The sequence below is a fragment of the Dermacentor andersoni genome, chromosome 7 (assembly GCF_023375885.2).
Source record: "Dermacentor andersoni chromosome 7, qqDerAnde1_hic_scaffold, whole genome shotgun sequence".
Lineage (NCBI taxonomy): Eukaryota > Metazoa > Arthropoda > Arachnida > Ixodida > Ixodidae > Dermacentor > Dermacentor andersoni.
Genome location: NC_092820.1, coordinates 63,183,684 through 63,255,772, shown reverse-complemented (window position 1 = coordinate 63,255,772; position 72,089 = coordinate 63,183,684). Strand labels below are relative to the sequence as shown.

General features: G+C 45.9%; 2 protein-coding genes across 2 annotated transcripts; both read right to left on the bottom strand.

Annotated features, from left to right (window-relative positions):
- Nucleotides 1–6,875: 6,875 nt before the first annotated feature.
- Nucleotides 6,876–13,335, bottom strand: LOC126534954 (uncharacterized). The gene is made up of 4 exons (XM_050182148.3): nucleotides 12,865–13,335; nucleotides 12,333–12,774; nucleotides 9,135–9,376; nucleotides 6,876–7,287 (listed from the first exon to the last, which is right to left on the bottom strand). The coding sequence occupies exons 1-4, from the start codon at nucleotides 13,308–13,310 to the stop codon at nucleotides 6,927–6,929; spliced, it is 1,491 nt and encodes a 496-aa protein (XP_050038105.3). The 5' UTR covers nucleotides 13,311–13,335; the 3' UTR covers nucleotides 6,876–6,926.
- Nucleotides 13,336–20,798: 7,463 nt separating this feature from the next.
- Nucleotides 20,799–55,586, bottom strand: LOC129385496 (uncharacterized). Its single transcript, XM_055072128.2, has 10 exons — nucleotides 55,505–55,586; nucleotides 51,785–51,862; nucleotides 51,647–51,689; nucleotides 46,833–46,930; nucleotides 42,923–43,012; nucleotides 41,278–41,310; nucleotides 35,186–35,218; nucleotides 26,617–26,682; nucleotides 25,413–25,463; nucleotides 20,799–20,884 (listed from the first exon to the last, which is right to left on the bottom strand). Exons 2-10 carry the CDS (start codon nucleotides 51,833–51,835, stop codon nucleotides 20,819–20,821), a joined length of 531 nt encoding a protein of 176 aa, XP_054928103.2. The 5' UTR covers nucleotides 51,836–51,862; nucleotides 55,505–55,586; the 3' UTR covers nucleotides 20,799–20,818.
- Nucleotides 55,587–72,089: the final 16,503 nt, after the last annotated feature.

Sequence of the window (72,089 nt, the reverse complement as noted above, 5' to 3'; positions counted from 1 at the left end):
GGAATCAAGAACGCGCAAAAGTTAGTACTGTGTGGCAGTGGTGTTGTTTATTAGATTTATTTTACGTGCAGTAAAACGTACGTGAAACAGGCAGTACGTTCTCTTAACGTATGCTTAAGAAAGCATAGTACGTCTGTCACAAGATTCAGCTTCCACCAATCTGGCCTCACACTGCCGATCGTACGGTTTTTCACCACTTTTTGTGAACGTGAAGATAGCTTCTATACATCAATATCGAACCCCTCGAGAAGCGGCAGAAGCTCATCACATTTCCGAAGAAAAGGAAAACTGTGCTAGCCGAACACCAAAGGAATTTAACGATAAAGCTATTAGGTTTCTGCGGCAGATATCTCTTAAGCTTTAACTCATTTGGACGAATATTTGCGCTTGTTTATACGTGGCCACGGATCATTAAATCATCCAGCAGCGAGGCAGCGCTGGTGGTGTGCGTCGCTCGTCCTATCCGTCCTGGTTTTTTCTTCCCTATTATACGCCAAAACGATGCGCTGCCAACGCGCTCAAATCGCTGTTTTATCCCAGGAAGAAGGGCGACGGTGTAAAATATTTTGTGGAGAAGCCTCGCTCACAGGCTTAGCGGAGTTTCGCGGGGGAAACGAGCCACCCGCGGTCCGGTCGCTGACGGATGGGCCGCAGCCGCAACCGTGCCGGTCGGGAGGCCCCGGCGGGCCTGATTCGGTCTTGGTTTGGGAGACCCCTGGGCTAGGCTGATCTGTGCTTGCAATGCTGGATCTTGGAGCCGCATTTATCGTTTTCCCGGCACAAGTATAGTCTGCATCTTATGCGTAAATAACTTCGTACAGCCGCTCTTATTAAGGAAGGTTCATAATTACCATGCGTAACCTATTTCGAGTAGTTAAGCGGTCGTAGTCTATAGCGTGATTTGTCAGTACCCCGGTACCTCGACTAAGCACTTTCCATCGTCTTTATTTCTATTCCCTCCTTCCCGTCCCCCAGAGTAGGGTAGCCAACAAGGTGCATTTCTGGTTAACATCCCTGTCTTCTATCTTTATTTCCTCCTCCTCGTTCCATCGCTTTTCTTTAAAGCTGGGGTTTTACGCGCCAAAACCACAATCTGATTGTGAGGTATACGCCGTACTGGGGGACTCCAGAATAATTTTGATCACCTAGGGTATTTGCACCTGCACATACATGGGCGGGTTCAAATACATGGCCGTTTTTGCATTTCGCCCTCGTGGAAATGCGATCAAATCCGGCCACCGGCGCAGGGATATAATCCCGCGACCTCCTGCTTAGAGGCGCAACGCCGGAGCCTTTGACCAACCACGGCTGGTACACTTTCCGTCACGTGGCCTTTGTCCTTGAACAGAGTCACAGCATATGGTGTGCATCCGCAGAAATTGTTATATCTGTACTCCGGATCTTATGGAAACCTTAATTTTGCGAAGTTGCTTATTCCTGCATTTTATTTGTTTGTAGGCTCCTGGGGTGGAATGCACTAAGCGAACTTACGAACATAATTTGGCGTAAGAAAAACCTTGCGAAAAAGGCCTCTAAGGTCAGCAAGCTTGTGATGCCCACCGCTGCACAGACCAGCGCTGCAGTTCTAAAAAGGCGTGTATGTAATGGGGGGTAGTACAGGTGCGAGCTTCAATACTTGTGCCAGTAATGAGCGTAAGTGGATTCACAAAACGTAAAGATCAGTCACCGCTGCCCACATAAGAAGAGTTTTTACGATAGGGGATTAGCAGTCAGATACGAATATAATTATGTTCATCTGCGCCACTGGAGCTGACGCGGGTAAGTTTTGGAGCGCGCTATAACGGCGAATTGGTCAGATGTGACAAATGATAATCGAGGAGGAAACGTGCTTATATCTTTGTGGCTCACTACGGCTTGTCCTCTTAAAGTGCATTGAGTAGTTTAAGTGCATAATGACATATGGCTTGCGCTGCTGTGGAAGGCAGTAAGATTTTTGCTGTGCTGCGAACTTCTGCTTAATTCCTCTAGGCTTTGTGTCTCTATGCCCAATAGCCTGACTTTTCAAACTTGTCATAGTACTCTATGAGTGGTAGCAAAGAGGCGTGTGATGTCCGTCGTGACAACTGTCAAGTTGGTGATCGATTTGTTTTAAGAAATTATATCATTTCCTTTTTTCTAGTTTGAGTTTTCTCTTGCTCATAGCGCGGCGGTTAATAAATTTCCCCGACGCTTTTGAGGCTATAATTCTCCATGCGACATGAAACAACCAAAAAAACGCGTAAACGTTTCTAATTATCAAAACTTGTTGCTGTTGGGAAATTAGCTGTCGTCTTCCGTGCTGTTAGCCTCAGGCTTCTATTTCATTGCTCATGGTTTGAATTCAGCACAAAGTCGAAGCGACGTCTTGTCTGTGCACACGGTTCTGCTCATCCCGTGGCCTACGGTGTGAGGGAACGTATGCATACGACGGACGGCAATCCTGCCTACAATATCAATTGGGACGTCAATACAATGCCAATAAACAAAAGGAAATGAACAAAATCATGTACCGCCACTGATACGGAAATCATGTGGACTGCTCGAACAAGCCTGCTGCTTAGAAATAAAATACATGCCAAACTCCGATCCAATAATTGTCGGATTAGCCCTCTTGTAGCCAATCATGTTAAAGGACAGCTTACGAATACTCGTCTCTGTGGGCTAGAAATTTTTTATGAAAGACACCTGTCAAGATGTTGCGTACCTCTCACTTCTAATGGACTACAAAAATTCACGTCGTCGTGAAGCGTCGTGTAGAAGGTCAGCAGGGTGTCCTCGAAAAGTGCCCTCCGATCCAATATAGGGAATGTTACATGACGCGAACCTTTCATCGCTCCAAACTGTTAATGTGTGCTTGGTGTGAAAAAAAGAAGAAAACCCTATAAAGTACCACGTCAAGTCGTGGCACTTACGCGTGCTGGTCAGGGACCTATAATATTTCCCACTTTCTCAATTGGTATTTATTTAGCGATGCACTGCACATGCGCACGTGCGGTATTTAAGAATGTACGGAGAAGTCCAGTGAATTAAGCGAGGCTTCGGTTTCGTCGAGTCACACACACACACACACACACACACACACACACACACACACACACGCACACGCACACGCACACGCACACGCACACGCACACACACACACACACACGCACACACACACACGCACGCACGCACGCACGCACGCACACACACACACACACACACGCACGCACGCACACGCACGCACATACGCACACGCACATACGCACACGCACATACGCACACACTCATACACACGCACGCACGCACCGAACTTGTCACCTTGTCTCCGTCAGTCCTGTCCCTCGCGAAAAATTGAGAAGAATGCGTGACCCTTCCACTGTCATTCTTCTGACGGCGATGCGGTGGACGGGCGAGCCCGGTTGCGCTTGTGGCCGCTGTAGCAAACGCTCGGAAGAGGGAGGAAGCTGTCGAACAGGGGTGTGCCGGGATTTGGCGCGGAAATATATCCCCAACTACAGATGTATGGTGTGCGATCATGCTAACAGTTGACCGTGCTTCTTACATTCCTTTTCGTTTAACCTGAGCTTTGGTTCCTACTCACCCTCATATGACGCCGTAAGTTAAATGCGCTGCCACTTCAGTTTCAACCATCGCGTAAGCACGTTTTGGCTAAGAAATTGTATACGAACTGCCGAGATTCGTGAATTCCACCCCTAATTTTTTTAAAATTTTCTTATCTTCAACACCCCAAAATTTCTTGTGTTCGTAATAACGCACAAATTTAGGCGGCTCTAACGTGGCCTAGCTCCCATGTTGCTACATCAAAAATAAGGAAAAATGAAAGAGTAATCTTTTTTCGTCCTTGCTCGTTCGTCCTATGAACATAATTTTTTTACCAATCACCATTTATGGCTTGTGCATGCCATGGACTTTCAGGTGAACTAAAACGACGACCTAAAGCAACTTATAATAATCCTGTTGTTCGTGTATTGTGCCTTGTTGCATTATTTTCATTTATTTTTGTTGTGCGTATTATTTTACAATTCCGTTATGTCCAATCTACTTGGTGGGTATGAGCCGTGATGTTAAATAACAGCAAGAAGAACAAAGTCATAATCAGTTCGCGATAAAATATAATCTATCTGGTTCAGCTCGCGATGGAAAAAAGGTGTTAACAAGATCAAGGTGAAAAAAAAGCGATGTTGCTGCAGGAAACAAAAATATAGGGCAGTCGTAAATTTACACTGACGGTAGTTCCATTGGAAATCGGCAATGCAATTTCTCAGGTGTACTAAATCCATACATCCCTTCGCCTCGTATTAAAAGACTGTCAGACGATGCGTTTTAAAACAGTTTTGTTGCCGAGGTCTTTTTCATCGTTGGTGGTGGGCCCATTCCTTGGAGAATCATAAGCAACTATTTACGTTGTATGCGTAAACGTTTTAGTGGAACACGCACATTTGGTGGTGGCTAGGTTTCTCGGAGCGGACTCATATTCAAGCTTGTCGGGTGGCTGGAAAACCATGTCAAAGAAAGTTGCAAACCCCAGTTCACAACATGTTTCTACCAGATTAGCTTTAACAAGTACGCATAGTTGTGTCCGGCTCTTTAGAGTGCATAAGTATGTGGGTACAGTAAGCCCGCTGTTTACTGCAGTGATTAAGAGTGGCCTACGTGCACTCCACCAGTATTTAGAGCCATTGTCATCTAGTATCCAGCGAGTCACGTTACTGATAGGAGCCCCCCGGCTTCACGTTTATCGTACGTTACAACCCTGCGATTGTTGCGATGACCTTACAGTGAACGTATCAGCGTCCGCGTTTGTCTAGCGTCGTTCGGTATTACGGTACTGCGAGTGGAGAGCGCTTTGACCCTGGCGACTCAACCTTTCCTTGAGATTTGGTCAGTTTTCTTCATAGCTGTGTCATGGTGGCCATACATATGACTATAAACCTGCTCAGAGACACCTATCGCAATTGTGTTTATTACAGAATTGAAAAGGTCGCAGTTTCGCCTAAAAAGCGAAGAATCGATTGCGATAACAAATCAGTAGACAGTTATACGAAGTAAGGGTAGTACTTTTATCGGCCGTATAAACTTGCAAACATTCGCTTACTAACTGAATTACCAACCATGGTGTCATGCGCACCCAAATGTACATGAACACGTCTTCATCGACAACCGCGGAAACTCGCTCTCAAAACGCTGTCAAAAAGGCAGGGCGGCAGCATCAGCGAGCAAACTGAGCTTTGCGCTGCTTCTCGGTTCAACGCGAACTAAGCGTTGAGAACACAGTGAACACGAAGCTTTGAGCCCTCCGCGGACCTAGGCTGTGTAGTCATCGCAGTTCGCTTTTAAAATAGGGCCCGCGCAGCCGCCGGAGTAGAACGCGCCCCCCCCTCCCTTCCTCCCCCCGATGCCGTCTTCCGTCGGCGGAAGCGCACGACGGAAGACGGCGCGCTTCCGCCCTGCTTTCCTCCCTTGCGCGCGCGAGATTAAGCCACCATTGTCAGCTCACACTCACACGCTTTCACTCGCACATACAGCATACGGTGCGCAGCGACCATGTTATCGCCATTGGACTTTATACAGAACGTCACGGCGACACCGACAGGCGAAACGCACCTGGAGTGTCCATAGAATTGATATCACAATAAAATAAACGGAGAATCTGTACTTCGGGTTCCCCTCTAATCAAGAGTGCACAACGGCGTATTCTCAGATCAGTCCAATCGCTGTATTTCCCTATTCAGTCCGTGGCTCTGTGCGGTAGTGCAAGTCTAATACAGTAATAAAAAGTTCACACGGCAAACTCTACCTTGTCGCAGTCGCCTTCCGTTGATTCAACCTTGACGAGACCGACGATGTTGGTGAAATTATACAGCGGATTGAATTAAACACGACGCAGAGAAAACGCGAAGACACATTGCTGATTCATATGGCAGTATTTGCTGGAAGATGCTTCCGAATCAAACGCAGGCGAACCTTCTATGTGTCCAAAATAGAGAACTAATGTATATGAAAGCGTCCGACGAAAATTAAAATCTCTCGCGAATGCAATTTTTTAGAATGGCGCCTGGTTTTCTAAAATCAATTTTGCGCATGAGTTTTAATGTAAGCTTCACTGCAATTTAGTCGCATTATGTGGTAAAGCGTACAAACGCCATGAAGGTGGTTTCGGTTTCATGTGCGATTGCCACCGCGCGTGCAATTTACCACCCAATTTCTTTAGAAAACAAAAGGCGCTCATTAGAATCACACGTCGTGAGCTACCGTTGCTGCTTGTAAATGATCCTGGGGTGGGCCGAAAATACGCGTTTTTGACAGGAGATGCCGTGTGTCCTATTCACTGTCCCCTAAGCTCGACCGAGACGGACGCTGCGACTAAAGCGGTCGTCACTGTGGTCAGCATAGGGGTCGGGCGCGTGTATGCTGATTGGTCAGCTTCCATTTACCTGTCGCGATGCCAATTTTACGATCGAAATAACGAACGTTTGGGCCAATTGAAATGCGTGGTAGCGGTCGGCGACGCAAGCCGGGATCGAATTAACCGAAAAATTACTTTAACCGTAGTGAAATTACCGGAAGTCTACCAGAATAAGGTATTGTTGCGACTATGTGCAGAACGGCAGAATGTATGTTCGTTCCATCAACAAACGGCTGATTTACGTTTCCAGTTGAATTCGCGATGTATGCGCCATCGTAGGCTACGTTAAAATACTGAACGAAATTTTCGTCTTGGCAGCACACCGCTAGGGTGTCGACTGCCTGCTAAAGTATGAAACCAAAATTTAGTGTACGACAGCTAGTTGTCTTCTTTAGGACACCGCACCTGCAAATTAGATGTAGTCGACGGCACGAAAAATACAGCCAAGAATCAAATTTGTGTCGGTCTTTAATGCCACACATAACGTACGAATCTCGGGCCACTTCGTTACGGCCCGTCATAACTCGAGGCAAGCGCGTTCGCAGCTCGCCATCGAGTGGAATCGGTTCGACCCGACGAGGCAGCGGTGCATGACGAGTTCGCCGCTCGACGCGACGACGCAGCGAGCCGGGCCGCCAGTCCGCATGTCGGCGAAGTAAGGGTGCCGCATCTGGCGCGGCGTGCAAGTGCCGGCGTCGGGAGCGTCGCAGCGGCGTTGTTCGTCGCTGTCGTCTCGCTCCCGATGCAGGCATGCCGCGTCGCACTCCCGGCGCGTGCGGAACACCCGTCCGTCTTGTAGCGGACACTCGCCCCGGGGGAAGTTCCACTGGCTGCAGAGGGAGCCGTCGAAGAACCACCATGTTTCCGGTGCGTCCTGCCTGCAGAACCAGTGAGCGAACGATGACGTTTCGCTGCCTGAATTGGAACGACAATAAGAGCCGCTACTTGCGAGCGATCTTAGAATATCTGGCCGTCATATTATTGTTCATCCACCGATGTATCTATAGGAATTGGCTATGTAATACCGCGCACTGCGCATCATTATTGTATGAATTTTACCATTAAGCGCCTAACGATGAATTTTTCGCATTAAATTGCAAACGTGTAACTTCTGCAAGAGCCTGGACGTCGCAAACGTTTTCTAAGGAAAAATATATCTACGCTCTCAGGAATCGTTTCTATCATCTCCTATATGGACGATATTATATCAGCAGTGACCAGAGTGTGCCTTGCCGTCGACAATGGAAATGAACGCCGACGTTCATATTTTATATGCCTAATCAGGCTGTGCTGCTAATGTCGCCCAGGAATTTCCCCCTATCCGACGGAGCTTGTGGGTAATAATATATCTGGGTAATAATATATACAGTGAAAGTCAGGAATAGTCAATGGCTTGTTTGTGCTTGCGGACAGGAACTTTAGTTTCATGCGATACAGACACCACGAGGAACCGCTACTAGAATGGTAATGTGCGTTACAGAAAGTGAAAACGCGATTAGGTGATTGAGGAAGAGTGTGATGACGGGCACTAACTTTCGCAGTGCAGGAAGAAATTCCCCACCATCAGATTTATGCTTGTCTGGTTGACTATCACCTTTTCTGTACGCAATAGTATTTCTTTGTCGAAATTTGCAATCTTGTCACTTGGTTCTGTCACATCTGAGAGAAAGGAAATGGAAAGCATAGATCCAGACAATGTAGTACATAAAGTGATAAATAGCTTCACTGCAAATGTACCTGTTTAGAACAGCACGCAACAAATCGCTTTATATTGCAATTAGGTTTTTCTTATAGGAGGAGGCAGTTATGTTCGTGCATTAAATTCACGAGGATACCATTATCGACTAGAGGTAAGCAACCATAATGGGCACACTCTCGTAGCGAGTCGAATTCCTTGGATATAAGTAATGGTGCTTAGCGAATGGCCATAACAATGTGAAAGGTCATTGAAAAACGCCTGAAACGTTCTAAACGCTAAAAAGAAAGACATTTGGAAACTTCAAAATGGCCCGTAAAATTTTGTGCAAGTATTTGGTACAATGTGTACAATATTACTTTTGCTCTTGATACAGACTCCCAATCCCATGGCACTCATCGTCCTATGTAAATAAGCTTCCTCCCTTTACGCTTTATTCACTGTCCGTCGCCGGTTTGGTTGGCTTAAGAAACATTTTCATTTCCCACCTCTCGTGTCTACCTACGGGCTGAATGGGAAGTAAAGGCTAAGCACATGCTTCGCGTCACCAACTCAATCACATTGCAGAGATGGCTACGCAACGCGTCGGACAACTCCGAGAGAGGACCAGAAAGAGGGCTTGTGCATTGTCTGCCGTTGACAGCCGTCTGCATGGTGCCACCCGAGTGGAGGCTTCGCGAACGTATTAGCATCACACGATGGGCGAGCCTTCCTCTCATGTTTGCTGATTGGTTGACACGAGCACTGTATTCTTCGCTGCAGTGCAAGAAGTTAGGTCTGCAATGAGGTACAGCGAGCTCTCAGAAATTCTTCTCTCAAAAATTATCCCAACGGCCCGAAACACACTGATATTTGCGAAGTAGCCAGTGACGCTGCAGTTTAACCGTTACATTAGAGCAGAAAAATTCTCACCTCCATTTCCTCCTGACATGCATTTGAAAGAATAGTTTACAAGTGTAATCTGACCTATCGTTAATCTTTAGTGTGCTAATTAAAGGTTAATCCTTTCGTCGCCTGCTCAACACTCACCACGAGCATGTGGTGAAGAGGGCGTACTCGTAGCAGTGCTGCTGCGGCCTCCCATTGCCGACGTTCACGCAGCTGGCGAGGCAGCTCTCGAGGCTGGTGAACCTGTTGGCGCCGTGGTTGCAGACGTGCACGCTGTCGGCCTCCGTCGAGGCACAGGCGCGCAAGGAGGCGCTGTAGTAGACCTCGTCGCGGCCGCGGTGGCAGTAGCTGTAGAAGTGGCTCCGGCACCGTTGCGACAGCCGCTGGATCAGGAGACATGCACAACGACAGAAAGGAAGGTGTTCTTGCAGAAAGTACTTCGTGCAACTTTCTCTTGTTATGTCATTTAGGAAGAAACAGAAAACGTTCAGCAATGACGTCGCTTAACCACCGCGAAACCGTGAATGGCGATAGCCTGCGCTTGTGCACTCTTTAAGGAAACACACCCTGCCCTACCTACTGAGAACTTCAACAACCAAACCTGGATTACCAGACTGATCAGGACGTGGCACGTGGAAACAAGAGCTCTCTGTCGACTTCCCTAGTACTGCGCCATTCGCCGGTACTGTCCATAGTGCTTTCTGCAGGGGCTATCCTTAACTACAGCTATGACTAACGTTGATAACATCATTTAATTTCGTAACTGGTAACCCCTTTCATTAAAGGATCTCCCTCCGCACGCTACCCTGTCACAACGGCAATTTGCCCTCACGGCCATATACCAATTTGCGGGTATTTTCGAAAAGATGCAAACTGGGATCGCACGAAAGAAATAAAGCCGCTTGAAAATTCATAATATTACAGTATGCATGAAAGAATGCCTGGTAGAGAGAATGCACTATCTATGCATAATCAAGGATGTGATCAGGGACATAAAAATAATGTGAGATAAATTCGGGTAAATCTTCAATTTGAGAGCCTCTGCATTTTAGACTAATGGAGAAGTAACATCCTTACATTATGGCCTTGCAAGTATAATGTGTGTACGGTAATATCCCGCCGACATAAATTATAAGCACACCGTATTAAGTAGCGTTGAGTTTGAAAACAGTCTAACTTCTTTCCCGCTGATTTTTGTTTTATGCTTCGCAGTCAATCCCAAAGGTGACCAAGAAGTGCGGACATTTGTAGCCGTGCGCCTAGGCCATGGTCATAGTCTTCGTAAGTCATTGCTTTAATGGTCAGTTCTTACTTTTAGCTTTTCCTGTGTGGCCTCGTTTAATAAGGCGAGCTAAATTGAAAGATTATGCTTTGGTAATAAAAGATTGGTCATTCGTAGCCAGAACTGAGCTTTCGTAAACGAGAAAATTACGAAAATGTAAAGCCGAAGTGGCGCCATCTGTTGTGGGCTACGGTATGCCTCATGTGACGTCAACACAGGCTCAGTCACAGTGTGTGGCAAAAAGGGAGGTCACTTGGAGATTGCGTCATCTTGGCTCGGGTGGTTCAAAGCGAGGAACCACGGTGGCATCTTCCGCGGAGAGTTGACGCAAGAAATTGATATTCTAGCACACTGGCAGACGGTAAACAATGATAGGCTTCTAGACAAATAATTTATCTTTCCAGCTCGACCTAACGTTCTCCTTTGGTGGCTTTTTTAAGTCAATTCTGTGTACGTCACCAATGCTGTCCTAACATATCGGATCTTTAGAAGCTGTAGTCTAAAGCACTGCTTGCCAACATCTCCATCCCGTGGCTTGATTCTTGGAAAATGTATGAGATTTTTATGAAAGGAAACAACATCTCATGTTTTTTAAAGAGAGTCAACAAAAAAAAGGGCTCTGCTTACGTACTATTAGAAATGATGTCAAGAGCTGCTGTCTTCTTACAGGGAGATCCATTTTCAAAGTGCACCCCTTACACGCTCTGAAACTTTTTACGCCTTTTGAAGGGTACGATTGTTTCTCAGCAATATAACCACCATCATACTCGCGTACGTTTGTGTTACTTAACATTCCTCTCTTGGTACTGTCCTGTCATGAACTGATCCATGCATTCCGTCGCTACCTGCATGTACCTACAGCAGTGCTAGAGAAAATCACTGCATGCGACACAAAGGGTAGTTGTTGTGAGACAAGCGCTAAATAGTGCAAACAGTTCAAAGTAGGTCGACATCCAACTGTTTTCAGGAACAGCAAGGTAGCTTTCCTGTGATGCCGCATACTGTATGCTGCCTCCAACCTTAAGGCTGACACATTGTATCATTGTACGGCGTGTACGCTGCTATGGTGATTATCTTTTCCCGCAATGTGTGTGTGTGTGTGTTTGAATGACATAAAATTGCTGATCATTGAATTTTAGAAAGGGCTGTTGTATATTGCAGAATTTTTTTCTCAGTCCTAGGCTGGCGTAGTAAACGGCCGTGTGTTTCACTCATTAAATCGGAGGCTCACACCGAGAAACTGAAGATAGCGAAGAGAGGCATCGCTGTAAACTACCGACGCGCGGTTCTTAGCGAATTGTGTGAGCAGCAGCTGACCTATGGTGAGAAAGGCCAAGTTGAGCGCATAATGAGAGCAGGCTTTCCTCAAGTTGATCTTGCTGAAGTTCCTGAAAGCTCCGCGAAATACATCAGTTTGGGAGATAAGGCACAAAGTAGCTGTCAGAACGGCCTTGACGCTTGTCTGGTGGTCGAGCCGCAGGAGCACCACCAGTCCCACTGGTTGAAGAAAGTCGCAAGAAAAATACGGCGTCCCCGGTGACATCCTCAGTACCTGAGAAACTGGCACCTAGGTGCCTGACTGCTTAACAACAATATTTAAATATCGCGTTGTGGCGTCAATCACACGTACTACCGCGAGGGTCCTTATTCTAAATTTTGCAGATGTAACAAGGTGACCATAATTTGGACCACGCCAAGTTGTAGGTAACGAGCGCTTGTGTAAAGAACACTTCGGAAATTATCGTTGTGTTCAAATACGTTAAATTAATGCATATATTTATGCAAGGAACCCTAAGTAAGTTTTCTCATAAACCTATCTTACTGAAGATTTAGCAAAAGCCAGTTGGCTCGCCGAGGCGCCGGCGCCTCGCAGGCATGCAGTCGCTGGTATAATAATACATGATATATATATATATACACATATATATGAGAAAACTTACTTAGGGTTCCTTGCATAAATATATATATATATATATATATATATATATATATATATATATATAATGCACTAGCAGGACGTCACCGCCCAGTTCCATAAAGAAACTCCTGTCACTCACCGTATGGTTATTGGCATCAGGCTGCGGTAGGCGGGGTTGCTGCACTCCCAATGCCCTGTCGCGGCGCTCGACTCTAACCGCACGTCGGTGATGCCTGGTCACGTTGCGTGCCTGTGATGTTCTTCCTTCTAGCGGCACATTCCTCGGCCCCAGCGGGACTGCGACCCTGCTCGAGCTGATACTTTCTATCCCGCCCGCTAGTGGCGAGCTAGGCCACGGCCTGATGTCCGAGTCCTGCAGGTCCATGGTCAGCGCCAGCGTCAGCGCGACGGTCAGCATCGCAGCCACCATCATGCCGACGCCGATGTTGCGCAGCCAGAGGAACGCCGAACTGTCGCGCTCATCTGCAGGTGGCGCTTCTTTGAACAATCGCGTCTCTGAGGAAGGCTGCTCGAAGGCGTCCGACCAGCTGCCTCCGAACGGCAGGCGCACCCAGTAAGGACTGCGCAGAAAATGGTAAGACGGCTTCTTCGGGGCGATCGCGAAGGACTCGTTATGTCAGCTTGATAGGCGGCGCTGCTGCAATACTTACCTCCCTCGCGGTGAGTAGGCACTGGGATGCATCGCTGGTCCACTAGCGAGCGAACTCGGAGTCGGCCGAAGACCGAGCAGAGCGGTCATCGAGGAATCCATGGGCGCGAAGACGTGCCCGTAGCTCTGTGTGCGCTGGCTGAAACCGCCTCCAGTCGAGGTGCGGCGGGCAGTCGACGAGGACCGCGGTAGGCCACCGGGAACGGCTGCAAGGCGCACTGGGAACGGCTGCGAGTTGCTTCGGGTGGTTTCGTCGGTGCTGGTCGCGACGTTCGCATCGGCGAAGGAAACTCGCCGCTCGTTCGACTGAGAAAAATGCTTCCGGGTCCACTGAACTTCGTTCTTCGAGGTGGGGTTCATGGTTCCGTTGTCCTGTTCCCGTGTCGAAGCGCGTGAATTCCAAGCAAGCGCGCTTCTTCTTCCTTGTCGTTGTCCTATCGCCCGCATGTAGGGAGCACTGGGTGCGCCGGCAGCGAGACAAGTAAAGGTGAGCATAATGATAAACCCGCTTAAGATGGCGCAAGCCCGCTGTAGGTAATAGGATACGAATCAATTCATAATATGAGTATAAATGAAATTACAAAAAAAGAGAGAACTATCTTCATAAAAAGCTTGCAAAAGGAAAGTCAAATAGAACATGTCAAACAAAAGTTTAAGAAAGAGAAGGAGAAGAGTGAGCACAAGATATTGAGCTCAGTTTTTCAAATTTGTCCTTCTGGAGTATTAATTTTGAAATCTTATGAAGGAGGAATAAGCAGTGGGAAAATGGTAGAGAATGAACAAGAGAGGATACATTAACAATGTAGTTTTTATCATTGTTATAGCGAGAGAGAGAGAGAAAGAAAGAGAAAGAAAGGAAATAAGAGATGACTCGAACTCTGCAATGGTAGACTGTATGAGATAAATCTTGCAAATTCTACTACTGTCTCTCTTGAAATTATTTTCGATAACATTTACCCAAATAATGCAAAATATTTATTTAACGAATTCTCAATGACTCTTGATCACTTGAGTCATATTCAAACGAACATTGTAATAACGACAGAAGCCTCAGAGAACAAGAAAAAGGCAGGTGTAGGATTTTTGTTTTCTCTCGCTCGATTGGTACTATTCGATTAGCCTTCCGTATTTTATTCCTATCTATCTGACAGAATTCTGAGCTGTAGTTTTAGCACAGGCCATATTGAGCCCCTCTAATTAATCAGTGGCTATCATAACCGACTCACTCTATGTTCATCGCCTACAACGTGTAGTGACTCAAATATTTTGCAAGCAAGATATCTATGGCTTCGTCTCATTTCCGTTTCGTTCGTTTGATTTGGGTGCCTGGGCACAAAGGTGCGCCTTTGAACGAGTGTGCCGACTCATTAGCAAAGGTTTCCCTGGGTGGTCCTTTAGTATCTGGCGTTCTCCGAACCGCCTGTATCACTGCCGCTAAGTTTATGAGTTTGACAATGATGAACGAGTTGTACAAATATATCCTGGCCTTCTATTATTCTGACAACCAACACCTATTATTCCCCTGGAACTGTAAATTGCGCAGGACACGCATATTAGAGGTTACGCTAACGAGGTTGCGCTGCCACATCCTGGCATTAATTTCTGTACACATAAGGCTGGTTTGGCGGCATCTCCTTTGTGTACACAGTGCGGGGAATCGGAAACTGACCACTTTCTTCTTGTATGCCGACTGTTTCCCTCAGTAAGAAGAAGGATGCTCGATGTTCCTACAAACAAGCTGGGCCTCAGCATGAACGTCCGCGTCTTGCTTTGGTTTGGAGCTTCCACGTTGAAGCACAGCCACCAGTATGTTTGCACAGCGATGAAAGACCTTATTCTTGGCACCAATTAGCTGTCTTCATAAAGCAATAATTTATAATATTATTTACCTATTTTTGGATTCACTTCAGCATGACGACTGTTACATTTTAAACACCGAGTAGAACACGTCTTCCCCTAATGCGTTCTTTCTGAACTTTTTTCATCCATTTTCTCCGAACCGCCTAATTCTCGGCCGATCCCTACAGTGGGTATGTGCCATCTGTGCGGAGTAACAAGAACAACAAAAAGGCAGAGAGGTTAACCGGAGTAAAGGTCGGGTTGGCTACTGAGCTCTGAAGGATAGGTTAAGGTGAAAAAAAAATTGGAGGACGCTTAAGCTTCGTCTTCAAGAGTGGAACGCGATAGCGTTATCGCACCCCGTTCGCACCGCCCACTCATTCGCTCGGCATGCTCTTGAGTCACACAATGACGAAACCTGCGCGAGAGCAAGCGGAACGAACCAAAGAACTCGGTGTCTCGGAGAGAGAAACGATCTACGTGAGCCAAACGTCGTAATCGGCACGGACAGCCGGGCCGCGACGCGCCATGAAGATGGACGCGATCATGGGGCTGACGCCTCGATGGGATCGCCCTCTATCTCGCTTGGGAGCACCACGCAGACGCATGGCTTCTCGCTAGCAGCACGGCACATATCGCAGGAGAAGCTTTCCCACCAGACGCGCTACGGCGCAGCGATCACGTCAGAGGCGTCCCGCATCGAACGCTGCACCTAGGAATCGCGCTGTGAGCGGAAAGAGGAGCCGCGTCGCGCGGGCGAGTGGCGCGCCACCAGTCAGGGTAGCGTCAGATGGCTCAGTTAATAGATTGCTCAGTTAATTTTCACAGGCCTGTGTCGTAGGACCCACATTCCGAGTGAGTGATAGTACGAGTACACTAACCATACTATGCGATAGTACGTATACGGGACTGTATAAACCAAAATCAACATTACGAAGCGGAAATGCTAAAAGTATTTTTACACCGATATTTCTTATGGACTCACCCATCAAGTCCATGTGACACCCACCGCTGGGGGCGGCGTCCGCCGTCGCCTGTCGCCGCAATCCCAAAGTGCGTAGCGATAAATTTCAAAGAAAAAGCAAGCAAAACACGTTTTTTGGGATGATTATCCAAGTTATTGCAGTAAGCGTTCAAGTTATCGTGCATATGTAGCATGATGATCGGGAATTCATTATTGGCGCATACTTTAACGATTATGGCTATGGTATATAATTATGAAGCGCAAGTTGTCTCTTCGAGAACATACGAAGTGGCATATACGAACCAGGTTGTTTCCTAGATCAGACTGCAGCCGCCAGTAGGTTGTATGTTCGGGCCCATAGTACACGCAAAGTGCCTCGAGCGGCGACTCGGGCGGCAATGGTGTGTCTGTTCGCGAGCTTCTTTCGCGCTCATAGAAACACTTTTATGTAGCACGTATTGAGCACCAGAAAGCTGTAGGGAGAGTTTTTCATGTTACTCTACAATTTTCTCATTTACACTTTTAGTCTAACTATAATGACTGAGAAGTTGAAGTATGCCCCCAGCATTTTTGTACATGCTGTAATGTACCGTAATGCGGAAATAAAATTAAGAATTAAATTAAAATTAGTTATCTATGGAGGAGGAATGGAAGAAATAATCTATCTCTAAGCGACGGCAAACAACATTACCTTGGTTCCATCCAGCTACGCAGCATGTGAATATTTTTTCATGTTTGGCTGAAGTTGCGTAAAGCATCCTTTATGGAACCATGTATCTAACCGTTTCCCCGCCTACCTGGGTCCCTGGGCAGCCCGTGGTCGAATGGGTGTCGCATCGGCCTGCTGTGTTCAAGGTTCGAAAGCCACCATCGGACCAACTTGAGTCGCTGAGTACGCGACAATGTGCGCATACATGCCGCTCCTCAACGAACCTCTTTCACGCCGGCATGGATCCCTGTAGATGGGAGAGTGGGTTGGTACCACTGTTCAAGGAAACTATTTGACGCCGACTTAAGGTCACTGGGTATATGGCAGTAGGTGTGCGCCGCAACTCAATGAACGCATTTCATGCCAGCTTAGGTATGACAATAGTACAATGATAATAAAGATCCCTTAAATTTCTTTAAGGCTGAGCGGAATCGAACCCATGTCACAAGGATTCCTCGAGGACAGCCACCCGACGCATTAGGAGGCTGCGCCACAAATGCACTGGGCATGTGCCGGTTTTCCGGTGGGAACTGCGTATGTGGCTGCTGCGCGCGGTCGCGTGGATGCATATTGAGAGCGATCTGTGTTGGGGGCAGAGTCGAGGTGCGTCGACGGCTCGTAGCTTTGTGCGTGCTGAATGTTCTCGGCGCTCAGTTTGCGTTGAAGCGATAGACAGCACGAAGGTCACTCCGCTCGCTGTGCTGAAGCACTTCTTCCGCACGCCGCCGTACTGACCGCGAGTGTCCACGGTCATCGAGTGTGATGTGTTCATGTTTGCTGCGCACACTGATTCCATGCGTGTTAGCGAGCGAATGTTTACAAGTAGTTGCGGCCGACAAAGATACTATCCTTACTTCGTGTGGCTGTCTGCTAATTTGCTATGGCAATCTATGCTTCGCCTTTCGGGCGAAACTACAACTGTCTTTAGGTAAGTGCGAAAGAGTAATCGCGCTGCTGTACACGCCTCATAACTCATGTCGATGGTGGCAATACGCTGTTTCGCTGCATTCATTCAATGCTAAACGCACTGCAGTCGACCGTCATCGTGAGATGGGTTCTGCCCATTTTTTTCCACTGCTGAAGGAAGACATCTTTTAGTGTGTACTAATGACCTCTGTCTTATGCTAGCTGACCGCATGTTATGGCTGAATTTCCTTATTATTGAAAGCCTTAGGCGGCTCATGGAACGAAAAATCCTATGTCCGACATTGCGCCGTTCGGCATTATGGCACCGAAATTCATGACACCAAAATTAGAGGGAGTTGAACCCCCGACTTTAGGTGGAAGTGGAATCCACCACCTTTGGTGTTAATTAGTGCGAATGAGGACATCACTAGCTTTATAAAAAAGCGTGAAGCTGAGGCGAAGAAGAAGCGACCGCACGACCTGTGGTGTTGGCTGCGGCAAAGTTAATTAAGTCACAAGTAATAAGATACAGTTACTCCAGGCACTCAAACCCACGACATTTGATGGGAGTCGAACCAAGTTGGTGATGTGGGCGAACCGGCCATATCTCCAAGTTAGATTCCGATTGACATTGTGAAGGTAGAGAGCCGAACTCACCACCTCCGGTGTGAGACGAACCCACGACTTTAATGTTCTCTTTCAAATAATGCCTTGTACACTTCCATAATGCAGCAGCTAGTTTCTGTGAGGCTGTCACGAATAGAACGCATATTTATGTCCGCATGACTGACAGCCATGCGCATTCACTGCTGTGCCGGCGCTACAGCAGAGAAAAAATCTCGCGCCTGAGTTTGATCGCGGCCACGGCGACCCCATTTCGGTGTAGGGGAAATGCGTGAACGCTCATGTACTTAGATGTAGGTGAACGTTAAGGAACGGCAAGTTGTCAAAATTGATCCGGAGTCGCCCACTACGGCGTGTCTCATAATGATATTGTGATTTTGGGATGCAAAACCACAGAATTAAGTTAATTACATTTTTTTTTACAGCGAAGCTGTATACGTCGACCCCCCTCCCCCCCACCCCCAATGCATGTGACATGTCCGTGGGCAAAAACTCAACTAATCAGCAGAAGGCGTGCGGCGCTAGGTTCCTTACAACACCACCAGATGGCGCTCGCCTCCGAGCATCTGCGGCAGCTGCGGCGCCGGCCATGCGAAAATAAAAAAGATGCAGAACGCTCACCTTCAAGCATAGCCTTCGCCGCAAGCGTTTCAGGAAAAGATTGTGGTTGCATAAGTTGCAGTTGCCGGAAAGTGCGAAGCAGGGAGTGACGTAGCTACACTTTCGTATGTAAAAGACTAACCCGTCTAGTAATGGATTTGTGCTGTGACAGTACTGTGGGAAGGCCAGGCATAGGGGAGGACTCTTTAAGATGAAGCTTTAGCTCGGGTGCTCCTACCTAAATACATGTAAAAGGAGAATTCGATTTTATGGGCAACCAGTGCAGCAAATTTGGCGAGGTTTGTTGCATTTAAAAGAAAACACTTACTATCTAGTGACTGTTTGTTTCAAATTTTTGATTTAGGTTGTCAATATTTTAATAAGTGCCAAAAATAGAAAATTCTCAGGAAACGAAGTTTTATAACGCTGTAACGCAGTAAAAAAATTATATCAGAATAATGTGAATTGCATATAATAGTACACCTGAAGTGGACAAAATTGTTATGTTACACATGATCTCAAAAAAAGTTAGTAATATGGAAATACAGCTTTTGTGGGACCCTTGTACACAACGTAACAAATTCAGATATCAAATTTGGCCAATTTCACATATCAAATTTGTCCGTTTTGAATGATCTAGTGGATGCCGTTTACAGAAATGCGATATTTGTTCTTGAGGCGGAGATATTAATTTACATATTTGGTGCTTCAATTTTTTTCAAGCTTCCGAATCTTTGAAAATCTTTTTAACAAAATTCAGGCCCTAAATTGAAATTTCGCTCCCAAGAGTGACGAGAGTTTAACTTTCTCTCTCAAATGCAACAAATTTTATTAAGATCGGTCCAGAGGTTACCCATAGAAAAACGTTTTTGCGTTTTACATGTATAAGAATAGGCCAATGTCGGAGTTGGGCCCGAGCTGAAGCTTCCTCTTAAGAGGAGGGTTCATATACGAGTCGTATCGAAAGTGTTAAGTCCACTTCTCTTCTCTCTGGTCCTCTTTGTAGGGGCATGAAGTAGCGGCGCAAGCCAAGTCGCTGGCCGTTGAAACGTCTTAGGCTAATAATTACACAAAGTGCATGGTATGGATGTCACCATGTGAATAATATCAAGCTACGTCGCAATTGGTAAGCGTTCTAGGCGTCTTCTACAGCTTCGCTGTACAACCACCTTCACAGAGTGGATTGGACGCGAATTTTTTTTCCATACCAATGGGGCAGATACTATTTGATTCACAGGCAAATCGCAGCTGTCGACCAAACGCCCATCCCATAATCGAAAAATAGCACATGTATGCTTTCACTGCGACAACACTTGGATGCTGCAACCTGGGATCGTTGTGCGCACCCTATGTCGGCCCTTTTCCTTGCGTCGCTGTGGCGTAAACGAGAGCTGTGGAATAATTTTGGCGGGTACTGTACATTGCGCTGAATACCTGGCGCTTGAGTGTTAATGCCTTCCATTCCATCCGAATGCCGCTCCCGCGGGCGGGGAATCGAATCCGCGACCTCGTGCTAAGCAGCAGAGCACCACAGCCGCAGTAATAGAGCAAGAATGCAGAGCGTACAAAAATGGTAATATGCACATCGGAAGCAAGATGCTTTTGAGAAGGTGCTATTTGTATTGCAAACAAGTAATATTGCGTTTAAAGCGTGTTAATTTGCTAGTGGACTCGCGAATTAGATTTAAGAATCCGGCCCCTGGCTTCCCTCCGCTTATTTATTTTTTCTTTATTTTTAAGCTTTATTTAGTATGGCCAGTTCTCACTGTGAGAGTCCGCCACTGTCTGTAAATCGCGCTTTCACGGTAAATGCGCTCAGAGCGAGAGGAATTGCTAGTCGGGTAACTTTCTTGATTAATACTTAAAAAAAATTCCAAACGATATTCTGGGAAGGTTATTGGTTTGACTAATTCCTACATCCTGTAAAGTAGGCGCACTTCAGGCAAGAAGAGCGCCGAGCCAATCGTCGCCTCTCTCCTGTGCTATCGTCCTTTCTCTGTTGCCTTTCACCTGCTGTGTATACCTTACGGAACCAGCTCTCGTGTAATCTTGACTTACTTTCGAATGCGCATGCGCATCAGAGAAGGAGGACAAAGTGACCGGAAGGAGCGTATTTTCATTGCTTGTGGATGATTGTTGCATCCGTGCATCCTGTTGCTCTCGGCACCGCAATGTTTCCTTTCTCTCTTGATTTCCAAACACGAGTGGAAAACAAGGAGTACGTGTGCAACTGCTTCACCATGTGTTCGCAGTAATGCTGTTCCTACGCTAATAAAATAGTAATTGCGGAGAATCTCGGTCAATTTTTATGCCTCAGAAAAACACGCCCTTGGAGACCATCTTTTCCACATAATAATCCAGTCGCCAGGTAACGTAGACCTGCGAACGAGAAAAATGAGAAAAGAAAGAAGAGAAAAATTATTTCGCGATTTAGCGGTAAATGCAAGAGGAACGCGTTAGCAACGTCGCACCTCTTTGAGGTCCCAGATCCATGACTTGTACCGCGTTGATCACACTGCAACGTGTTGTTCAGAAGCTCGCTCAACACACGCCATACCCCTTCGAGGAGAGAGGGGCATACACAAACGCATGCACGCACACCCACACTCGCACGCACATGTGACACACACGTGACAGGTTTCCCATACTTCACGCACACTTTTTTCGACTTTGGTACCTTAGTGCTAACGCAATAAAATACATGTGTGGCAGAACGACATACACGTCAAGTGCGAAACTGCCCTCGACAGGCCTGAGCGTCTCGCTTATAGTCACGAACAAGTGTGCTTAAGTCCCGTTATGCTATTTTTTCATATACTTTACGTTACTCAGACCGCGGGGCAACGCTTCTTTATTATCAAGAAGTTGATCATCACGTCTTACCTAGCGTTACAGTTGTATTTCTCGCATGTCTGATTGGTGGCGAGGCGTTATTGAAACAAACGCTTCGCTACGAACGTCAGTCCTTTCACTAATTGTGTCCGCAGTGTTGACGCCATTAATCGTGCCATAAGCGAGAACCGACTAGCCCGATAAGAAGTTCTGCCTATAACGAGGCACGTTACTGCACTGATAAAACAGCGAGTTAGACAACATGGCGTGGATCCTCAACAGAGCGTGTCCCGTTCCTAACTTGTTCTTTCTGAGCGGCAAAACACCGACAAAGCAGTGCGGGTGCAGGAAGCATGAGACAACGTTAGACGTTTTGAGAAGTGAAAATGGAGAAGTCACGTCAAGTCAGGAGGAGGAGCCTCCTTGGCGTGAGAAATGTGGTTCGAGGTGGCAACGCGTCTCGTTATAATTCGTGACAGCACGACGAGGCCGATCTGGACTGCTGGCGTTCCTTTATTTCATAAGTGGCTTTCCCTAGAGACAAAGTGAGTGATTTCCTTTATTCTCGTATATTTGGTGCTATTTCTGGTTTTCGATAGCTCCCCGCAGTTATTTAGCAATGCAACAAAGAAGAAAACAAAAACAAAGAAAAGAAACAGAATAACCTAAATTACTGCTTCACAGCAATGACGCATGAAATTACCTGGCTTGGAGGATCCTTAAATGGTCGCAAATGGAAGGAGTATGAAATATAAGCTGGTTCTAGATATGATGCAAATTCAGCAACACTTGCATTCTGAGTGGTACTCTTTGTCCATGTGACGCAACTGTTGCTGTTGTGAATTGTCTACGAAAATACGATCCAGTTTCTAAATAGCCACGTAAGCATTAGTCGGCAAAGGACTCTCTAATTAAGGACATGAGAACATGATGATTTGTAATGGCATTCGTTCGAAAACTGGGCGGCGAAAAGGGTCACCTAGCCTTTACGAGCTAATCATATGTATATCTATTGTATACTCATTGCAGTCTAGCATTCTGTCTCCCTCACTTTATCTTGTAAGGTTACCAATGCCGGTACTGAACCCGGTTCCTTTTCTTCCCTGCTTTATTACATGAATAATCAAAGCGTTTGCTACTTATCTCCACCGCTGACCTGGTATCCCTCCAATGAGCTTTGGACCCTATGTCATTCCGGAAGGTGGACGTTCTCCACAGAACTGGATGGGTGAATATCTTGACATTTCATTACAGTTTGCTGAGTCATGACTGGATAATTTGCTGCCGCAGGCAGATGCCTAATTCTGTTGCAAATATTTGCTCTTGCATGTTTTTGTTCTCGGGCAGCCAGCTCGGACCTGAAGAAACAAGGCGCTGCCTATTGTTGTTGTCGTAAAGTTTTTCTTCGGTTTCTTGCTTGGCCTCTAGGAAATTTCGGCGAATGTTTTTATTTCCTTCCTCTGAAAGCAAGTTATTGTCTCCGTTTCTCTTACTTTCGTTTGAATAATCCCGGGTTATTTATTTACTATTTCAACTACCCGTTACTGATTTACCAACCTTCTTTTCCTTTTCCTCCATCTCGCGCCGACACTTTTGAGGTTGCTCAGGTTGCATGTCGTACTCCTAAATAGGTTACTCACAATATGCACAAAGTCCCCAATCAAAAGATAGAGCAAATATCAATATTCTATAACTAACAAATGCAGCTCCTGTCTTCGATACTATATCTAAACTGCAGTGCTACCTAAAACACATCACATGAATGGCTGCGTTATTCACAGACCTTTAGTTAGTCTTTTGTTCAATGTATTGCAGAAATATTTACGTAATTTTTTAAGCGCTACTAGTGTATTAAACCACAAGCTTGAAAAACAAAATAAAACAATAAGACAAAATGATGACAGGGGTGAATATTTAGTTGCAAGTGTTTGCCGAAGTCCTAAGTGTTTTGTAACGCCACTGAAATACTATAACTTAACGGACAAAAAACTTACGGATGCCCTGCTGATAAAATAGTGCTGGAAATGATGCTTAAAGTATTGTCCTATTTCCAATCGGATTTGATAAGATTGAGCAAAGATATAAAACTACAAGCAAAATAGCTGATTCACATCTTGTAGTCGGAACTACACACCTAAGCGTAAAATAGTTACAATAAAGCAAACATTGCCTGAGCACGTGTTTCCAGCAAACAAGTCTTCGTGAAGCCACCATGGGATATCTTGTTCGCCAGGACTAGCACGAATGAGTGTGTACGAAGTCCAAAATAACGACATAGAGGTTATTATTTGACCCTGTCACCCGCACTGCATGCGGCACAGAGTTTCTTGTGTTGAAGGGTCGTAGCAAATTTTGGTTATACGCTGGAAGTTGTTACGTGTCCTGTAGGGAGCGTTCTGCCACAATTTTCAAGTCGGCTCATTAATAGCTGAGATAGACATATTTCAGTGCCGCGAACCCATGATTTCAGCAGGCGGGCTCCACTGCATAGCCGGACTCCTTCTCCGCTCGCCCCGTTTTAGCCTTGGCAAGCGAAATTCCTTCCCTGCGTTCTCCCATATAGGACCTCGAGGATCGCGTGACGTATACGTCACAGGCCCCACCTTTAATATTTTTTTTTTGTTCCTCGCTTCTTTTTCGGCGCTTCACACTTCCGACGACGGTGTCGCGCGCGAGCTGTTGTCTCGTTCGCGCAGCGCACGATCTTGCGCGCTGTGCAAAAGGAAACATGACTAGCGGTATAATACAGTGCTACACGAATACTGATGCAGAACAAACGGATTGCAGAACGTGATCACGCGCTGGAACACGGTAGAAAATGGCATTGTTTCGGTACCTGCGCACGTGACCGCATGACCGTGGGAACGAGCAGACGAAGCGGAAGTACATGTCTCTCGCTTCGGTGCGAAGTAAAAAAAAAAAAAAAACACACACACAGACATTCCGTTTGTGTGTTTTATTATTTCTCTCAACTTCAATTCGTCTATTCAAGCAACAGATCGCACAGATCACAGCTGTTGTTTTGAATAATTCTTGAAGTCACATGTCACCACGAGCGACGTCACACTGCGGACACGATTACGTAGGCGCAGGGGCACGATTACGTCACCGTCCAGCTGGAGCGCGGAGGCCGCGAGTGAAGAGGGAAACGACATTCGGATTGAAATCGCAGATCTCCGCGGCGCGAAGCGATGTATTACTTTGCAAACACGATTGTTATCGCGCAATGTATGCTCTGCGCTTGTCAGCTCAAAACAGGCCAGATCTGGTGAGGCGCGCTTTAAAGACGTCGCAGGCTCTATGCCATTATGGGTGTATCTTTTATAGGATGTCAGAACCAACTGGTTCTTAGCCATTTCGACACTCCACTGAAGCGGACGCCACAAGTTCTTTATTTCAAACAACTTTTTTCTCCTTTGGTTTCTTACGTACTTTAACTCTCAGTACTACTGCTTTAGGTTAATCTTTTGAGGAGGCCGTTTACTGCACATTTTCGTGACATTAAATAGTGAATGAAAAAGCATGCTTAAGTAGTAATGTCTAAGTGTTGACATGAATGGTATCTTCAGCTGGCAGTTATCGAGTGCTCTAAGGCGCTCTGTCAGGCGACACCATATTTGGCTGGTTGAAACGGAGTGCTCGAAACCTGCTTTGGCTATTTCATTCCATGGGATCAGATCTGTTCAAGAGCAATCGGAGCCGCTCCGATCACGTGACGACCTCCACTTCCTTTTCCTGAGCAGTGAAAGCGGAAGTCGCCAATTTTCTTGGATCTGTGGTGTGCGGGGACGTCGGGTCTGCAGTCTCTTTTTTGCAGAGGTTGCCCACGGATCCATTCCCGTGTCTCTAGGCGTGTTCACCTGAGGTGCCCTGACTCTGGCTATGACTAAGAGGGGCTCCAGATCTGACTGCTCCGAGCCGCAGCTTAGGGCGTTCTACCGAAGATACCATCAAATGAAATTGTGCAGCGTTTCGAAGGTGCGGAAGTAGTCAGCAATACTACGAACTAAGCTAGAATCACCTGGACACACCTGTAAAAATCCTTTTTCTTTTATCCTGCTAGCAAAACACTTACGTCAATAATCAGCAAGCAGGTTTCCATGCCGACGTAGGAGACGTGGTAGAACTGCATTGCACCGAATACAGAACAACGAAAAGGGATTGTTGGGAATAATGAAAGCGTTCATGAACAGGGGAAAACTATTTCCGTCTTCGTAATGAAAGACACTTTAAGAATAAGCGATGCACTTCAACGAAATAATGGAACATTTCACTCTCTCCCTAGAATTGGCACATCACTGCATTGAGGCACGGGATGCAGGGAAAATGCAGTGAAGAGTCACGATCGCTCGATAAAAACACGCTACGTGTCTTTCACAGCGAAGCTGTTGATGGTCGTTCCGCAGTTGTGTTCGTGCGGCGCTGAAGGCCGGCGTGCGACGGCGTGGTCGATATAAAACGCATGTGCAACGTGACGTGTGCAACGGAACGCCTATTCTCCGACACACGCTGGTTACACGATTGATGCGTACACGAGTGACACACGATTGACACACGATTGACGCGTAGTAATAGTTCATTGAGATAAGTCACAGCTGATATGCGTTGTATATTTAACAAGTGATTCCCGATTTTTGTGTCTCACATAGCACTTTACCGCCTCCACGTTGTAGGCCACGTAAGTTTATGCGGCTGCGGCAGTCAATCAATGCTGACGCTGTGTTGCTCCAACACGGTCTGCTTGGGGGCCGTCATCAAGATTTCGCTTTAAAACGTGATTGCTCATGATTGCAATAGAAAAGTTACGTTGCGTGTACCTCACTGGAATATACGTAAACTTCCTCGCGCGCTTAGTCCTTTCCGCCATTGTCTACGGGAGCTGTAAGCATGGCGGTTCAGCCACCATTGGAATAATAGCCAGTAAATGAATTTGCCTCAACTTATTCCTCTTGACTTTATACGAATTTGTGACTTTGCGAGGTGATAGCCTTCAACAATATGTTTCGTTATAACGGTAGCCACCCGCAATGATTACGCCGCTGTACGGAGCCTTCTTGCCTTCTGTATATACAAAAACCAGCAACGTTCAAAGCCACAACTGGGAAGATTAGACAGATCATTCCCTCGCAAGCAAATGATCTCGGCGCCAAAGTTAGTGATTCTCGTGCACATACAACTGCAACGGGAGGACGAGTTACCCTCTGGGCAAACACTATAGGCTCTATGGTTCGGCATTTCCGCTACACTTGAACTAAAATGTTGTGGTATTAGTGCCTTACCTTCCTCCACTCTCTATCACTCCGAAGTCTCTTTTTGAAAACGCGCTGGCTGGCTGCGGCCAAGGGCTGCAATAAGAAGGGTCGACAATAATGTGCCGTGGTGCGACAGACGCGACACTAGACAAATGAGCAAGCGCTACGGTGGAAGCGCTGCATTCGCTTCTAGAGGTTTGTTGCAAGGACACAACTACCAATGTACGCGGAGCATTCTGGGTGAGTAGATAGCATAACAAAGTAAAAGAAGTGTACAGATTCCACGCGCTGTGGGAATCGCTTGACGATGAGCTTTGATTGGTTTCTATGAAGAACGGTGTTCTTGTTTCGCAACCATTTACAAGGAAAGAGCACGTGACCAAGTTGGACACATTTTCACCAGCATACGCCTCGCTCAACATGAATATGGGGCGCCCAAACAAGTGGATCCCAGCCACCACGATGATGGAATGACGACAAGTCAATGACGACGATGAAATAACGACAATAGTATTTGACAACGACAGCATGATGACAATAGGATGACGCTACAAACCACGAAGACGACGACATGCCGACAATGGCATGACGGTGATGGAATGGTGACGACGACTGTATGCCTGCGACGGGGTGACGACAACGGGAGGACGAAGGTTGAATGACCACGATGGAATGGCGACGGTGAAACAACCACAATGGCATGTCGAAGATGGTATGACTTGGAAGTTAAGATGACGACACAATGACGATGACGGTATGATCCAGGAAGTGTGAAGACGAAGGCACGGTGGCGGTGCACTTACGATGGCATAGTTGCGGTGACATAACGACGACGGTTAGACGATGATGAAATTACGGCGATGGCGTAACGACAAAGGAATAGCGATGACGGAATGAAAATAAACTGATGATACGGAATGATGATCATGTCATGATGACGGTGGTGTGATGACGACAAAAATGACAGCGCAATGACGATTACCAGGTAAAGGCGGCGAAACGATGGTGACGGCATGGCAACGAAGGACTGGTCACAATGGAATGAAGGCGATGAAATGACGATGACGGAATGGCGACGTTGCCGTGTGTGTGGCGGAGCCCCTACATGAAATGCCGCCGAGGACCACCTCGTTTCGCATAGTATCCGGTGCCGATGGTCTGTATCAACCAATCGTGCCAGACAGCAAGTAGCTCATCCAGTAGCGAAATTCGGCAAAGTGGGGAAAGAAGAAAATACATTTTCGCTATGAAACAAGAGAAAAATAAATTCACAGCATTATCGCGTGGCTTACATGAAGGCAATTTGATCTTGCTGAAGTAATGACTCACCACTAGTCTACTCAATGACCTACACGCCTGTTTCGGCTAGAATGAATAGAGTCTGCTTCTATTACGCTTCCACTGACCTGCATTGCGTTTGTGAGATGATGATGATAGTAAACCACGTGTTTTCACGTCAGTCAATACCAACTAGCCCAATGTTTTGTTCCGATAAGAAGAGGGGTTTGCTCTTAGCCTCGTTCGCCTTTGGAAGTGGTAAAAACACGTGCACTTGGCACGGCCAAAGAATTATGTATGATCAATCAGATGAGAGGTGAATGTGAGCTGGATAAAAACCCCGACGAAGTATCTAGTTGTTCCCATGGACAGTTACAAAAATAGCGACGAATGCTGGACGAACCAAGCAAAAGAAACCAGAGAAAAAGCAGAAAGGTGGAAAGGCATCAATCTGTCCATTTTCGCAAAAGCAACTGTGTGTAACATGTTTTTTATTACGAAGTTGTACGTCATGCAGACGTTGCACTGTTAAGGGTGAACGTGCAAAGGCTGCACAGAGTGTTCGTGGTTTTTATCTGGGGCTCTACCTGGGAAAGGTGTAGCCGAACAAATCTGTTCAGACACGTGAAGGAAGGGGGGCTGGGCTTGGCGCATCTTTTTGTACGACCGCTTGTACACAGATTTCTTTTTTCGGGATGTGCGTGATCCATTTCTGCGTACGGTATGCCAGCTAAGATTGAGAGGCGCTTTGCCGGCACTTATCGTTAGTACTGATAGTATGCCGGGAAGGCTTCGTGACCATCTTAAAGAAGTTGTAGATAGTGTGCGCTTCCTTTCTGTGCGTTTTTCTTTTGATTATTTATGTGGCGTAAAAAGGAAAAGATTATATAAAGATGTTTGAGACATTGTATTTCCAATGCCATTGTACAGAGCTCTATATAGTAAGGGACCAGGACAGGATGTCCTTAAACGGGTGAAAAATATGGAAGTGCCTACTGGGGTAATGACATTTTTCTTTAAACTACACACAGAACACTTTCAGTGAAGACATTCATGGAAGAACGTGGCTTCCTTGTACCATGGGGCTCACACTGCTTGATTTGTCAACAACCTGAAACAGTAGATCATGTATTTTTGCATTGCTGGGCGGGGATGTTCTTCTGGAATGTAAATCGCATGTGATCAGGTACCTTGCGATAAAGAATGAAGACGGGATCCCATTTGACCTAATAATGCTCAACGACCTTCATTGTCTATGGCGGGCTGGGATGGCTGGGTACCATTGCGACCCGGACGCTAGGCCTAATAATTTAATTTTAATTATGGGGTTTTACGTGCCAAAACCACTTTCTGATTATGAGGCACGCCGTAGTGGGGGACTCCGGAAATTTCGACCACCTGGGTTCTTTAACGTGCACCTAAATCTAAGTACACGGGTGTTTTCGCATTTCGCCCCCATCGAAATGCGGCCGCCGTGGCCGGGATTCGATCCCGCGACCTCGTGCTCAGCAGCCTAACACTATAGCCACTGAGCAACCACGGCGGGTGACGCTAGGCCTGCGGGTATTTATTTTCGAGAAAGTATGTCTAGCTTCATTGAAATAAAGAAAATACACGATTGTATACCCCCATGGCTGTCGAGGATAGAACCTCTGACAGCGCTCAAAGAACTTTAATTAGACAACGCCAGTCCTTATACGACTGATGGCACGTATGTCCTTTCAAGATGTTTTATAGTTGTTAGATGTGTTTTGTAATTTGTTCTGTATTATGTGCTCTGTACAATGCCGAAGACAGGCAATAAATAAAAAAAAATCAAATGAAAGGCCTCCGTATATCCCTCTGTAGAGTGGTAGATGTGGCATCAGCTCTGCGAAAGCCAGCATGTAGGAAGAAGGTTTATGAAAAGGAAAAAAAAATTCATCCACCTGACCGTAGCTTAGACTACAAAGAAAGTCACAAATTTTTCAAAAAGAAAGCTTTGCAATGAAAGAACAGTTCCTCCCGGTCTGCGAATCGAATCCTGGATCAACGTTTTCCCGGCTGATCTTTCTGTCATGTGAGCTACACAGGAGACTAGCCTATCGCAGAGCTAGGGCGAATTAATCGAAAACTCGAGTCGCAGAAACATAGATTACGGCAAATTAGTTCCGCGGAAACTTGCAAGGTCGAGGAACGTTAATGAAAGGGAAAATTGTTATCTCGTCGCGGTGGCACAATGTGGGCATGGCGTTTCGAGCATGAAGGCCCGAGTTCGACTTCCGGCCGCGTTTCGGTGGTGGCTGATTTCAAGTATGCAGTGAGGTATACTTACCTATAACAGCACGTTAACGGACCCCAAGTGGTTTAAGCTTATCTGGAGTCTTGCATTATGTAACCACTCTAAATGAAGTGTCACCCTGCTCTGCGCGCGCATTCTTTTGTCTATACTGGGCTACGGGTGCTACGCATTATAGAGTGTGTCGTCTCACGTGTCGTCTCACACGCCATGTTGTTGTCCTATTCGCAGCTTTCACTGTGCTGCTGGAGGTGAGCAAATTGAGATAACGTGTAACACCGTGCTAGCTGTACGGCAATATATAGTGGCCTCGATAGTCCCTATTTACGACTCGAACTAAATGTTCTCCCCCTAGCGTCCGCGCCGAGAACCAGCCGATCTAGGTTCAGCGCACGTTCTCACATCACAACGTGCGCTGTAACACTGCCTAACAATGCCAGTGCTCAAGTGGTGGTGATGCCGCGGTGCACAAGCCCGAAAAAGAAGACGGTTGTCGAAAACGTTTTGCTCTGTACCATTATGCGTGTCATACAGGTGGAAAGACAGAAATTTATTACTTCATCGTTTCACGAAAGTAGCAGGCGACGCGCAACAGAGAACAACGTGGAAAACAAACTTGCGCATTGAGAAAAATGGACACTATGGAGGTTTGTTCGAAACACTTCACTCGGGACGACATCTTTATTTGCGGCGAACAAACTATTACTTTCTTTTTATGCATTTTCACTATATTGTTTGCGTGCCAAATCACGGAGTGTACTTTGTTTACGCGGGCGCTTTAATAAATTGTTGGTGTGCGCTTAAGCGGCCTAAGCTTCATTTCGTTTGGTTAGTTTAGGTTTTCTCCTCTAGCATTAGTGTTATTAATGCCTTAAACAACACGAATACCCTCGATAATGTAACTTGTATCGCAGACACCTGTAGCAGGAACAAGAACTACATCGGAAGGTCTGAAGTTGATCATGACACATGTTATGCCGCGGTACGACATATCGTTTTGATAGCATGCTTTAGTTTAGCGGTGTAGGCAGAATAGGCTGTCTTCTCATTCAGAGCGGTGAGTTGTTTATTTTCTCGCAAGAAATTCAGGAACAACTGCAAGCAGCGGTCGTTCAGCGTGGCCACAGCCCAAGGTAGTTTGCTTTGCGACACTGTGCATACAGTTGAATTCCATTAGAACCGGTTCGTTTCGTTTCCAAGTCATGCATCTATACTAATACAAGTGTCATTGCTAAAAAAAAAAAAACCTCGCAAAATTTCGGCAACTTATTGGAAGAACCGAAACTTGGTCCGACTGGTTGTTTACTTTTCACGTTTCACCGGGGTTCGAGCATTCCTACGGGTGTCGGGTGTTTGCTGTACTTCCAAGCCTGGACCTTACCTCGAACACTGTGTAATGCGAGCGCAAGCAAGTGCCAGTCGTCAGAAAGAGACTACCTTATAACACGCACCAGCTAACCAAAAAGAGCAAGGTGCACCCCGACTCACAAACGGAATTCTCGTCTGTTTTTATGTGGTGACACACTTACAAGGTAACTTAACAGTTTTTAGCCTCGTTCGATCAGTGAACAATAACCGTATTTGCCTTCTGAAAGCCCAACAGACGTTACTGTCTATGCATTGTGGGATGCTGTGGGATACAGCGCAACACGAGTCCCACTGTGGAGTCGCCTGTGAAGGCCAAAAAGAGTCAAATATCATAACTGTAGCAGTGCAGCACCGAGGGAGACAAGTGCCTGCACCTTTTGGAGGCCAGCTATGCGCAAACGCTTCTCTTTTCTAACCTCCGGCTCACTTGAAAGGCTCGTTGTCTTTAAAGATGGCTGATGCGGCTTTCTTGGCAGGCTGGTCGTTTGCACGCAAAACGCAGCGGCAAATTTTTTACGACCGTGAAATCCTTGCGAGCGATTGAAACAAGGTAATGGGCCGCAAGGACCCTTTCGGCTTCGTTCGGCTTCAATGAAACGCCTCGATTCTACGCTACAAACCAGAAACGTAAGCAGAGCACCAAACGAAAGAGCCGCCAGCACAAGCAATGAATTCTGGAGTTGCCAATATAACTAACCCAAACAAAACGTTTTCCTTTTACCAGAGATTTGCACCCCAGTCATTGGTTCACTAATCCAAAAGCAGCCATGTTTCTATCTATTCCCGTCACACCTAATTAAACATTTTCCGTTCCCTCACTCATTCACCGGTGCGACGACTCCCGTCATGTTTCTTCGTTATTCTCGATGTTTCGGATTCATTAATTAGTACTCTATGGTTCAACGCTCTGTTTGTACAGAGACCGTATTAGCTAAAGATTCTTTCCCACGGATTCACTTTTGTTATCATCGATGACCGACAATGGCGATAACGTAGGCGTCGCGTCCTGTGCTCGTCATAAGGAAGGAGACTTAAAAAGTCGCAGTTTCGCCCGGAAGACAAAGCACTTATTGCGATAGCAAATTATTAGATAGCTATACGAAGTAAGGATAGTAGCGCTACCGGCCGCATAAATTTGTAAACATTCGCTTACTTAACTAAATTAACAAGCATGGCGTCACGGACGCATAGGCAAAAATGAAGACATCTCGCTCGATGACTGCGGAAACGCAGTCAAAACGCTGGAGTGAGGAATCGCGGCAGCAGCAGCGAGCGAATTGACCTTCGTGCATCTCACATCAACGCGAACGAAACGCCGAAAGCACAGAGCATACGAAGTCACCGGCACTGCAGGCGCTCTATAAACATCGCAGATCGCTTTCACGATACGGCGCCCGCACAACCGCGCCGTAATCAGCAGCCGCCGAGGGCGAGCCGCGTTCGCCGGCTCACCCTCGCACTTTTTCACTCGTACTTACGGCATATGGCGCGCGGCAGCAATTTTATCGCCCTTGCACTTTACACGGAACCGCACGGCGACGCCGACGGCAGCAGCAGAAGCGCGGCTGGAGTGTCCAAATAATTGCTATCCCAATAAAAGAATCCTTACGTAATACGGCCTCAGCAAACCGATTCGAGTACCAGCGCTGGCAAGGAGGTGCTACGGGAGTATGAGTGCCCTACTAAAATATGCTGGCGCCGTCCACTAGCCAGGTCCCCAAAATGCTTCGGTATTTGAGAGATAACAGACGCACCTTCGCATAAACGTTTGTTTTAGCCCGATCCGCCAAGCCGAGCTCTGCCCATTGCCATGCGCGTAGCGAGCAGCACAATGCGCCGCTGTCGTTCTATCGCTTCGGTGCCCATTCAGCTCTGACGCTGGACACATGTACCTCAAAATGATCGTGTGATTAGCTGGCGCGAAATTGTAGTTTGTCCTGCTGATAACTGTTTCCTCCGCCCATAGTAGCCCATGTGGTACAGCGCTGCTGTTGACATGGCAAGTTTCAGCGTCGGTTGCCCATTTTCGTTGCCGATCTCAGATTGTCTGCCGAATGCACCTTTGTTCCTGCGAATGTTTTCTCTTCGTTGAGCGGGATAGTCTCCTGACTGAGCCGCCCACGATACACTGTAGAGAGGTTGAAACATGTTCAAACACGTTCTCCCTAGGAAGTGACGACAAGTGGCTGAGAAAGGAAAGCGTCAGCCTGGAGCAAACGTTTCGATAGGAAGACTTGCGAACATGAAACGTGAGACGCAAGGTGACATGCGCTGGTCTTTCTCCTGCACTGCTGTGGCAGTGCGGAAGCGACGATGAAATTTGTGAATCAAGCGGTAAAAACGCCGCCATGTTCCCACCCAGGATCTTCGTTCCGGCTATGCACATTTTCAGAGATGCTAAGCCTAGTTTCTAATGATCAGCGTTGTTGCTATTAGAACAAATACTGAGATACATTGAGTGTCTGAGCAACGACTGTGTGATATTTGCTAATTTACATGTTTATTTCTTGTACCCTACAGGTTCATTAAGGAACTTCGAATAAAGTGGGTAGCATAGGGAGAGAATATACGCCAAGGGGAAATAAACACGTAAGTAATACGAGTGCGTATTTACATGAACGTACATTTAGAAAAGGTAGAAATACAATACAGAGATTACGGTGTGAATATATCGTTATTAGAGTTACCAGATAGATAAAGGTGAACTAAACCCCCTCGTTCCCATCCTCGAAAGAAGAATAAATTAAAGGCATAAAGCGTCGTAATGGCAATAAGGTAATGTTAAAACAAGTAAATAAGATATAAATACATAATTTTTGTTCACGGATCACTATAGCAACGTAACACACATATTTATGAGCACATTTAATAAGGAACATATGTTTTAGCGCTTGTCGGATTCGTGATTGATTAAATGAATGTACTCAAAAAGCGCGACATTGACGCTATCCCCAAAGCGATTGTTAAGAAATTTGCAACTAATTGTCCTTTTCATTATTGACTTTCGAAGACACGCTATAATCCCAAATTTGAAGTCGACCGGTACTGAAAACGTATGCTTCTGGTAGAAAATGTGCGCCTTCCACAAGTTACAAGAAATAGGACTTGGTACTGAAGATATGCAGCGAAATTGAGTGCTGCTCGAAGTAATATATTTTCGTAACACGAGAAATGCGGGGACAAAAGATTACTGGAAAGGCAATGCATTTCACGGCACATTTCTTCTCCGCATTTAAGGAGAATGGTGCGACGCACATTTTCCACAAGATGGTTGTGCTTTGAGTACTAGTCAATTTTGATTGCACAATCACAAGGTGCTCCCTAGAGCTATTATGATGAGTGCTATGCAGTAATTAAGCAATAATGAAAGCGCCAGCAATACATTGCTCTTCCTGTTAAACCGCTGACTCGTTCGAACTCAAATTCTGCTCAGAGATAAAATTTTGTAGTGACTATAGGTAAACAGCGCAGCTGGCTCAGCCGTGCTACGCTTGATAACTTTGGCTGCACAGCATGGAACTACTGAGACGAAGTGTACCATCGGTCGGTGGTGTTTTGACGTGACAGCGCATCCATTTTGTTTTGCACCTTGACAGACAGTGCTCATACACTGGTGAGCTAACTTGATTGCAACCTCGCATCTCTTTAGGGAACTTATAGGGAATTCCTTACCACAACGTTCCTTTGGTTCTGCCCCTTGAAAAACTGCAACAAAAAGAGTGATTATGTATAGCCGTTTCTTCCATGGCGCACTGCAAACGCACCAACTTCGAAAAAAGTGTACACTTTCATAGTTCGTCGATAGGCGATGCTTCTTGTCTTGTGCAAGGGTATAATATCCGTCCGAATGTTGATATTTCGTATACTTCTTGCGAAACCCAGATTTGACATATATCGGAGTAAAATTTATAGAGGCATAGAATATTCAACTGCAATGGCTGATGTCACGTTATAAAGCATAACATGTCACGTTACAGCATGTTAAACATGACGCCTCGCGCTGTAATTAGGTGTAGATTTTTCTTGTACATTTTATGAACGCCTATTCTCTCCTCGCGCTCAACGACAAGTTATCAAAACGTCCGTTATTATTTAAAGGAACACTAAAGAGAAAAATAAGCTTCAACTTTCTTAGTTGAACAGCAAAATGTATGTAAATTACCCTTCTTAGATAGCAAAAAAGGTCACTCTGGCCGTGACAAGAGGCAAGCCAGAAAAGTCGCAAAGGCAAAAGACAGCTGGCGACACCACCCTAACGTTCTCCCAGCAAGACGTCGTGACGTCATTGATTTGGCAGCACCCGCTTGGGCCTAGCCGATTCATTCATTAAAATGGACTGCAGCGCATTCTAATAGAGCAAGAAAACTGAAGTCGCGAACCATGGAGAACATTTAGTGTTCTACAACGACCAAAATACGGGGAGATACTTTTAAAGTTATCATGTTGCATTGACGTACCAACACTTGGGTTACGGCACAAAATAAAAAATTGAAGTTTTTATTGTTCTCTTCTATAATAATCAATTACCCAACCGTGAAATGGTTGAAAATAGGGTTTCTAAAGAATGCTGTATCTATCAACACTGCTTTAATGCTTTTGTCACATGGGTATTCAAGGTAACGAGAGCCCATTATCTATAAAGTGCGTCTAAGTGCACCTCAAAAAGTGTCACTGTGCTTAGAGCTTGCAAAAGCAGAACATCGGAAAGTAATGAGAAAATCTATTACATTGCGAGCCCTTAATTTTTGCGAAATCTATAAAAAAGTGCATATTGGGTAGACTGCCACGACCTAAATACGAGATATATATGAGTGAAAATGTGTTTCCAACATGTAACTTTCTAGAAAAGTTAAGGCCAAGGTTCTGCGCGATTTCACAGTAATAGAAAAGTTGTCTTTTTGTTCAGACAGACTGAACTAGCGTTTTGTTCGTTCAGTATTGAAAGCGTAAGCAACTAGAATAGACGGCACGTCGAAGTTACTTGCAAGAGAAAGTAGCTGTAAATATAGTGACGGACTCGCAAGGGAAACCGCAGATTAAGGAATTAACCTAAACGAGCACTCACACGACGTTTTCAGGATTTCGCTTTTTTTTCCTGAAATGAAGGTTTCGGACTTTGAAATCCTAGAAAATAGGGTGTTTATAAGTTACCTTTACTGCTTTAGACTTTAATAGCCTTAACACAACACTTGATAATAACAAACGGTTTTAGGCTTGTTACAAGGTAAATCGTAAAGCATTTTGTTTTTATTTTTCTAGGTGACGCAGATTTGCCGAAAAATGTGGGCACCACAGGAGAAATCTCACTGTGTAGCCTGGTCCATACAAACGAAGTCCGATGCCCAAGTGCAACGAAACTTTCGGACACAGTATGTAAGAGAACCACCGTCCCGACCAACTATCCTTCTTGTTATGGGTCATTTATGGAGACACGTAGTGTTCGTCAACAGGAGGAGGGTTTCAGATGCCAACGTGGACAAGGTAAGGCAGGCGTTTGCAAGCAATCCGACAATATCGATACGTACGACGGCCAGACTGGATGCTGTCCGTGCCACTAGGGGTGCACACGTTGACGTGTAGAATGAGAAAACAAGCACTTTATGAGTTATCTTGTCACATGTGGAAAGCCGTTTCTTATTGTCTAGCATTTATTCGAAATCATTGAAATCTAAAGTTCTGAACATTATTTATGGATACCACGTATGTTGGAACACCTCAGAGTAGTCCCGGAATACAAACTGTGAGATAGCTTGCACGTAACGTCACGAACGCAGCTTCCCGCCACGATGTTTCTCTAATATGGCGTTTCGGATGGCGTCAGTACTGACTGATGCAATCACATATTCACTGCTGCGGGTAACCTGTTTTCGTGGAGAAAGTAAAGCTTAGGAAAGAGCCCTGTTCTACCGACTGTGCTGCAGTGTGTTGGAGCTGTGCGAGACGCCAACGAATGCAGCTGCCCGCCGTGCTGGTTCATCAACATGGCGCCTACGATGACGTCAGTGCCAGCCATCTTGCTCCGGCTCGTCCCCGGCTACGGTCGTCTGCTATGCTGTTGCTCGTTCAGCTGCCCGATTTAAGCATAGCGGACGACCGAGCGAGCCAAAGCGAGTGCTAGAACTTCATCATGGCTTGCTCCCGCGTGATTGCCTTATGAGTTATGACATCATGGCACACACTCCTCCTTGAAAAGGAAACCGTAACTGATGCGCAGAAAGCTCTTATACTCCTGACACGCAAACACTCTAAAGTCCTTTAGGTAAGGGGACATCTACCGGAAAGGCGTTTAAGCGGAGTAACAGACAATAAAGGAGTATCTGCCTTACAGCAAAGTTCCTTTGTTGGAAAGCAGATCGCGCATCTACTTGTCGAGCGGGAAGGGCATTATTCTCGTACACAGCGCGCATAGCTTGTCGATAAAAGGAAACCTGTCACAAAACTATGGTGCCCCATAAGTATTTCTTTTTTACCTTGCGAAGATGGTTCAATTTCTGGCCGTAATGGGATTTGTCGAACAGTGAAGGCTTACTCTATCTATACTCTGAAACGCTCGCATCACGTCACTTGTAGGACAACAGAAACGTGAAAAACGATGGAAGAAACGTGGCAAGTACCATGGCAGCACGATAATAAGCAGCATGCACAGCAAAACGCCGATTGTCCATAGTTGGTAGCTCAATTTAAATTGCGACTAAGAACGCAAGCACATGAAGAAAATAAACGAACATGCGCATTATAAGCCATCAACAATGAAAAAAAAAAGTTTTTAGGTTCTACAATCGCTAAATATAATCTACATGCACAGCTTCTCTTTAAAGTGTTTTCAAAAGCCCGGACCTCAAACTCCAGCTCAGGGCCGTCCAGAGGGCCCAAGAACTGGCGGAGCGTCACCACGTTCCCGTCCCGACTTGGGCGTCGCCTACCGTTTCGGCCCGAGGAGCTCCCCGCATGGGATCTCTAACAGCTTAAAACTCCTCAGGACCTCACTGAAGTTCTTGACTGACTGACTGACTCTTGTTGCTCTAACAAGTAGCGCTATTTATTTATTTACTTATTTATTTATTTATTGCAGCGTTGATCCGAGGAATCACCTAATAAGTTTGGTGGTTTTCCTATCTGCAAAGGTCATTTTGCAGATGTCAGCAAAGGGTCCTTCAGAATAACAACAAAAGGGCTTTACTGCAAAGGACTTTGCTTTTGCGTGTGTCAGGGACATTAGACTACAGGACCTACATACAGGGCAGAAAGTGAAATTCGAGATGGCATGTAACTACTGTTTTGGCAGAGCCATGCGGTGCAGATATTTTGATTCGCTCTTAGCACATTACGTATTATAGCGCTGCCTCGTCTGCCATGAAAGCGCCGATGCTGAAGTATTTTACACCAGCCAGAAATGGGTATTTCTCGCCAGCCGCAGCGCATAAAGCAGTGGCTCTTGGCACTGGATTTTCGCAAATTATGTTTTTCGCCGATCCCTGTCTAGCGTTAGCGGACTCCATTCAAGGCCTGCGAATTGGCAATTTCATCACTATCGCGTAAAGAACGAGCGAAAAAGAAAAGAAAGAAGGAAAAGCAGAAGTCATACGTATGCGACGAAACGAGATCCTTCGAGACTATCTGCATTCAGGCGTGGCTTACGTCACCCACTTTGTTAATACGGTAAGCCTCAATTATCAACCTAGCCAGAGCATTGCATCTATTTCAACTATGTACAAAGTTGTCCAAGCCTCGGTATTATACAGGTACTGGTTTCACGTGACAAGTTTGAGTTTGTGGGAACATAGGAGCGAGCTTAAAGCAAGACGAAGTAATTCGACCTGTCCGATTCTGAGTTTCGCTGTTGTAACCTCATAATTTCATGCAGTTACTAGATGGAACCGTGACGCTTGTGTCTGCAGGAGCTGCAAGCAGGGCGCCTCAGTCAGCATGGGAATGATTTTTTGGTATATGGATTTGCCGAAATTTCGTCCTTGTGGCTTTAAACGGCTTCGTGACTTTGCAGACTGATCATTTTCAAGAAAGTGCTGCGTTTTGAATAATTAAATGAAGATTGCTGAAATTGTCCGACAGCTGGATTCGCCGATGGGACCTATAGCACAGATGCCCGATATTGAAACCATTACTCCACGGACGCACGAATAAGCAGAACCACTTCAATTAAGAGCGATTATGCGTGTTCACAGGGACTCATTGCCTTTTGCACTAAATAAAAAGAGCACAGGCATTATCTGCCAATGGAGGAAGATAAGGCCCAATAAACGAAGCCACAAGAACGTCCGACGCCACAAACATGAAGATCAAATCGGGGGAATTGCCCGAAGAGGCGGGCTTCACTTGTGCAGGAAACTGCATGATCAGATGGCGAATTGCTTTAAAGAGAATAGCAGCATTTGTCTGTTTCACCCGTTTTCAAAGCGGCCAGGGGCGGTCGGACGTTTTTCACCAATAAGAAGGCGCCGGTGGTAAGGGCATACGCTTTTCTTGCTCATCCCATGTGCAGGGTATGTTCATCGCCGAATGCCAACAGTTATCTTTCTTTGAGATACATGCACTGTCGAATGAGAGCTTCGGGGCGTCTGAAGGTATAAGTGCCGTGGTGGAGCGCTTGCGAAGGACAGCTCTCCTCCTCACTCGCTGCCCTCTCCCCCTGCGTCGGTGGCAGGAGAAGACTCATTCTCAGAAGGCGTCAAGAAAGGAGGATTCTAGTTGCCTTTCACGCCGGCGCTGAAGGGAGCATGCACATGATGAATCGGCTTATATGTATGGACACATATACTGCCGCTATTTATGTGCTTAGCGGCTCTGTTGTTTAAGAAAAATGCGATGCAGGAACAAAAGCTAGCTAAATATGCTTACTGCGAGAAGTAAACGACTCCTAGCGTATCATTTCCTTTATAAAGCGATTAACTTGCTAGAGGCGTTCGGCTATTCGCTCACATCGACTATATTCGTTCATTATTTTTGCACATTAAAATATATATATATATATATATATATATATATATATATATTGAGTGCACATGTCCCAATGGCGAAATTGAAGATCACCGGTAACGACCTCATGTCTGCATAGCTGGAATCCTAAGGCTAGCGGCACCTTCAGTGTATCCACTCCTAAATTATGCTAATACAATGCATTTGCGTTACACATGAAGCCATTCCGAACCTCTTCACGCACGCTTTTGTGGAACTGTTAGCTGCAACGCCAATGCACTTCGTAGCACGATTTAAGGCCGGATGTCTAGAAAGGGGCGCTATAGCCTTACGCATTCTGTTAAACAAAGACAACTTCACTGCTGCTCAGCTTCAGTTTCATTGTTTCAAATTCAGTCCTTTCAAATTCTGTCCTAAAGAGAATGATTAAAAAAGTTAGTTGGGCAATGTATTTCCTTAGCTACCTGGACGTGTCAATCTCTCATGCAGTTAGTTTCCATTCCTTCAATAAAATGCACCCGAGAGACGCAACAACGGTATCAGCCTCACGTGATTTAAAAAGAAAGTACAAACAAAAACAAGCAAGTAGTTAAATTTAAAATATGCGGAACCATAAGAGTCAATCGAACCATAGAAGATAGCCAAACCCGTAAGTACGACTGCCTCATGCCTTGAGAACCCATGTAGATTTAACGCTCATTCGCCACCACGGACGCTTCAGGTGCCGTTGCGGCCTTCTGCCAAGTTATATGGTTCGTTAAAAGGCTCTCAGGTAATTGCGGTTCGCAAAAATCACACGCTTACGAGTTGCATCACAAATGGTGACTCACGTGCAACGGCAGGTCGTAGTGGCCCAATGCTACCTGCATGGAGGAAAAATAGTTAGATTTAGTAAACTACATTGATATTTATTAAATTGATGACCACAATTTCAACGCAGTGCTTGTAGAGCACATTTGAAAACAACTTTGATTGATTGCGACGCTCTGCTTTGCGCGTAACTTCTTCTTCCTCATAAAACAACAACAACAACAACAACAACAACAACAACAACAAAACACTGTGGTGCGCGACCGGCTAGCCGCGACTCCTTCTTTAATGGTTTCGCGAACTTTCCTTAAAGAATGCGTGAAGGAGACAGAAAAAAGAGAGTGGCGTCCTCAAATGGGCTCTACACACCTCGCATGAACTTCGTTGCCGTAACGTAACGAAGATCATTTTTTGGTTTGTTAATTATTGAGCAATAATTACTTAATAAGTAGGAACTTACTGGCCACCTCTTTCGGAGGTTGCTAAGAACATGCAAGCAATTCTACTTGCTCCCTATACGCAAAAAAAGAAAAAGAAAAAAAAGTAGGCTCCGGTTTTTCTCCTTAATCTCGCACCGTGTTATCTGGGGAGGCCGGTACTCAAATGCCTATAGACATGCATCGTCCTTTTACTTTTTGCAGGCATTTGTTTTCGACGTATTATCACTGCGATCAAGTTCTCCCTCGGTGAGAGACGCGCATATATTCTTATCAAAAAATTCTCGCACGATGTCGCGGTTGTGTAAAGCAAAGTAGTCTCGTCTAATCAGATCAACGGCGCTATGCGATTGCAGCGATTCGTTCTTCAAAGTAAGCGAGCACGAGCGCTTGCGCTAGAACGTGCAACGAGTCACTCGTGAATAGCGGGTGCACATGACTGGCGGGACCGGACTCGACGACCAACGACTGTACCGGCCATTAACATTGTGCTCTTAATGTTACTGATTTTTCAAAGAGCATGTACGCGCATTAAAAGGCGGGATTGTTCACTAGCAGTAGTAGCAGTGTTGCATTCCTTACCGGGCCTACGAGGTGCCAATGAACCGCGATATCAGTGCCCTATGCGTCTTCGCGGTGTCTGACAAGCTGTGGCTCTGGCGGTGGATATAGAACGTAGAGCATTTTTTGATGGCGCTGGTGCTACGTCGAAAGCAGTCTTTAATCTACGAAGCTGGCTGATAGATTTCTTTTTGCGCGAGTCTGCGACATTGTAGGTACAATTAATGTTCATTGCGACGTTGCTTTAGCACAAATGGTAAGAAAACGCAACACAAACAAATAAAGACAGAACTTGTCGAACAGTATGAACTTTTGATTAAACGGCCGAATTCATTCAAATCAATCAATCAATCAATCAATCAATCAATCAATCAATCAATCAATCAATCAATCAATCAATCAATCAATCAATCAATCAATCAATCAATCAATCAATCAATCAATCAATCAATCAATATTCACTGCACAAACGCTTTTCCTTGTGAAAAGCAAAAGGACGGTGATAAAAGTAAATATATTTTAGCTGGACAAAACATCGTCCATCTATAAGAGCAAGAACAATGAGAAAAATAAAACAGAAAAAACACACTAAGTAAGTTGTTCAGAACTTTTTGTTGCATCTTTGAAAACCATAACGCAGCTGGCAAGTAATCTGTGCGTGTCTTACCCTATAGAAAAGGTAACCAATCTCTACGGACGTGATGGCGATCCTTGCTTTGCACAGAAACACTCCCGCTTCCATGGTCGCTGCCCGTCTCTGCAAAAACCAATAAGCAAAAGGAGAAGAAAGTTGGTTGTCTACGGGAGCTCGGAATGCCACCGAAAAAATTTATTGGCAACTGCGGCTTAGATATGCTAATTTTAAGGTTCTTCAGAGGTCGGGAGTTTGACGCTAAGGAACGTGGCAGGGACAAAATGAAGAAAAAATGTGAATTTTTTAAGAAAATGGAAATTTTTCTTGTGCAGTGATTACCATTTCGCACTTATTTGCTACCGTATCGACCTTCAATCTTTTGCTGTGGCCTTTTTGCCCGCAATGTGCTATATTCCTTGTCAATCTTTCCATGCCACTTCGATGATTTTGATATTTTTGGATGATATTTTGTTGGATGGTACATGAAAGTTCCTTCCATATCGGTTTTGTATTTGTGTATTACCCCCCTGTAATGACCCTCAAAATGACGGTTAACAATGTGTTTAAATAAATAAGAATATGTATCACTTATGCGCTGAAAAGATAATTGGTGTTCCAATTCAAGTCGTCACAAACTGCTTGAGGGCTGCTTTGGGGACTGATTACCTGTAACGCCAATGCATTGAATAACAAAGTTTAAGGACTTGTATCAGAAGAACGGTTCAACTCTCCATACGCATAGCACGCCAGTCTAGAAGCAGCATAGAAAAAGAAGGGCACAAAAAGAAAAGTAAACAAAGAAAAAAGCAAGACTGATTTCCCCCCTTTTTGTGGCGTCAAATTGATAGGTTCACGGTGACGACAGAGCAGTACAGTGGCGCTATTCTGACTCTCTTTCGCCTGCCATTTACGCTACCCTACTGTGGATATTATGTGAAAAATTTATCGAAAGAATACGGCTTTTCGTAGGGTAGAAGAAATGCGCGTTTTCGCTTCCCCGAAGCCCCACATGTGTTTTCATTTTAAACTATAATTATAGTGTCCACTATAATTTATGACGAAGTTCTATGTGAGCGAAGATTACAGCGAAGGGCAATAAAGAATCTTCACAGTTGCCATATAATCTAGAGATCTACTCCTAGGGAGCTGAATAATAAAGTTCTTCCGTATTGCACGCCAATGTAACAACTTGCTTGTGAGGCATGCCATAGCGGAGGACCGCAGAATAATCACCTGTAATTCTATACCGTGCGGGAGATGCAAGGTACAAGAGCCTACTTGCATTACCTCCCCCGCGCACCCCCCTACCCTCCCGCCCCCGTTTGCCTACGGCAATCAGCCTTAGAGCATACGTGCTTTCCCGCCTTGCCTACGCAAGGAAGGAACAGATTCCTTAGCGCGACATGGGTGCTTATGTAGTGCATTTTCTTTGAAAGAGTTGCACAGCAGAAAATTTTTCTTCCAGTGGTAAATATTTATTTACAGTGCCCTTAAATACTCCACAGAGACATTACATAAGGGGGGCAAATATTGTTGCACACTCACAGATAACGCAAAAAAAGAAAAATAACAAGGAAAGAAATTGCAGGCTTATACAGAAGATAGAGCGGCACAATTTCGCTCCTAGAGCTGTGCTAGTCGAAGTGACGGACCTTATTTGCACGGTGAGTTCAAATGCATAATCGACTAATTGACAAAACCTCCGTAATTACCTTTTAAGTCATCACTTGAGGGCACATTATGCAATTAACGAATTCTAGCTTGCGAGTTCGAAAGGTGCATCCACTTGTAACGAATTTATAGAATCGCACTAGTTTCGAGATATGCGTTCCAGAAGTTGGCGACGAAATGTATCAGTGTTGCAGGTATTTTTGTCCTGTGATGCATAAAAAGACATTTTCTAAAAAAAGCAAGTAGAACAGCAATTTATTTCACCGTCAACTTTGACAGCGCTTATCCTTAAACCGAAACTTGTTTCAAGATATTTTTTGAGTGTATGTGTCTTGAGAGTAAACTTGCTTTCATTCGCAAATTGATATATGTGACCAAAATAAATAGTTAAAAGTTGATTAGTGAAAGTTTGGTAATTTGTCTAAATGCACTTCGATTTATTATGTAACGACCACCTCTTAGAGCAATCCAGCTCGGGGAATAAAGCTATGGTACTGTCACAGGCCATTATAAGAACATCTCTGACCTCGAACGAAAAAAAAGACACCTGTGTACACAACCATGTAGTCCTGGTGTCCGCTGGACATCCGAGAAAATGACAGTTCTCTTGCTCGGCATTGCTCTCTTCTGCCGTCACTCGCCACTCACTATGCCTGGTGTCAGGTCTTTCGACATACATTGCCATTGGTGAGGCCGATGGACACTTCGCTGCGAATTGCGAGGGGTGTCGCGAGGTCCGCGAGTTTGTTTGGTATAACGCAGGAAGTAAAAGTAAACTAGCAGTAGGCGATAGCGCCAAAATTAAAATTAACGTATCCTCTACAATTCAACTTTGTTAATGCCTGAAACGGAGAGGTTGAGATTTACGCATAGCGTGATAAATGATCGTGATACGTGGTACGCTAGGCCCACAATGAATGAGCCACCACTCCGCAGCACCGCGCTACATCCACGCCGATAGATGAACATTCAGCATACAGGCATAGCGTGCACCGTGGTAGAGCGCAGTACTCAATGAATGATGTAGTGAAGAGTTAGGCATTTAGAGTTTTGCGCATCGCCAACGCGTTAACGAAGTTAATGCTGGTGGCCCATCTGCTAGGTGAAATATCGAACCATTTTTACCGACTCGGTGCCCTCTCTGTATCTCTGTAGGCCTAGTAAAACACGTTGTTGGGCTAGTTGGTGCATTGGATAAAGAAAAAACGAGCAAAAGAAAAAGGCGCACACAGGAAACATACAAGAAGACAAGAAAGGAGCTGGACTACCAACTGTTCATTCGATAGAATGGGGCTCTAACTTATAAAGGACACTCTGTGACATCACCATCGCGCAATCGGTTTATCAGAACCAACCGTCAGGAAAAACACAAGACAGGAAAAAAAAAAGGGCTGGACTACCAACTGTTCATTCGGCAAAACGAATAAAGAGTTGGTAGTCCAGCCTCTTTCCTTTCTTTTTGTATGTTTCCTGTGGGCCTATCAGCGTCGAAATAGGCACCTGATCTTATACAAGCGACACTACTTTGCTCACACTTTGTGCGCAGCATGAGATTAAGCGATGGATTAGTTTGCTATCCCTTGATCGTTGTTACGACGGAAATCAAGCATCAAGTGGAAATGCAGATCGAAGCGGCGGCTCTGGGTCGTCTGGGCGTTGCCATGTTAATGCACAAGCCCGCTAACCGCATGTTGCGGCCACGATAATCCACGATGCAGGACGCGCAAGGGCATCAGGCGTAGCGCATGACGTATCGCGGCAAAGAAAGCTGAAATTCTCTTACATCTAAATAGTCTGGCAGCCTAGAACGGTGCAGCTATCGCAGAACAGACCACTCTTCGACTGACTCGGACTTTCAATGAACAATATGCTATGCTGAGGTCGAAGGAACCAAGTGCCGTCTGACAAAGCCCCCTTTCTTGTCTGCAGAGCTTTTTTGCTTGCCACCTAGTGACGGAAGTATGGGTGGCGTTTTGATTTGCATTGGAAGTTTAGAAACGCTTTCTTGTATTTGCTTTTCAAAGTTGAACACGCCAAGGGAAGCTAATGCTACGAGAAAAGCGTAGTGGAGGGTAGCGAGTTTATTCAGCATTATCTAGATCTTTTTTCAACGTGCGCCCAAACCACAGTGTGGAATGTGCGGGTTCTTTTTATTTTAACCCGCCGCCATGAAAATGTGCCCGAGTATCCAATACGCGACGCTATCACATGCGGAACGGCTCATTCACGGCGCTGTCAGTCCAGGTAAGCCTAGAAATGAGCACTTGCGTACCGAGATGATGGTGACGAAGAACAGTACGGAGATCAGCAGGCCCATTGAGTAAATGGCCACGTACATGCCGTGCAGCTTCGCGAAGTCGCTGTAGTGGGCTGCGGAAAATAAATAAACCCGAGGCCTCAGTCACTAACGGGCGGCCATTGAGATGGGCCGACTTTACAAGGAATTCTTTCTTTTAAAGAAGTATTAGCTGAACGTTAACCACTTTTCATGTGTTTCTTTTTTCTGTTCTATGTGAAAGTGCTCGGACTCGAAACTCTACAAACAATACTCGAGAGAGACTGAGCGCCCTGAGATAACAACTATAGTAGCTTTCCTACGAAACAGTCCCGGTTCATTTCTCGGAAGGCTTAGGTGTCGACGTCTTGATGCAGAAGGTCCTCACGTAAGAGCAGAACATCGTGACATTTCCGAACTCCACTCCGGCTCGCTCGGTCGTCAGCACTGTTGCTATATCGGGCAACGCAACAAGTAGCAGCATTGAAGATGGCTGAGCGAATAGGAACGAATGCCGAAATGTCACGATATACCGCTCTCACGTGACCACCTTCTGCATCATGACGTCATGGGACGGACACCTCCCGGAAAATGCAACAAAAACCGGATCGTAGGAAAGCCGCTATAGTTAGCATTTTAGCGTGCACTGAGGCTTTCACTGACGTCATCATTCTCACGTATTTAGGTATAGATGGCTTGCACTGACGTCATCCTTGGCGACATCTTGGTAAACCAGCACGGCCTACAGCTGCGTGCGTTGGCGTCGTGCGCGGCTCCACTGCTCTCCAACAGAGACGGTAGGGCAGGGGCCTCTCAGAAGCTTTCGTTCCTCAATGGAAATAGGTTACCCGCGGCAGCGCATGTGGTACACTGACGTCATGCTAGGCATCATATTGGATAATCATCACGGTTAGAGGGAGCGTCCGTGACGTCACATGTAGGCTATCTTGTTTTTGTCGTGAAGTTGTTCAATAAACTAGCGCAACTACCAAATGTCTCGCGCACTGTGGAATAGAAAGAAGGACAGTATTGGGGCCCTATAACATAAAATTATTCCAATAACTTTTTATTCCAATCTCCTGACGTCAAGTTTGCGTAACAGCCGACGCAAGCATCGGGCGTTCACCCGCAGGGTTGTCTGACAGACCAATCAAATACTCTCCTCGTTCATAGGAGGTCACTTTTGTTTGCTTGAAAAACGAATAACATTGCTTACACTGAGCGGCTTGTCTTATCTAAATGGCTGACAAGAGGCGAGGAGCACGCTCAAGTGGAGAGGGATTCGATGGTACCGAGCCACTGCACTAAAGATCGATAACCGGATGAAGAGGGGGGAGCTGGTGTCTGCGATTGGTCCGTTCTCCCTTCTTAGTTTGCAGTGGCTGGTCGAAAATCGCGGCGGCATGCAACGGAAGCTTAAGAATGACGCTAAAAGCAAGAAGAGTTGACAGAACGAGGTTGCAAACGTGCCGAAACTGCTCGAAAACGTTACGCGACCACGCAACAAGTTTTATCGTACGCAAATAAACTCATGCTCTCTGGCAGGTGGGAGTCGCCAGTGCCTGAGCGATCGGCGGCAGCCATCTTTTATTCCTTTCGGAACGGGACAGCCTGCGGCGATTCAGAAGAAAATTCAGTTTCGTTCGGCATATTAATGCATCTTGAACGCGTGCACGTGACTTTGACGTGGTGAGTTTTTGCGGTTTTGTGAGGTCGCGTGACGGCAGGTGAATTGAGTGCAGCACGAAAACATGTGACCGATAGCCAAGGGCTAATGGAGAAAATGCGTCGAATTAGAAATAATTTTTCTTTTGTTCGGTCAAATCATGCATATACAGCGTGTACACGTCACATCAGACAGGTTGTTATCGCGGTTTTCGTGACTTCTAGCGACAAACAGAAGAGGGGGGGGGTCCAAAACAGTTTTTGGCCAATGGCGGAGTGCTGATTGCAGAATTAGAATAGAAAAGTTTCGAATAGTTTTACGTTATAGGGCCCGTGGTCTCTTGGCCGTATCCAAGAATCCGATGACATCATGGTTTTATCATAGCGCTCGAGTACTGCGCTGTGGTATAGTCGATAGATAACGAGAAAGTAAAAAATATAGTCAGTGACGATTCGAGAATGCGAGACACGCTCCTTATCCCCCCAGAAGAAAGCGTGACGGCACAAAAAAAAGACATCAGTCACCACACAGAAACGACGCTGCATACTGAAACTGAGTTCAACGAGAATGATGGGAACTGAGGAGCCCTACTTTTGTTAGCCAAAATCATTAAAAACCAACTGACAATTAAATACAGGAAAGAACAGGATTAATTATTTGGTTTTTTATTTGAAATGTAGAAGTAATAAAGTAAATGTAACTGAAAGTGGATTAAAAACAACTTGCGCGGATGAGATCCAAACCCACGTTTCAGATTGCGCGCAGAATGCACTTATCAATTGAGCTGTAGCGGTGGCGCTTTTCCATCCACTTTCTTTGGTATTATACGTGTACAAGATCTAGCCTCGGGTATGTTAGCCAAGTTCACAATTCACGGCCATGCGGCGGATGTAGAACATCCGTTCTGCGCAGGCGTCACTTAGTACAGAAAATTGGGAAACGGCAACTGGCCTATAAACCCCAGTATCCTACCTGGAAGCGTCAAAGCTGCTCGAATCAAGACCCTCACTATTATTTTAAGAAGAATAAGGGTGACCGAGAGCCCCCTATTTTGGTTAGTAGCAATTACCAACAGACAATGAAGCAAAGGAACACCAGGGGGAATTACTTGAGCTCTGGCACTCTGATGATTCAACCACTATGGAAATGATGGATACAACGTAGATTTGACAAATCTTCATGCTTGTGGCTTCAATCTTTCTTAGGGTGTTATTTATGAACATTTTTTTCTAAACACACGAAGGCAATGAGCCTCTGTGCACCTGCATAATCATAGAGCTGGCATACCGCAAGAGTTCGTTAAAATTGATGAGTCATGAAAGTCACAAAAGCGTTTGAAGCCAAAATGAGGTTTGCGCAAATCCACCATTCCCACGCTTCCTGAACAGCCAAACGGGCAGTTCTATAGCCATCCTAGAGTCCGAGTTACCTCTGGTACATATTCTAGAGACATGATTGCGCAAGTGAGGCAGTTACGCTCCTTCTGAGAAAAGTTAAAGAATGCAGCATGGTTGTTTTAGACGAGGGCGATAGCTATAATAAAGCGCGCGTGCCGTTTCTGTGTAAGTTAATATTTGTCCATAGTTTTGCTGTTCTTGATTCAAAGTATTTAGTTCGATTTGTTTCCATTTGTGTTACCTGAGCTCATAGAATATGCACAAATGAAGTTTAGAGAAGTGTTGCCAATTTCGCGGTCTTTCCTGCTAAATTTAGCAGATTTTTTTTTTGTTTGCACTGCCTAGGGAGAATGTTTGTTCGCTTGCAGGCGGTGGATATTTTAGCGGTTTTAACGTAATGTTTTCAAGTTTTTTGGCAGCACAAGTTTTTTAGAAAATATTTAGCGCTTCACGTGTCGCAAACACGAGTAGCTAATCCATGCCCCTTTAGAAATAGTGGGCTTTGCGTTATATATCAAATATATTGGAATTTATAACTGCATTTTTTATGAGATCCGCTTTTTTTTACTGCGGTGTGTTTCGTCACTTGGCCTCAGGGTGCGACTCCTGATGAACCAGTGAACTGTTCAATATGTCCCGCTTCTACGGCGGACATTCACCACCAAGTAAGGAAGGCTACTCGAGAGACGATATTAAAAACTGTCAAGCTACGAAAGGAGTCTCACATACAGTTATAGGCGTCACTCATGGTAGATAAGTTGGGCAGACATTTCGACATGAGGAGGGCCATGCGCGCTTTTATTTAACCATACACCTATGCACCTGGGAAGCTGTAGCAAGAAGAAAATCAGAGCACCAAGTGAGTGTGAACGTGCCATCATCGGCTCAAGGGTCGCAGCCACAATTCTACTACAACAGGATGAATACTTGGACGAGTTGGCACGAGCGCTTCGATTACATGCAGAAGGCAAAAACGCGGGACAAGTAAGTGTGCCTGCCACTTCGCATATTTGTCCTGCGTCACAGTGCTTTAAAGTTATTGAAATACAAAACAGAGTTTTTGCTCTCCGCAACACGCGGTACGTTACCACGGTACGCGATGCGTTAGGCCCATTGAGCATGTACGTCTTGAGCAGCTGACTGCCATACATGTTACCGTGCTTGCGTGAAGACATAACAGTGCCACGGCCGAGTCCAGACCCATCTGGATTCGTCCGTGCTACTTGTTCTCCGTCTTGACAGCAACAAATAAGTGATAAATCAGCCCTCGTGCTTAGTGACCGCTCACGTCGATAACAAATTATCAAAGATTATTTTACGGTTATTATTAAGACCAGCGTCTTTCTTGTCTTTTGTTTTTTGCCGCAGCTAAACCTAAAGAGGCGGCACTGCGCAGAAAAATTTTTTCCTTTGCCGCCAAACAGATGCTGCGACAATATGAGCGTTCTTCGTGCGTTGGCGATGCGGAACGGTCTAGAAGCCTACTTTTTCACTGCCATGACATTATGAATCAACCCTCTAACACCATACAAGATGACGGTACGCTATACCATAAAACGCCAATTTCTCGGCATGTCTGCCACTGTCCCGCGGAGAGCAGGCGCATGCGCAGAGAGCTTAACGTATGACGCTAGTATATCACATGTCACGCAAAGAATGAAATCCTAATGAAAACTGTTTGCTGTAAAATAAGGCGAAAAGAATGAGAGACTCGGTGTGTATGGCGAGCTTTCATTAGGTGCACTTACCTAAATTCATGCCATGTATGAGTATATAGGCGACGTTGTATACCTGCGAGAACCAGCGAGTACATTGCATTGGGTTATGCACTAAGGGCAGTGGTATGATTAGGAGATCGCTGCAGCGAGAACAAGTGAGGCACTTACCGCGCACAGGATTGACAGGGCGAAGACCTCGGCGCGAGTGTTGATGCACATGCTTGGCGAACGAATGAAGCCACTTTCCTGCAAAAAGAGGGAGAGCAACATAGCGTATAGACCTTCACTTGAAGCCACATCGCGCGACAGTAACTCTTCACTTGTGTGTTGCTCTGGCATAGGCGATTGCTACTGTGTGCGATGAGAAGAGCATTGAAATCTACGCAACACAATGATGTCTTGCGAGCGTTAGCAAATCGCAGAAGTTACGATTGGTTTTGCACTGCTTAGACGCTTGAAAAGTTGCCTAAGCAGGGTGCTTTGGTCCGCTTGGTCACGTTGCCCGGCTGTTTCTTTCTTTAATTCATAATAGACACGGAGCAGCACAATACGACAGATACATATACACGCGACTGACACATACGCATCGCGTTGTATAGTCATTATACCATGGTGCGCCTGCCAGGGGGCTCCTATCTGATGGACGAGCATGAATGCCTCTGCACATGTTTGCTCATTTTTCTTTTTTTGCTGCAGTTCGGAAAAAAAACACGCTGGCACAGCAGCTCTAGTACTAAACTGACATGAGTAGATAGGGATCTATGTTGTAAGCCACGAGAGGACACAAGAGAGGCATCGCTGAATTGCGCGGTTCGCCGGGGTGCTATGAAAATGTAACTTCGGAAAGTAATCGTACAGGAACGAAAAAACCAGTAAAAAAAATTAAATTATGGGGTTTTACGTGCCAAAACCACTTTCTGATTATGAGGCACGCCGAAGTGGAGGACTCCGGAAATTTCGACCACCTGGGGTTCTTTAACGTGCACCTAAATCTAAGTACACGGGTGTTTTCGCATTTCGCCCCCATCGAAATGCGGCCGCCGTGGCCGGGATTCGATCCCGCGACCTCGTGCTCAGCATCCCAACACAAAAAACCAGTCTAGAAACACAAAGGACAAGGGGAGAGGTTCACACCACAACGACTGGACTATCAACTGAGGTTGATTAGAATCGGTTTAGTCCCAGCAAGGCATGCGCAACTGCATCATCGCTAATCACATAGCATGAAAAGACAAAAAACGCTTCTATCGTGACCGACCTAGAAATTCAAATTCGTTTTCAAGTAAGCGCACCGAGGTTGTACTAACGCAGTCATCACCTAATAAACTGATGTAGTACGCTTCCAAGATTTGTCGCTCTTCTTTGCCCTTGCCCCTACCAAGAATCGTCACATTGCTGAACAAAGGGTAACAACCACACTCATTGCAATGGCGAGGCGAGTTTGGCACAACGCAGCATGATAACCGTTTTACGGCATGTGCTACAGGGGTTGTCTATTAGTTCCCTCTCACGTGCGAAAGATTTTACATAGGCCAAACCGGTCGATGCATTAATGACCGCTTGCGTGAGCACCACTCCTCCCTGGGATCAGATAACGGTGCAAACTTGCCTCGCCATTACAATGAGTGTGGTTGTTACTCTTTGTTCAGCAATGTGGCGATTTTTGGTAGGGGCAAGGGCAATGAAGAGCGAGAAATCTTGGAAGCGTACTACATCAGTTTATTAGGTGATGACTGCGTTAGTACAACATCGGTGCACTTACTTGAAAAAGAATTTGAATTTCTAGGTCGGTCACGATAGAAGCGTTTCTTGTCTTTTCATGCTATGTGATTAGCGATGATGCAGTTGCACATGCTCTACTGGCCTTGCTGGGACTACACCGATTCTAATAAACCTCAGTTGATAGTCCAGTCGTTGTGGTGTGAACCTCTCCTCTTGTCCTTGGTGTTTTTGACTGGTTTTTTCATTCAAGTTTGTACCAACTGGCCCAGATTTCAACCCTTCTGCTAATCGTACAGACTGCACGATTACTGCACGAAGTAATCCTGCGATATTGATGCGGGAGAATTGAAGTACATTTGGCGATATGGTAACAGATTAACAGCGTTATCAGAAGACGAGGACAAAAAAAGCGTACCCTAAGTTGTCATTAAGAAAACAACAATCTTTGAAAGTCACACAAGGAAGCCATGCACCGCGGATTACAGTGCCATTTTGTTTGTTTGCTGGTTCTGCTTGCATAATTACGTGTGATTCTTGTATGTTGTCTTTCGTACATTTGGAGCTTAATATACCGTTCTCCGGAAGATCAAGTAGTTGGAAGTGTTCTGTCGCTTCGCTTGCCTTTGCATTTTGCGCCCGCTGTAAATATGTTCCTACTAGTTACCAAGTGCAGTCTTAAATAAAGCTTTCGTGAAGATATCTGTACAAAGTAGGTTCAAGCTGCTTGAATATTATAAGCGAAATTCGTTTACACGTACGATAATTGCATGCTTGTGGAGCATTTAAGGTAAGTTTGTTTTCCGAATTCGTTATAAAGCTGTTTGTTGCAGCCAATATTTAAATTTAATTTCCCGGTTGACTGCCTCAACGCAGCTGAAGCGTTACACGTGACGGCTGTGCGTGTTACCATAGCCGCCGTACTGGCGGCGGCTACAGCTGAGCACCGTTTCTTGTAATCCTACCTCTGCAGTGTATCTGCATTCTCAATCAATCACCTTTGGTCATTTCATCTTGGTATTAGGTATTAAGTATTTTTATTGTTACTTGGCGCAAAGGCTGGTGCATTAAATCTCACTTGAAAGAACTGCACCGAAGCAATGGACCTCAATATAATGCTACGTAAGAATAACTACACACACACACACACACACACACACACACACACACACACACACACACACACACACACACACACACACACACACACACACACACACACACACACACACACACACACACGCGCGCACACACACACACACACACACGCGCGCACACACACACACACGCACACACGCACGCACACGCGCACACACACGCGCGCACACACACACACACACACACGCACGCACACTCTCTTCAGAGAGGCATATAGATCGGCATCTTGTTTGTCTAACTGAGCAGGATGGTCGCGTTTGAGAGAGCTCACTATGCCATAGTATAGCTATGACTATCAAACTCATATTGGTGCTCATCATAAGTTACAAGGCCTAAAAGTGTGCAATTTGTTGAACACGTTTCACGCTTGTTCCGTACGCTAGTGCCCATAGAAACTCCACGTCTAGCACAAGACGTTTCGCGCACCACACTGCGTCAGCATCTCTGGTAAAGCCTGTTCAATTTCTGCTACTTTCTATAAACTTTGTGATTATCGCGCAGGATGTCTCGTTCCCGCTGTTGCCGAGAGTGGTCGGTCGCCAGAACGGACGCGGAGAAAAAGAATGCTTATAAGATGCGTCCTTTCTTTATCGGGGCGCCTAAATGCAAGCACTCGAATTTATTTTTCCCTATTCTGAATAAGAGAAAACCGCGGCAGCCTGTGAGGTGCAGGGGCTGCCGTATGCTCGGTCATTTTAGAACAGACGCCCACTCCTTAAGCCACGGCATAAACGGCAGCCATGGCCTCAGATGGACGGCGACGACTCAAAATCGAACGTTTCGCGATGGCATTTGTGCACCGATCGTTGTACGTGTTCGCTCAACGGCCACGTCCGAAGCCTGCTCAATCGCGTGACATGCGCATCCAGATATCGCGATATCTGACCAGGAAGGTGGTACCTGCATTTCAAAGCCTCTTTTGTCGCACCTACGTTTTCTTCTGCTGCTATGCACTTGGCGGTGTACGAGCAATGCACCTTTAGGCAGGGGAAAAAAAAAGATTACGCTTACCCTCCTCTGTTTTGATGGCAAATCAGCAGGAAGAGTGGCCCCGGGGCCCGGTCTCCTTGCTGTGGCTTCTTCAGAGTGAACCCAGTAGAAGAGGTAAAAATAAACAACAAATAGCAGTCGTTGTGGCGATGATGACTAAGCGTACCCTTGACAACCTGGTTGCTCTCCGGATTTGAAAAGTGGAATCTTTGGATGAACAAACGTTCATTTTGTTTTCTGTGCGTTTTTTTATAGGCCGCCTTTACAGAGCAAAGAAAACTCAGCGCTGTGTGTATAACCATGCATTCATTGTTAACCAGAGCGCAAAGCGTGGATGAGAAAGACGAAGATAAAAAGCGAGAATGAAGATGACAGCGGAATGTATACTTGACATATTCTGTTCAATTAGCTTCTTGTCAAAATTCTTTTTCTTCTTCCTATTCCTAATCTCTTAAACTTCGTGTTCTTGTCTTCTTCATGGCAAATGGTTCTACGATTTCGTTTCTTAACACGAAGCCGAAACCTAGTTAACGGATGAAATCCGCATCGCGACTATGCGTCTGTCATCGATGCGAGCACGAACGCCGTTCCCCGCGGTGGGTATGTGCCACAATTCGAGCACAAAAAAACAACTGAGCACCGTGCGCGGTTTCCAAGCAAAGGCCCTAATTGCAGCTCACATTACGTTGGCAGTATGCTGTCATTACTTTCCGATGAATGTTACAACCCGTACAAAAATGACTGTTGATTAACCATTGATTTATTGTTGGGCAATTGTTGAAACAACGGACTTCAACAAATTTTCAAGAGCAATTGAGTTCACTCAACCCTTGCACAAAAATGTTGCCGTTGAGTGCTCTCAATAAACAATTTCTTGGGTAATTTGTGTTGACTTTTCTTGTTTTTTTGTTGTGTAGCAGTTGAGTCCAGTATACAATAATTAGGACTTGCATATGAAGACATTCCAAAAATTTATTGCGAAGCGTTCGAACCCTATTTTTGTCCCTTTGCGGCAGGTAGGTTATTCTTTCGCCTCGCTTTTATTAAAATAAAATAATGTGTGACCGATGGGGTGGAATCGAACGTCGGCCATCGAGCCCGGTACTCTAACCAATAGGCCACGAGCGCGCGCATACTCCTCTCATTCGAAAGCCAGTAAGCTCTGAAATGCTTGGCGCGTGCGCTGCGTGCCACTTCCTCGTGCTGTCGCTACAGCTGGCGCTTTGAAGCGCCTATCTTCAGGACCGCCCCACTTTCGTAGCCATTTTCGCTACGTAAAAACTGCAACGTTAGAATAGATTCATGACCGCCCAAGTTCATAACGATTTATTTCTTCGCCGGTGTACAAATGCCATCGTCGTTTTAACACACACTAGATGACATAGCCATTGGTACGATCCAAAATGAGCACGTTTCGGGGAGCAAAAGAATGCGAAATTCACTTGCGAACACGGTGACTACGCGCGTGTGGAGTTCCCCAAAAGTAGGCACGGTGGCAGCGCGGCCGGCAATGAGACAGGCGCCGACACGCGACTACGCTACCTTCGAGCATCGGACGCGCTGTGGGAACCGTAGGATGCAAGCGCGGACACGCTACAAACATACACGTGTGAGGTCTTCGAATTTCCTGCGGCGTACCCTCTGTCCGTAAAGCGAATATAGGTTTTTATCCAATGTCCGTGGTACTAGAGATCAAAGAACGAACGCGCTCTGAGATCGCAGCGCGCAGCCGCTATAGCCATTGACTTGAAAGAGTTTAGGATTCAGCAACAGCCGCAACAGTACCACAGCTAATCGCTGTATCTGCCACTGCTCCCGACTCTCGCCTTGCAAGAAGCACGTGATTTATTTGAGCCTCGCCGAACTGTCGTCCTGACCTCTCCCAAGCCTGCAGGTCTCGTATGTTCAGTCAAAGAGAAGAACACCAAAGGGAAATTAAAGGAAGACAAGTAACGGACTCTTATCATATCTTACTTGTCACCTCGTCATCTGCAAGGGCGCTACAAACTATTTTAGAAGCGTTATTTTGCTGTGACTGTGCACGGATACACAGCGCAAATGAACAGAGATGTGGTGACGACGTCGGCAAAGAACACAGCCGCCGACGGGCTCGCCTTATCGCCTATCACCGCCAAAAATACCGCAATAAGCATCTTCATCTAGCGCGGCGGGTTGCCGTTGAAAGCGTAATGTACAATTTTAATAGGCGATAACCGAAACATGCCACCGTTCTTTGCTGCCTCTTTGAGTTGGACCAATCTGAATGTGCGTTGCATGCAGAAGCGAAAGGAGTGACAATCGGCGCGTTGTCGCCTCGAGCTAAGCGCCGCACTCGAGCACCGTTTGTGCGGCGATGACGCGTGCATGAAGCTAGCTCACTGCGCAGACGCTGCCGCGCAAAACGCGCAAGGGCGTGTACGCGACGTTCTGCACACAAATCGCGTGGGGTGATCGGAGCCACGCCGGAGCGGCTAGCTTCAAAGAAACGGTGAATGTTCTCACTCGTACAGGCAAGCTCACGCTCGCATCGCTCTCGGCTTATCCTTAGGTCATTCTTTATGCTGGACTTCTACCCAAAGATTCGATATCTGCTTGGCTATGTACTGTCGCGTGGTCTTTGGTTCTGCGAGAGAGCCGGGAATATTTTACCCCGCTGTGAAACTTCGCTGTGCGTGTTTTAGCTAACATTTACCGTAGCAACCCATTTCTGCCTTTTCTCTACGGCGCTCGTAAAGAGTCGCAAATTTTTACTTGCCAGTATAGTGTGTACTTCTATTTCGTGCGCAGTTATGTGCAGTGTGTGGCAGATTCTTAACCCGCGTAATCTCATTTTCTGTCCGCATTGCCTTCGCACAGGTTACGCATGCAGCAAATTCCAAGGTGCTAAAGTGTTCTACGTCAACAGCACCTTGGCGTCGTGCAAAAGACACCCGTTGATATGTGGCTGATTCACTAGCAAGCTCGCATCTCTGTTGCCACTCTCCATCAAGTGGGATTTTCAACTATTTTTTGTGCTGCTCTGTGGTGTACTAGCTGCCGCATGGACGCTGTGAAGGCTTACTTTCGATTTGCTCTGGCGTTTAGTAGTAAAGGATGGGCTACCTTTTGAGGGAAGGCATTTACTTTTGTTTGTAAGAATGTTTACCAGCCTAACCAAGTGATACGTGCGTACTGTAAACAGCAGCACGAACAGAGGCGGACGACGAAATAGGTAGCAGCACACACGAGAACAAGCTCAACTAAAAGTTTACTTTTGATGACTGAGGTATTAAAGACACTGGTAAAGTTGGCAAAGGTAAAAAGCCGTGCATGCGTGGCAGAAACAGCCACGTGCGACAAGGAAAAATATGAAAAAGCCATGTCATGTAGAATAAACGTGCGTGAAAAACGAGAACTACCGGACAAATCTTTCGATAAAGCAAAAGATTTGTCCGATAAATGATACTACCCAACGAGAAATACTCTTTTGAGAACTGCAACTTTTTCCCACCAAGGGCAACAGATAACTTGGTTATGCATTTGTTTCGTTTGTGATCAATAAATATTGCTCCTGGAACTCCTCTGGTGTTGCGGTATAGAGCAGAAAGAACGATTGTTTCATCACAAGGACCAGAACACAAGAGGACTTATGGAAGCATTATTTATTGATCACGAAGAAAAAATCATGAGCAAGATTTTCGTGACCCTTAGTGGGAAAGAGTTGCTGCAGTACTTCTCGTTAATATCATATTTTTCTCGTTAATATTTTTTTTGACGCACATGTTTGTTCTACAGGACTTGTCCTTCGGTCCTTTTTTGTTGTTCCGGGCTGTTTCTGCTGCGCATCCATGGCATTTTCTTTGTGAAGTTGGCCACTGTGTTTAAAATCATTGTCTTCACGAAAAAACTTATAGTTGAGTCAGCGTTAATGTGTGTTCCTACCTTAATTCATCCTTCTCGTCTCTGTTTGGATGGTTGTCAAATATAAATGTACACCGAATTGGCGAAGTGTCCATAGAATTGATACATGGAATTATTTGCGCTGTTTATTTCAGGAAGAACGCTATAGGGGGTCTTATCTTCTCTTTGTTTTTAACACTGATGTACATCTTCTAGTTCAACTTCAAGGAGTCCCCTAAGGAAGACAATAAGAGTGATCGTAACTTCCTCAGTGTGTGAGATTTATGAATTTCACCCATTCAACGCATGACATGTCGCATGCCTGTTTGTAGGTATGCAAGCATTCGTAGTTTTTAAACATACTAAGCTCTACTTTTCGGTTCTCAAGACGCTGTTTTGTACTGTGCTGCATTCTCCAGGCGCCGGAACCTTTTTTATGCGGTAAGTGCATGTGTTCTTGTTGTATATATTAGAGAAAAAATTGTCGTGAGCTTAATTATGCATGTATATCACTTGTAATTTTTTTTTCAACACGGGTGCTGTATCTCCCTCCGTCTTTGTTACTGCGTTGTCCCAATTTTTATACAGCTTTTATGTATTTCATGTAATAAAGTTTTGGTAGGATTTTAATAGCATTTTACCTCTGCAATTGAGGCCATTGGTGTTTCGTATACGCATTTATTTGCGTTTTCACTGTCTCACCAATCTGGCTGTCCAGTGATTGGAACCTTTCCTCATCTTTTATGACTATTTCTGGGGTACTTAATACTGCAAGTGCAGGTGACCATTTATTTGGCTGTTTGGAATTAGCCGTGCGCTACTGCCGATTTTCTGTGCTAAGGAGGAGGAATAAACTTTATTAGTTGAAATGAGCCGACAGTAAAATCGTCCGAGGTGGGCGGCGTCCCTAGTCCAGGATGCCATGGGCTTGAGCTGATAGCTTGGCCCTGCTCACCAGGCGATGCTGGTCTTCAGGGCTCGAGCTTATCAGTTGGGCCTCCCACTGCTCGACGGTTGGTCCGGTGATGGGCGGTGTCGATTATTATTTTTTCTCTTATCGTTTAAGGTATTAGCCTGGCCTTATCTCTTTATTGACTGAGGTACCACTTAGTTGCTGGTTATAGGGAAAAAGGCCCCAAAAAGTGCTCTAATTAGCTTTGTGCAAGTCCAGAAAAATTACCTGAAAATGAGCTCACTAAATTGAGGAAATGCCACCAACGAACTCTTCTGTACCCCAAATTAACATAATCAAACGGTGTACTCTTTGTTCTGGACTTGTGCCAGGGAGATAAGCTGCATTCATTACACAAAAGTTTTACAAGTTTACTTCTGAAGAAAGCAAACCTGGCTCATCAGAAATATATGATTCAGGTGTTCACCATGCCCGAGAACTTTCTAAATGATGTCTCGTCAATTATTAGCTAAGTTGAGTGATGTTATTTTATAAAATAATTGGCAAACATGAAAATATATACATCTCGAAGACAAAGAGCTCGGGCAAGTCTACTTTGGTACTTCATTAAATTTTAATCGCGGTGAAAGACGTGTGCTCAAGCTTGTATATATTTACGTGAAGTCATTTGTTTCAAGTCTGTTATTTTGCTTTCTCAAAGTCAGCCGTAGCTCCTTCTGTGATGTGTTAGTGTGCGAAACATTTTAATGTAACATATTCAGATGTCTTGTGTATTCACACGCAAGCAGCTTCAATTGTTCATGTGTTCAAAGTTGGTTGTTACAAGGGTATTAAGCCCTGCCTTTTGAGTCGCTTTGCCTTGTAGTCGTAAACTTTAGTCGAAAGTGAAGACCACAATGATCGTTTTGATTGAATTCATATGTATAGGTTTTTCAGATGTATTTACACTGCTAGAGTGCTGTAGGTACTAGCCTATGTCTCCAGGTTCGACGTACGCATCTGTAGTGTAAATAAAGGTACTTCAAATTGATCAGTCTCTCCATTGCTTTTGTTTGTGTTTGGGAAAGTTATGAGTAGGCACCGGGGCAGGCAAGTGTGAACAGCAGAGCAATTTCAATATATGAATAAAAATCCACTAGCCTAAAGAAACGTCAATCATATTTCAATGGCGACTTCTGAAATCTCAATGCCGTCTCAACTGGGCCACAATGTACTTTCCAGTGCTGTGGCAATAACTCAACAACAGGTCAACAGAACTACCACAACGTCAATTCAACGCAGAATCAATGGTAACCCAACAACCATTCAACAAAACGAACACAACGGGCCTCTCAGCACTGCATGGTAACTTAACAATTATTCAACATTGAGATACCCAATGGTGTTTCAATTAAATTTCAGTGGCCAATATTCACAAGCCCTCAACACTCAACCGAACAATTCTCCAACAAACTCTCAATAATTCCTCAATAAAAAACTCAACATTGACCAACTATACTTCAATGACTTCTCAATACTTTTTTCTACAGGAATGTTAGCTAATCTATTAACGTTACTAGATTAGTAATATGAAGCTACGAACAGATTAGGCAGAATGTTATTGGTGTTGACTCACGGACAAATTCGCTCAGCCATTGCTGTGATCTTTTCATGAGAGCGGCCTCAGCGGTTTCTTTTAAATTACGGGGCAATCTTCGTGAAAAAGGAATAACTGTAGAGATAGGAGGAAGACGTTATTAACTGATTCTATATTTATTTTATAATCAGTCACACCTTCTGAGCATATTTTCGGCAGTTTCCCCTGACAATTTGTCTGAAGTCAAGTTTGTCTGGGTCTCCTGATGTAGTGCTTTTTAAATGAGTCAGCTGACTCGCTTGCATCATTGTTACTAAGTTGTCAAGTCTTAAATATTCTTCTTTATTTCTCTTTGATAACGGAAGCTAGATTTCAACGTCTTTAATTTCTAAATTGTAATGAATCATTCCTACTTTCCACAGATGACTTTCGACATCTAAAATTTTCGTGGAATACGAGTGAATGCCTTTCATGACCATGTGAGGTGACGTTATGAAGCTTCCCCGGCTATATTATTGCCTTCATAGATTTGCTTTGTCCATAACCAACATCTGCCCTTCTTGTAATGAACCAGAAACTATAGACCATTTCATTCTTTCTTCCGCCTCCCTCCGCACAATGTTCCTCATATTTCCGACTGGTAATATATGTTTAGCATTTACGACACCAAACATTTTTTTCATTTGGCGCCTGCCAGTTAGGTACAAGCCATGGGTTGATGATTACTGCTCTACACAAGTCTATTGAAGCGTCCGGAAGGTTACCCTGCTAGGGTACCGACAGCGGGGCACATTATCTTATTGATTTTTTTTCTCTCTAAGGTTATCTATAGGATCTCTCAAGCTTTGTGTTATCAGTTAGTTGCCGAGTGCTTCGTATAGAATGTTTTCCTTTACCGCTTCTTTTATTTTGCTGGGTGTACTTTGAAATGAATCCAGTGTTGCCAATCGCACTCGTGAATACGAGCCATGTTTTGAGGCAAAAATATCGAGACCAACAACAACAGCCAACGTAGGGACATATTGCATTTTCGCGACCGCGTGAGAACTGCTTGCTTTGCTGCTTCGGTTTTTCATGCGAAATTTTACAGTCTACCGCAAGGCGTCACCTGCTTGCTTAATATGGGCCGCCGTGACTTTCTTTCATGCTGGTTTCGGTATTTCGTGTCTAAGCTGGGAACACCATCCCGATGTCTCTTAGTTCAAACTGCTCTACAGCACCGACGATAAGAGTCGGCTAACGAGCAACTTGTGTTCGCCAACCGAAGTGTGGGACCAAAGCTCTGGTGTGTGGAGTGGATTGATCGTCAGTACGCTCCATTTTATAGCATCGATCCTCAGTGCAGCAACAGCGTCTGCAGGGGACTGGGTGTAATTATTTGGTTGAATATTAGTGTGGCCTACACCAGCAGTCTTATGCTTAGCATAGAGCAATTCATTCTGCTGCGGTGCGCGGAGTGTAAACATCCTGATGACATTTGGCACGTGCTGTGTTACTGCTACACCACCACGCGGTTTGCAACGATTACTTCACTTGGTATACGAGTTCAAATACGGACTAATGATTTTGTGTGACAGACGTAGGAACACAATTTGAGCCACGACGTTGCGGCTGTTATACTCACGCTCGTCAGGCCTTATGCGTATTTTCTGACACACTATTGCTCATCTTGGCTTGATTTCTTGTATGCAATCGATGTTTTTAAAGTTTTGTTTGCTTTATTTCCATTGTTCTCCTCTTTGTGCCATTTGAAACAACCTCACCTGAAGTAGCAAGCCTAATTTAAGCAGAGCTGACATCCTGTGCTTCCATTAAACTATATGTTACTCCACTGCACTGGAGCACTGTATTTCGTCATCACAATCATCAGCGCTTGCCGTCGAGTCTGCGCTGTTGGGACGGATGGATGGACGGACGGACCGATGGATAGTTTTAATGGCTACTGTAAGCACCTCCTTTGAAATTGTTCGTAGCTGATGCCGTAGAGCACGGTAATTTTACCTTTCTTTGCACTTATCATGGGTCCTTAAGCTCCATGGTTCGTGCTCATAAAGCATTCAAACTGAAAAATTCGTGTGCCCACAACATTCATATCGGGACGGACTACCAGCGAAACTTTAGCCTGCATACACAGGCTGCAAACATTATGAACTCCTAAATCACCACCGCTGTCGCTGGTTGTATTCGCGTTTCTGCTGTAGACGCCACTCCGCTTGTTCCTCCGGCGTTAGCGCACTGCGATATCGCGCCATTTCCAGTTTCTCACAGTTTTCTCAAGCGAACATCCTTTTTTTTTAATATTTAGCATACATGACGCTATACTACAACGGCGCCAGCACATTAGGCTGACACAAGCGCCTTCGTGGTCACCGCACCCCACCTGCTGCAGCCGCGCCGGCACCTCAGGCACGCGGGATGTCATAACCACTGAAGGGCAGGCCACGGGCACAGGTGCCGTCGCCACAGTTCTTCCCCGTCTCCCCTACCCGTCTCCATTGCTGCAGCGCTATCGCCACGCTCTTACCCCTCTCCACTACCCGTCCCCATTCCTGTCCAAGCGCGGTGTCCCGGATACGGACGTAAGCCACTCAAAGTACCCATTGTGGGAACGCATGTGGGTCTCGAGGTCAACAGCCTGGCTATGAAAAAAATGTGCGTCGCAGAAGGTTATTTTTCTATGCGTCCCTGTGTCTACGCCAGCTATACTATAGTGCCATCGTTTGCTATTCTTTACCCAAGATAACCTCGGACTGCAACTCTCGCCAGAGAAGACAGAATTGATCAGCGTAGACGGAAAGAAAGCAACCAATGTAAACAAGCAGATCACTTTACAAATCGGCCAAAGCGATATTACGTCGGCAAATGGACAAATTAGGATTCTTGGAGCACAGATTGCTAGCTGCAACAGCCCCCAGCTATGGATTCGCACACTAAAGCAAAAATGGAGACCACTGTTGCACATGGTTAGACGAATATCGAGCAAGTATGGCGGAGCACGTCAGAAAGCGTGCCAAACGCTTGCAAAGCGGTCGCGGTTGGAAGGATTCTTTACCGGGCACCCTTGTACGAATTCTCTGAACGAGACCTCGGCGACATCGAAAAGTTACACAGGGCCACCCTCCGTACGATCACTGGGCTACCAAAGCACACGAGGAACGAAGACCTGCTCAAGCTCGTAGCGATTCCACCCATACGGGACATAATCAGTGAAGCCCGAATTCGAATGCGATCCCGGTTGGAAAACACGATCCAAGGAAAACAGATCATGGCATGGGATAAACAAGTCCATGCGAAGCCAGAGCCCGCGGAAGCGACCATAACGCCACCATGGGAAGCACCACTGGGCATACGGAGACAACAACGCCCTATCGCCAGACGAAACGCTGAAGCTAGAAAAATATTTGAAAAGAGATTGGGATTAAGCACGCCGCAGCACACCACTGACATCTACACGGACGCTGCAATCACAAACGACATAGCAAGCATGGCCTGGGTTAGCACATCTGCACCCCAACACAATGGCTATCACACATGTCAGCTTCCTGGGGGTGCAACCTTGCACGCTGAGTTCTTAGCAATATGGGGAGCGGTCAACACCACTCCCATTGACATGGGAGACATTGTAGAGCAGAGTGTGCGAAATAATTATCGGATCCTTACCGATTCGTACGAAGCAGTGGCCGAATTAACGGGGCCTACGACAGATGATGCTGTGGCCAACGACACCAGAAAAAAGCTAAAGAGAATACAGGACAATGGGACAAATGTTGAAATCCTATGGACACCGGGGCACACCGGCACGGATGGGGGAAACGCAGCCGCTCACGCAGTTGCCGCGCAAGCGGGTGGGCTTGATTACGCGTACAGCTCCCCACACTCCATTTCCTCGCCAAACCCCGCGGACCAAAATCCATACCTAAAGATATTGGCCGCAGGCTCTCCTAGCAGAGCACTGATGCATTACATTCGTACTAAAATAAAAGCAGACAGTAAACGGAGATTATTAGAAGCTACACCAGTACATGTGTTTGACGACAAGGGCGGGCTTACCCGCACGGAAGAGGTTTTCTTGAATAAGGTTATGGCCAACGCTGCATACACACCACACATACTTGAGAAATGGCACCAACCCAGACAAGCTACGATTGCGAAGACTTACACCCGATGTACACATTGCCAGGAGTCATGCAGAGCAGACTTGCAACCCCCCATTTGGAGCTGTGCAGCTTTTTCACAAGGGAGATCCAACATTCAGCATCTACTACACGGAGACATTAGAACACTAGGAATTGCAATACAAACTAACCCGGAAACACAGAAAGCCATTGCGACACATGGCAGACAAAGTGGCCTGTTTCGAGTAGTGTAGAAGGGGTCGATCAGCCCATGTGAGAGCGGCGGTCCTGAACATGCACCTGAGCCTGCATAAAGCGGAAGATCCCAGACTGAGATGAAGTGTTTCAGCCAACAGTCTGGGTACCCATATTACCTTCCCTCCTAATCCCCATCAGCGGCCTAGAGCCGTCCCCTTCCTTAAAATTAAGGCTTTATTCATTCATTACCCAAGATTCATTAACGTTATCTATTAGCTCTAACGCCTAATGCCTTGGACGAAGTAGCTGCGGGCTCACTCGCTTATGAATGAACACTGCGACGTTCTGTCAAGATATATGCCATTTGACTTATGCACTTTTTCCACATGCTACAGATGCAGAGGGAGACCTCAAGCTGTAACCTATTTGGCTTCTTTGGCCACAGTAAATACTTGGTAAGGCAGGACGAGTAGAATGCTGTCTATATTACGGCTAGCTGGTGGCAGTAGCGGATATGAGCGCGAGGAAGGAATGAACAAACTGTACCATGGTCTTCTGAGAAATAGAAAAACAGTTGCTGCAGTTGTACAGTTTCTGCAAAAATAAAGATTATAAAGAATACTAAATTAGCTAACAATGCATTTCATGTAGTAATTAACGATGTAACTCTAGTGAAGGAATCGCATGGATTTTTCTTTCCAAGTTTTCTGTGTCTGTGTTGCTGCAGTTTTTGAGTCCATGATCACAAGATTTGTGCTTACAATGCGGTACTCCTAAGGCAACTCATTCCAGCTTCTCAAAAGCATCTGTAATTTTTGAATTCCTAGGAACATTTGCTTTGTGCGTGAAATCTGGCACACGCGTCACAGTATTTATTTTAATCACTGCTTCTAATATTTTACTGTTTTGAGCACTGGTACTTGAAAGCACACACACCTCTGTAAATGCACGTACCAAAGTACACTGTTTTCCTGTCCTTGTGCCTTTTTTTCACGCTCTGCCTGCCGACCAATGTTGCATTGGAAAAAGGAAAACACCATGAACGAGCATATCGTAACACAGTTGAAGCAAAAAAAAAAGAAAGCCTGGCCAGCACGTGATCATGTCGCCGTAAGTTTTAGCGTCTTCCACCGCCGCGATATCACTGTCAGAGCGTGCGCTTCCGAAAAAGGAGCGGGTGCGCCATCGACGTGTGCCCGTATAGGCGCTCGCAAATTGAGACAAAGACGGTAAATGTGTTCGTTGCATAAAACGGCCGAAGTTGGCCAAGCCGGAAACGTGCACGGAGAAATTGACGTGTTCGGGTTCACGAAGTAACCCCATGTGTTGCCAAATCGCACGTTCGGCCAGCCATGTATGAGGAAGCCATCTATAAGGATAGTGCTCGCCACAGACAAATAGCTTCTCGACGCATCACGGACAGGCAGTTTCTGGCAGCAAGCTCGAGTACAGTCACTTTCAGTATGGAGAGTGCAGCAGCAGCTAGCTTCTGTTACACGGTCGGCAACTGGCAGGGGCTACTGGGTTACACACGTGCCACATTGCAAACGTTGCTTTTCGCGAGCGCCTTCGCTTTGACAGAAGGTGTCGCCGCGCGATCTACACAACAATGGAAGGAACTGTACTCCGACAAATCCATCGCAGCAGCTAACGTGGCAACCATGTCGCGAGGGAAATGGTTTATTCACCAGCTCTTTGCACATGTCTCAAACTTTCCTTTGCGCATAATCCCTGATGTCGCACTGTTTACGAAATGGAAAGGTCCACTGTAGAGCTATACTGTTTTCAGGATTATCTTTTAGTGTACGATAGTATCTGGGAGGCGCTTTTTACGGCTGAAGCACTGAGAACGCGTAGTTTGAACAAAAATTCCAGCAATTAGGTTCGAACGTGATGCATTTCGTGTAAGGGCTCAGTTCATCATTGCCAGCTTACTTGCCAAGAAAGAAAATGAATGGATTCTAAAAGTGACCGGCTGCGAGAAAGAGTTTGACCATGTTTGCTGGGCTTTGAGCCAGCACTCGGCCTCAAGCCAACCATCTAATCAAGTTCGTGTATACAAGCTAGAGCTGCTGTACGCGGGACCTTGCGTGCCAGCGTCATTCGCTATCCCGAGAGCCTTTGTTTATTTTAATGCCCTAGCATTCTTCGGCTGTTTCACCTCGTTCCGGGGGCTATTTGTCTGTCTAAATACCTAACCGTTTTCCCGCCTACCTGGGTCACTGGCTATTTCGTGGTCTGGTTAGCCATCGGGCTGCTGTGCTGAGCTAACCGGGTTCCAACCCAACCATCATATCGCCTTGGGTCTCTGAGTATGTGGCATTGTGTAGTACAGACATGGCGCTCTTCAAGAACCTCTCTCATGTCAACATGGGTCACTGTATATGCGGTATTGGGTAGGTACCGCTGTTTGAAGAAACTTTTTGGCGCCGTCTAACACTGATGTGTGCCACTCGGTGCGTGCTGGTGCTCAACGAACCTCTTTGACGTCAACGTGTGTCTTGCGATATATGCCAATTGATGTGTGCCGCTCTTCAGTGAATGTATTTGACGCCAAATGACGAGTAACATGTTAACGTGCCACTAGGAATGTGCCGCTGTTCAATGACGAGGAAGTTTCCTTAAATTTCTCCGATGCTGGGCGGAATCGAATCCACGTCTCAATGGTTCCCCAATGACAGCAACCCGACGCAACAACACGTAGCACCACAAACGCACTGACTATGTGCCGCTTTCAATGAATGCTTCTCACGCCAATGCTTTAGCGAGCTGCGTCATTAATGCGCTAGGTGCGTGCCGATCTTCAGTGAATCTCTCGCCAACATGGGTCACTGAGTTTATGCCAACTGAGTGTGCGTCAGTCGAGGAAACATTTCTCAGCGTTCGCCGACACGAGCGCGCCACGCTTCTCGTCTCGGGGCGCCTCTCACGGAGTTCTCGGTAGTGCCACTAAACATCGCAGCGTGTTCGAAAAGCAACGCCAGAGAGGAGCCCAGTAGTTGCATGACGCGTTTCTTAGCGTTCGCACTCACCGACGCGCCATACATTTCGAAGGCCCCGCGCCGGAATTCGCGGCGGCTGTGCTAAATGGCGCCGAGTGTAGGGCAGTGCGAAAGAGGAGTCACGCATCAATACACGCCTCATGCATAACACGTTTCGACAGTGGCAATAAGCTGAGTCACTTTATTGAGTCAATGCTCACGCATTACCATCGACAGCCATCGTGTGATGGGTTCTGCGGCCATTTTTTGAGCACAGCTCTTAGGCGCCCGTCCCTGCGACGAATGTCGGCGTCGGCGGCGTAACCGAACGAACGAGCACAGCGAAAGATGAAAGAGCGAACGCGGATCGATAGATGAAAGACGCCAGCCGCGATCAGCGGAGACGAAGAACAGCGGCCCATTGGGATATACGCGCGCGAAACTTGGGTCATGCGGACCCGCCCGACCACTCGATGCGTACTCGTATCTGGCATCAGCCTGGCCACTTCTTTCGTACTATCGCCTGCTGGCGTCAGCTCTCGTTCGCGCTTGTTTAGTTTGCCTGGTTTGGTCTCGTTCGTGCTTGTTCCGATTATCATGGTTTACGATTGCTTTGTGATCTGATTGTATGCGCGGCGCTAATTGTGTAGTACTTTCCGGAAGGCACGCGGCACCAGCGATTACAGAGAAACCTTCGACGAATCACGTATAAAAGCCGACGCGCTTGACCTACAGATGGGATTTTTGACTATTGCTGACTCTGTTTCATGTATCTCTCAAATTCTTTGACTCAATATATCGCGAATTAAAAGCACGTAAAGAACTGCGCCCAACTTCCGCATTGGGGGTACTGTAATCATCGGTGAACTAGCTTTCTTCGTTATTTCTATACTTTCTGCTTGTAAGGATGTTTATGCTGTCACTTGCGGAAGAGGACCATGCAGAAACACTGCCGACAACGCGAATGTTAGTGTGGTCTTTTACATCTGCCTCCGCCATGCTGGTCGACTGCTTTACGTCTCATGCTGCTTCGCGCGCATTGCTAAGAACACTTGTATATATTTTACGAATTTCAGAGCCTAATTATGGTTTGCCGCACGCTCCTTCGTAAATTTCACTTTGGAGACCTAATCTTGTTACGGAAGAATATGTGTGATGCTGTGGGATGCGTCTGCTTGTGTTTCCTAAATGAACAGCGAAAGTTCCCATTACCTCTGTGATGATTGCAAATCTTGCAAACTTATTCATTTCCATTTCGATACACTTGCTATATCGCTTACTTGGATTGAAAACATGCGCCGAACATGAAATCAAATTCCCGCGTGTTACGCGCCGGGAACATGGTAATATTATGCCCGTGGAATTAAACTGGTGTACTTCGGTTTAAGTTTCGCCAACTCAAGCTCTTTACGTCCACACGATGCATAGTCCTCCTCGTCTTCCTCCTCTTCCTCCTCCTCATCATCCTCACCATGATCAGCCTAATTTTATGCACATTGCATGAAGAAAGCCTCTCCCAGTGATCTCCCATTAGCTCTGTCTTGGGCTACCCGATTGCAAAAAACGCCTGCATATTTTCCTATTTCATCCTACCACCTAATTCTCTGCCGTCTTCGACTGCGGTTCCCTTCTCCTGGCACCCATCCTGTAATTCTAATAGAGCATCGCTTATCTTCTCTACTAATTAGATGGCCTACTCACCTCCATTTTATCCCCTTAATGCCAACTGGAGTATCGACTACGCCCGTTTGCTTTTTTATCTACGCCGCTGCCTTCCTTTCTCTTGACGTATACGCCTGACATTCTTCGTTCAATCGCTCGTTGCTCGTTACTTGTTCTCAAGCTCCTTCATTAAGCTCCAAGTTTACGCCGAATGTGTCATTATTTGCAGAATGCAATGATGCCTGTTACACGAGCGTTCTTGCATTCCGCCTTCATCGGAATGCCGCCAGTGCGGCCGGGATCGAACCCGCGACTTGGAGCATTGCAGCGAAACGCTATAGCCACTCAGCTACCCATGGCGGGTTCTAATATAAGTATCTTATGATTCATTACTTCGTATTTATATAAATTTACTAGCATTTTCAGACATATTCACACTTTCGAGGCATTTTTTATAGGTGCTATATGACATTAGTTAACGGAACGTTCTTTCTAATCAGCTTCCTCGGCTAGAAAATGCAGAAAAAAAACTTTACCAAGAAGGTTGGCATCCGCATTCGTCAGACAAATGTTAATAAGATTGCGAACGAGAATGTTTTCCGCAGAGTTTACTCCAACTTATACGCAAGTATCCCTGCTAAATTTACACGTAAGGGCCAAACATGCCCGCTTGAATTCAAACTGAATCGAGGCCCAGTGAGTCACTTTACGAACCGTGATAATTACACGGTGTTTGCGTTGCGCCGCAGCGTCGGAAAACGCTAAACGGTTTTTGACGCGCCTGGCCAGATGCGCCCCAACGCAGCCGATCCCCGACTCGCGCGAGCTGACGCGTTAACGCATGCAAATTGTCCGGCGGAGAATTTAGCGGAGGATGCGCCCCGTAGCGCCTTCGAAGATCTACGTTTCACGGAGGGCGTGGGCGATTGGCTCGCATTTCAAGCGGTAGTTCGTTTCGTCATAACTTCTTGAGAAACCTGAACCGTGGAACTTCTTCGCGAGCTTCCAATTTCACTTCATTGTTCACGCGGGCTCTCAGCCTTCCTTCATTCGCTCTAGAGTCCTTGGTTTCTAGTAAGAGCAGCCGGCCGGAAGCACCCAAGTCGTTGAGGCGATCTTTGACGCAAGATCTGACATCGCTGAGGAAAGGACGCGACCTGAGTGCAGACAGGCTTGCCCCAGCTGGGCGAGAATTGACCATGCTCTCTCAGCCTCGGTGTGTCAAGATTGTGGCGCTCGCACTATTCTCTGCTAGCCTCACGGGATAGACCCTACTTGAATC

What these genes read in the sequence shown, in the direction of transcription:
- LOC126534954 (XM_050182148.3), bottom strand. Translation starts at nt 13,310, where the DNA reads ATGCGGGCGATAGGACAACGACAAGGAAGAAGAAGCGCGCTTGCTTGG. An exon ending in GCCTACTCACCGCGAGGGAG is followed by an intron (nt 12,775 to 12,864) that starts GTAAGTATTGCA and finishes TTTTCTGCGCAG; the next exon opens with TCCTTACTGGGTGCGCCTGC. An exon ending in CTGATGCCAATAACCATACG is followed by an intron (nt 9,377 to 12,332) that starts GTGAGTGACAGG and finishes CTCCTGATCCAG; the next exon opens with CGGCTGTCGCAACGGTGCCG.
- LOC129385496 (XM_055072128.2), bottom strand. Translation starts at nt 51,835, where the DNA reads ATGTGCATCAACACTCGCGCCGAGGTCTTCGCCCTGTCAATCCTGTGC. An exon ending in TCTTCGTCACCATCATCTCG is followed by an intron (nt 43,013 to 46,832) that starts GTACGCAAGTGC and finishes TGGTTTTTGCAG; the next exon opens with AGACGGGCAGCGACCATGGA. An exon ending in GTGATAGAGAGTGGAGGAAG is followed by an intron (nt 25,464 to 26,616) that starts GTAAGGCACTAA and finishes GGTGCAATGCAG; the next exon opens with TTCTACCACGTCTCCTACGT.